At 45.9% G+C, this 72,089-nt stretch overlaps 1 protein-coding gene and 1 long non-coding RNA gene across 10 annotated transcripts; one reads left to right on the plus strand and one right to left on the minus strand.

The window, feature by feature from the left end:
- Window positions 1-33,521: 33,521 nt before the first annotated feature.
- On the minus strand, window positions 33,522-35,782 carry LOC123159643 (uncharacterized). Its single transcript, XM_044577457.1, has 2 exons — window positions 35,509-35,782; window positions 33,522-35,028 (listed from the first exon to the last, which is right to left on the minus strand). The coding sequence occupies exons 1-2, from the start codon at window positions 35,717-35,719 to the stop codon at window positions 33,785-33,787; spliced, it is 1,455 nt and encodes a 484-aa protein (XP_044433392.1). The 5' UTR covers window positions 35,720-35,782; the 3' UTR covers window positions 33,522-33,784.
- Window positions 35,783-37,401: 1,619 nt separating this feature from the next.
- LOC123159644 (uncharacterized) lies at window positions 37,402-41,921 on the plus strand. Of its 9 annotated transcripts, XR_006479831.1 has the most exons (6): window positions 37,402-37,942; window positions 38,125-38,264; window positions 38,470-38,565; window positions 39,131-40,652; window positions 40,954-41,038; window positions 41,324-41,921. It is a non-coding gene; the product is annotated as an uncharacterized lncRNA (long non-coding RNA). The 9 variants fall into 9 exon arrangements; XR_006479829.1 differs by having other exon boundaries at window positions 37,408-38,264; XR_006479828.1 differs by lacking the exon at window positions 38,470-38,565 and having other exon boundaries at window positions 37,410-38,264; window positions 39,131-39,219; window positions 39,768-40,652.
- Window positions 41,922-72,089: the final 30,168 nt, after the last annotated feature.

Raw genomic sequence — 72,089 nt, forward strand, 5'->3', positions numbered from 1 at the left:
CGTATGGGCCGTCAATAGGCCGAAAGCTAACACGGGCTGGAAACAGCCCATGTAAATCACGGGCCGTTAACGGGTACGAAGAAAATTATTGTTCATTATGGGCTAGAGTCACCGTGGGCCTGTAAAGGGCCGAAAGGTACGAAGGCCTCATATGGGCCGAAAGACGTCGTGGGCTATACATGGGCCGAAAGTGAAATGGGCTGGTGTTATATTCGACGGGCCACATGACGTTGTTGGGCCGATTTCCTTTAGTGCCTAATGGGTCGTAAAATGGGCTATTTGCAAAGAGACCATTAACAGGCCTTTCATGGGCCAGCCCGTTAACTTTTGACCAAGTCAAACGGGCCGGCTTTGTAAGCTAAATGGGCCAGTGGTGGGCCGTGGCACGTGTCGACATATCATAGGTGCCTATCTGACCCACTTATGAGCTGACACGTGTTTCGTCCGGCCAATAAGAATTTTACACGTGGAAATTTTCCATTGGTCGGGGCTGTTAACGGGTTATCGGATCCAAAACCTGACCCGATAGCTTAACGGCGTTCCGTTACGGTGAATGCCATGTGTCGGTCACCCTTGACGAAAGCACTTCTGTGACGCGCGATTTATCATCATGGAAGTGGACACTTCCGTGATGATAATTTTGGTAATGTCATGGAACACTTCTACGACAGCACATGTATGACTATCTTGATTCTGTCATAAATTTGTCATGGATGTACATGCATGACAAAAAACGCGACCTACTGTGACAAACACGTATTATCACGGAAGTGTATTTTTTTTTGTAGTGCTAAAAATATCATCTTCATCAAACGTAGCATCCCCAAGCTTGGGAAAACATTAATTTCAGAAAATATATTCTCAAATATGTCATCCTCATCAAACATAGCTTCCCCAAGCTTGGCCCCTTTCATATCATAAGCATAATCACTCTCATATTAATAGTATGGATAGCACCAATAGTATAGCAATTATCATCATCACAATGACTAGTAGGAGCAACATCATTTGGGAGGGATACCTTTTTACCTTTGTTGCTCCTTCTTTTATTTTTCTTCTTCACATTATGTGTGGGTTCAGCCTTCTTCTTTGAGATCCTTATTGATGAGATTGGTTGAATAGAAAGATCCTCCTCGTTACCTGATTCATCATAAGAAATAATAGGAGGATAATGGGAAGTCTCTTCCCTTTCATTAGTATTCTCTTCATCTTCTATTTGCTTTCTTTTCTTTATGTAATTGGCAATATAAGGATTTTCAATGCAATTCACCGCACAGTACATATAAATATCGTCTAGATCAAAATCAAGAAATCTATCAAGATTAAATTTTGGAATACCCTCAGTTATACGTTTCATTTCTTCATGCCCCAAAAGAAGACTAAGATCTTTATGATGCTCAAGGGTAATCAAGTTATCACAATTTTTGGACACGATTCGATCATGAAACATTTTGCATTGGAGATTTAAATGACCATGTTCATTGCAAAGTTCACAAGGAGCGCGAAAAATATTGAATTTTTCAGCACAAACATCAAGACTTTCTTGCAACAGTTTAGTTTCTAAATGCTTATGCCTCTTGCAATATCTATCTTCCCTATTTGGTGCGTACTTGCAAACCCGATTCACTCCACAAAAATCGACATGCTTATAGGATACATTTTCATCATAACTAGTGCAATCATCATTAGTGCTATTGATATTCAAAGAGTTCATACTAACAACAGTGCAATCATGCACATCATTCAAAGATTCAGTACCAAGCATTTTAATGCATTCTTCTTCGAGCAATTCAGCACGATTTTCCTTTCCATCATACTCACGAAAGATATTAAAAAGATGAAGCATATGAGACACACTCAAATCCATTTTTTTGTAGTTTTTCTTTTATAAACTAAACTAGTGATAAAACAAGAAACAAAAAGATTCGATTGCAAGATCTAAAGATATACCTTCAAGCACTCACCTTCCCGGCAACGGCGCCAGAAAAGAGATTGATGTCTACTACACAACCTTCTTCTTGTAGACGTTGTTGGGCCTCCAAGTGCAGAGGTTTGTAGGACAGTAGAAAATTTCCCTCAAGTGGATGACCTCAGGTTTTATCAATCCGTAGGAGGCGTAGGATGAAGATGGTCTCTCTCAAGCAACCTTGCAACCAAATAACAAAGAGTCTCTTGTGTCCCCAACACACCCAATACAATGGTAAATTGTATAGGTGCACTAGTTCGGCGAAGAGATGGTGATACAAGTGCAATATGGATGGTAGATATGGACATATGTAATCTGAAATTATAAAAACAGCAAGGTAACTAATGATAAAAGTGAGCGTAAACGGTATTGCAATGGTAGGAAATAATGCATAGGGTTCATACTTTCACTAGTGCAAGTTATCTCAACATTAATAACATACTTGGATCATATAACTATCCCTCAACATGAAACAAAGAGTCACTCCAAAGCCACTAATATCGGAGAACAAACGAAGAGATTATGGTAGGGTACGAAACCACCTCAAAGTTATCCTTTCTGTTCTATCTATTCAAGAGTCCGTAGTAAAATAACATGAAGCTATTCTTTCCGTTCGATCTATCATAGAGTTCGTACTAGAATAACACCTTAAGACACAAATCAACCAAAACCATAATGTCACCTAGATACTCCATTGTCACCTCAAGTATCCGTGGGCATGATTATACGATATGCATCACACAATCTCATATTCATCTATTCAACCAACACAAAGTACTTCAAAGAGTGCCCCAAAGTTTCTACCGGAGAGTCAAGATGAAAACGTGTGCCAACCCTTATGCATAGGTTCATGGGCGAAACCGCAAGTTGATCACCAAAACATACATCAAGTGGATCACGTGATATCCCATTGTCACCACAGATAAGCACGGCAAGACATACATCAAGTACTCTCAAATCCTTAAAGACTCAATCCAACAAGATAACTTCAAAGGGAAAACTCAATTCATCACAAGAGAGTAGAGGGGGAGAAACATCATAAGATCCAACTATAATAGCAAAGCTCGCGATACATCAAGATCGTGCCATAGAGAGAACACGAGAGAGAGAGAGAGAGATCAAACACATAGCTACTGGTACATACCCTTAGCCCCGAGGGTGAACTACTCCCTCCTCGTCATGGAGAGCGCCGGGATGATGAAGATGGCCACCGGTGAGGGATTCCCCCTTCGGTAGGGTGCCGGAACGGGTACCCGAGAGGTTTTTGGTGGCTACATAGGCTTGCGGCGACGGAACTCCCGATCTATCTTCGTATTCGATGGTTTTAGGGTATATGGGAATATATAGGCGAAAGAAGTCGGTCGGGGAGCCTCGAGGGGCCCACGAGGGTGGAGGGCGCGCCCAGGGGGTGGGTGCGCCCCCTATCTCGTGGCCTCCTCGACGCTTTCCTAGCTTGCACTCCAAGTTCCCGGGATTGCTTCTGTTCCAAAAATAACTTTTCCGATGGTTTCATTCCGTTTGGACTCCGTTTGATATTCCTTTTCTTCGAAACACTGAAATAGGCAATAAAACAGCAATATGGGTTGGGCCTCCGGTTAATAGGTTAGTCCAAAAAGTAATATAAAAGTGTATAATAAAGCCTGTAATCATTCAAAACAGATAATAAAATAGCATGAATGCTTCATAAATTATAGATACGTTGGAGACGTACCACATATCACTTAGAAACAACAGATCAACCTCATTCAAAGTTCTACTTGCACAAACTCATCTTTCAACATTTCTGGTCCTTACTTAATGGTCATCTAGATTTATCACTTTTTAGTTGGCATTTATCATGCGAAACTCGTCATGCATATATGGAAAATATTACCGATGCTCATATTACCATAGTCATGACAAACTCACTTAGTTCAACTACTCAAGCTATATCTCACTAGTTCAAGCATTCATTTCTGTTAGCTAAGCATCTTGATCATGACAAACAAAATAACACAAGCATTATTTATTTTAATACTATAGGCAACGAATATCATATATATTCAAGTGGAAAATCATGGATATTGCAAAGACACCATGAAAATATTGTTGTGGCTTGCCTTAGTGCAGAGGAGCTTCAAACTCCTCCTGGATGCCTTCAAGACAAGCTTCACCTTCTGAAAATAAATCAAATGGCAAAAAGAAAATATCAAGAACACTTCTGAAAATTACCAGAAATTCTACACAACGGAGAAAAATCTCATGTTGGGTGTGTTGCTAGTATTTTCCAGTAAAAACACAATGCAAAAAGAATCAACTCATTTGGACTTGTAGAATAAAAGTTACATCTAGTCAAAGTTCTGGTCAAATATGAATTAAAATTTGAATAAAAGAAAAAGCAGAGGAGGGCGACGTCGAAGGCGTAAACCAGCAGGGCACCACCACTCGTACCGCTTCGAGCACGGCCTGAGTGGCTGACAGCGGGCCCAAGCGGACAGGTCAGAGGGGGAGGGGGAGAGAAGCAGGGTCGTGTGGCGCGGCGGCGGCGCTTTCGCCGGCGAGGAGTGCCCAGCAACGAGATCTGAGAGGATAGGAACGGAGAGGAGATTGAGGCGCACCTTCCCATACCCATAGCGTGGCTAGGGTGGCTGAACAGGGTCAGAACGAAGCTCTCCAGCGGCGGCAGCGGGCGGAGCTCGTCGGAGATGGTGATTCCGGCGAGGCAGGGCCAGTCCAGCAGCTCCAACAGCACCAGCACGCACCAGTGGACCACCACGGACACGCCGGAGAAGTCAGTAGAGCTCAAGTGGCTCTGGAGAGGTAGGGGGCAGTGGACGGGGATCGCCAACAAGCTCGGGGCGGGGACGGCGGCCAGAGGCCTGCCCGGCCGAGTTGCGGCTTCCTACGGCGTTGTGGAGGTGTGTGGAGAGCGTGTGTGGAGAGAAACGAGCTTGGGGGGCTCTATTTATAGGCGAGGCCGAGGCGGGGATCGAGAGCTCAATGGAGCTCTTTTGAGTGGCGCCTGGTGATGAATGGCATCAGTGAGAGGGGAGAAGGCGTCGGGGATCACGCGGGGTCTGTAGGTGGGCAGCAACAAGCACAGGAGAGCAGTACGCGACGAGCACAGGGGCACGAGTGTCGGTGTCAAAACCGGTGGATCTCGGGTAGGGGGTCCCGAACTGTGCGTCTAAGGCTAATGGTAAGAGGAGGCGGGGACACAATGTTTACCCAGGTTCAGGCCCTCTCGATGGAGGTAATACCCTACTTCCTGCTTGATTGATGTTGATTATATGAGTATTACAAGAGTTGATCTACCACGAGATCATAGAGGCTAAACCCTAGAAGCTAGCCTATGATTATGATTGTTGTTGTCCTACGGACTAAACCCTCCGGTTTATATAGACACCGGAGGGGGCTAGGGTTACACAGAGTCAGTTACACAGAAGGAGATCTACATATCCGAATTGCCAAGGTTGCCTTCCACGCAAAGGAGAGTCCCACCCGGACACGGGACGAAGTCTTCAATCTTGTATCTTCATAGTCCAACAGTCCGGACAAAGTATATAGTCCGGTTGTCTGAGGACCCCCTAATCCTGGACTCCCTCAGTAGCCCCTAAACCAGGCTTCAATGACGATGAGTCCGACGCGCAGATTGTCTTCAGCATTGCAAGGCGGGCTCCTTCTCCGAATACTCCATAGAATATTTTGAACACAAGGATCGTGTCAGACTCTGTAAAACAATTTCCACATACCACCATAGAGAGCACAATGTTCCACAAATCTAATCTGCTGACGACTTTTCATAGCGTGACATCACGTCAGGGCCCGGTCATTATTGGAACCGTTTCTCAACCTGCTACCGCACATATCGCGAGGCGGTTTTATTGGCACGTCTTGTTGAAGCAGAGATCATGTCCCCTTATCACGGGATTCTCATCAATACGGGTGTGGGTAACCCTAAGTGTGCCATCAATGCGGCGCTTGGGGAATAAGCGAGTTTTCCGGGCAAGTGGGGAGGTGCAGGATCCCTGCTGCCTTTATAAGGGGATAAGGACTCCCCTTTTCACCCACGCCTTCTTCTTCCTCTGCTCACCTATTCCCCCTCGCTCGAGCTCTAGCGCCCAAGCGTTCGTCTTCTCCGCCCACAAAGGTCCTCCGAAAATGTCCGGATCTGGAGCAGGAGGCATGTGGATGGCCTCTACCATCCGAGAGAAGGATATTAAGAAGCTTCGGGAGGTCGGGTATCTGGCCAAGAAAATCAGCCATCGTCTTCCGACGGTGGGACAGATCGTCCCTACTCCGAAACCCCATGAGAGGGTTGTATTCCTCCCTCATTTTGTCCGTGAGCTATGGTTTCCCCTCCACCCATTCGTTCGCGGCATCATGTATTATTACGGGATCGATTTTCATGATCTATCCCCCAATTCCTTCCTCGACATCTCGACCTTCATCGTCGTGTGCGAGGCCTTTCTCCGCATCTCGCCACACTTCGGCTTATGGCTGAAGATCTTTAATGTGAAGCCCAAGGTAGTGAGCGGCAAGAACGCCGAGTGCAGAGGTGCCATGGTGAGCAAGATGCCCAACGTCACATGGCCAACAGGTACTTTCAATGATTCCGGCAAGGAGTGGTAGCAGCAGTGGTTCTACATCACTGAGCCACGCGGCACGGAATGGGCCGCCGCTCCGGAATTCAGATCTTGAGCACCCCTGCGGCTTACGTCTTGGCCCAATAATGGCCTGAACTGGTCATCGTCCGACGAACTGTCGGTGCTCCAGATGCGCATCAAGGATATGGAAGACAAGAGTATCAAACTTGTTAATGTAGTCTAGGTGATGTTAGTTCGCCCGATTCTTCCTTGTCAACACCGGGCTTGCAATTTATGGGAATTCGACCCGGCCAAGCACTAGACCCTACTGGAGCTCTTTGGCTCCTCGCACAAGGATATCTGGAAGGTGCTTTTTAAGTCTGGTAAATCGTGGCCGGACTCCGCCGAGGACCGCGGGTACCAACTGTCCCGCCCTGCAAGTTCGGTAAGTCATTGTATGTTGGCAATCCATATATTTTATTCGCATAACCCAAGGGAAATGCTTAATGTGATTTCCACAACTCTCCTAGGGTTGGACGAAGAAGGCGGGGCGGATCTACTGTCCGGCCCCACTGCCAGAAGAACCGCCGGCCCACTTCTGACGAAGATGCTGGTCCTGGCGCCTTACAAGGGCCGAAGAAGAAGGCCGAGAAGGAGGCCAAAAAGACCAGGGGCAGCCTCCGTCGCCGTGGCGCCTCAGACACAATATCCGAAGACTCCAATGCCCATTCTTCCTTCGAAGAGGACGAGGAGGAGGAGGGAGACGAATCCCTAGCGGAGGGAATCAAGAAAAGGACGGCCTCCACATCCTTGGAGGCCGAGTCGCCTAAGAGGGAAAAACTCCTCTTCTGGAGGAGTCCACTGCCGCCGCCGATAGGAGCCCGGAGTGGGATCCCAGGGCCCAGCCCCTGGTGAACTCGTGAGTATATAAAATCCAAACACATTACGCATCCGGACTCACTATGGCATGACGTTTTCAATAATGAGCCATACCTTTTGCAATCCGGCGAGGTCCCGCACCGAGCGATCCTCGTCGGAGGATTTACTAGGCTCAGATGCTATGGAGAGCGGGACATCCCCAAAGGCCCCTTCCCCCAAACATGTGAATGACACCGAGGTTTCGTCCCAAAAGGACCCAGGCTAAGGAGGGGGGAAAGACCGTAAAGACGGCGCCAGGAGGTCAAACTTCAAGGGCCGGACACATGGGAGAGGAGGCACCCATGGATGTCGACGGCGGGGGCTGTCCCGAATTCGGCTCCCAACTGGACACAATCCCGGAGACCAATACGGCTCTAGAACCAGGCAGGTGGCCTCCTTCGGCTAGAGGGGGTGTGCCTGTTCCACCGGCTACCTCTGTCCAACCAGAGGTGCTGGATACTTTGCCGGCGGCGCTGAAAAACACCTCCATCGTTGATGAACACCGTGCCCTTATGGGTGCGGTGATTGAGAAGATTCAGTCTGCTGAGAGTGGACTGAATGAAGCCTGCATCAGCCTTATAACGGGCTTTGAAGTATGTTTTGTGAGGTTTTGAAGAGTGTCATAATATAGATAGTAGCCCCTAATACACTGTTCGGTGAAGGAAAGAGCTGGACAGAGGATCAAATTTTATGTTCGCAGGAGACTCACTTTATGGCATCTCTCTTTTGTTAAAAAGCAGGCATCTGTAGCAACTGCCGCCTCTCAAACTGTGGAAGTCTCCAGACTGAGGCAGAGTCTGGAGCAGGCCGAAGGAGAACTCGGCTGAGTGAAGAAGCAGTTGGAGGATAACCAACGTATGCAGAGACCTTCTTCGTATTCAACGCAAATGAATAGGTTAGCATGATGAAACTATTTTTATGGTGTGCTCTTGGGGCGACGGCCGAAATTGAGGCTCTTAAGAAGGTTGTGGCTGAAGCCGAGAAGAAGGCAGCCGCAGAGCAGGCTCTTTGCAAAAACCACGAGGCCAGGGTTATGGAAGCTGAGTGAGAGCTTCAAGAGGCCATGAAGAAATGCGAGACCTTGGAGCAGAGTTTATTAGGGACGCCAAGCCGCAAGTGATGCCCGGGGGCAAGCCCAAGGTGTCCTGAAGGAAATCCAGGAGGCGAGGAAGATTGCGGCTGGTAAGGCCTTTTCTATACAAATCGGGTATTTAAAAGGAGAAAATCAAGTTGATAATTTGAATTCTGATTTCCCAAGGGTTATTTGTGGAGCTGCCATGCAGCATATCTGATGCCACCCAATTCTACCGAGCCGAAGAAGGGAAAACTGCGGATAAGCTCTTCTGGTCGCAGTATATGGCACCAAATTATCCAGTGCCTTTTGTCGATCAACTGAAACAACTGATCGAACTGCATAAGGCGGCTGAGCTAGCCATGAAGGACTTAATTATCCGGCTATGGCCCGCCGAGCCAATTCCAAGCACCTACTTTGGGCTCGTGAAGCGGCTTGTGAGTGTCTGCCCTCGACTTCACGTCATCAAGTGGTCGGTCTATATGGAGGGTGCGCGAATGGCCTTCGCCCGTGCAAAGGTGCACTGGGGGAAGATGGATGCTGAAAAGCTGATGACCGAGGGACCGCCGGAGGGGAAGGAGCACTGCAAGCCTGAGTTATATTATGATAGTGTCCTAAAAGGAGCCCGCCTTGCGGCGGAGCAATGCACCAAGGACATTATATTTCCATGAATACAGTCATGTTGTCCTTTGTAATGTTGAACAAGGTCATTTCTATTATTTATTGCCTGTTATTTGAAATTTTTCCTCCTACGCGACCGTTTTATATATTAATCCTGAGAGTTGGCCAGTCGTCGGCTTCTGCCCCCACGTAGGAAGTACGGGGGTGTTCGGGATAAACCTGAGCACTCTTTATCCCAGTTTTGGGTCCTTGAAGGAGGTGTTCATCACAAAGAACTAGGAAATCAGACTATAGGGCTTTATCACTCTCACTTAGCCATAGGAGCTGGAAAAAAAGGAAGGTATGCGCAGCCCCCGGTGTTCGGAAGACCGCACGAGGGGCTCCATAAGCACCTGATCGGAAGAAAAGCCGATCCATCGCACGCTGCATTAGTTATGGCATTATGAGGAAGAAATCCTTAAAGATTTTACAACCTCTCGAACAGCTGACCAGCTCTCGCCATATCATGACAGTTAGTTTTCGGCTTTCTCTACTGAGGTGCTCGTCCGGAAGAACCGGGACACAATCGCAGTAGTTCTCCCTGTGCCGCCTTAGCCGATATAGCGGAACGTAAGGCAGCAAAACATGGGAACCGAGCAAACCCAACTATTGACCCAAGACATGATTTGGAGCTGATGCATACAATGCTATAAGTTCGGGGTGCCAAACGACCGTGAAGGTGTTCGGACTTTATTGCCGTATTGTGGGTACAATGAAGCCCCTGGCATATTAAGGCATATTGCGGTTTACAGATGCCTTTTGACGAAAGAGTTTCAATAAGAAATAACAACAGATAAGCGTCATATAAATCCACATGTTGTAGTTTGAGTAGTACGTCGATGCGTATGGGTACAGGTAATGTGATAAAAAGAAATATGACTGCGGAACCTACTGAGACTAGGCGGGAAGAAGCTGTGTGTGGATCTGAAGTGTAGTCGGATAGTCATCGAGGGGAATATCTAAGGATTCTCTTGCGCGTTCGAGCTGTTTCCATGTCGCCAGTCCTGGCCTACGCAAAGGTGAACCTGCCAAGAAAATGCAAGAAATGTTTGTGTGCCACAGAGCGGTTGAGCCGCAGTGTGTGGCCTGTCCTAGCTTTTGCCAGGGTGTTTTAATTGAGCACGGGACGAGCCAGGCTATCCTGCCGCAAAGTAGTTCGGACTCCCTTAGCGGTGTCCGGGAGCTTGGTCATCGACTCGAGGTTCGATTGATAGATGCCATTCATTGCTTCTGCTGTTAAAGCGGTGGTATACTCTTCGGCACCGAGGGGGAGTTCGGCCTTGCCATTAACCGTTATGACACCACGCGGACCAGGCATCTTGAGCTTACGGTAGGCATAGTGTGGCACCGTGTTGAATCGAGCAAATGTGGTTCATCCCAGCAGTGCATGATAATTACTGCAGAAAGGGACGATGTCGAAGACTAATTCTTCGGTACGGTAATTGTTCGGTGATCCGAAGACTACCTCCAGAGTGATGGAACCTGTGCAATGGGCCTCCACGCCTGGTATAACACCTTTAAAGGTGGTGTTAGTGGGCTTGATCATCGAATGATCAATACCCATCTTGCGAACCATGTCCTGATACAGCAGGTTTAGACTACTGCCTCCGTCCATAAGGACTCGTGTGAGGTGGAATCCATCAATTATTGGGTCAAGGACGAGTGCGACTGAATTGCCCTGATTGGTATTGGTCGGGCAATCCGTACGATCGAAAGTGATCGGCCATAGTTTGTATTGTGGGGCGACTAGCTCCATTAAGTCGTCATCCCGAAAGGTGCACATCCGTTCCGGTTTGGGAATGCAGATGGCGTTTATCATATTCACCATTTTGATTTGCGGGGGAAATTTCTTTTGCCCTCCTTTGTTTGGTGATCGGGCCTCCTTGTCGTCGTCATCACTTTGAGACCCTTTCTCATTGTTTTCGGCACTTGGTCAGACGGCTTGTTTGAAGATCCAGCATTCTCTGTTGGTATGATTGGTTGGTGTTCCTGGGGTGCCCTGAATTTGGCATGGACGATCGAGTATGCGGTCCAGACTGGACGGACCTGAATTGTTATTTTTGAATGGTTTCTTCCGCTAACCGGACTTGGAGCCATTGAATCCGGCATTGACTGTCGTGTCTTTGGCGTTCACCATTTTTGTGACGCTTGTGTTTGTTGCGTCGGGGCTTGCCGTTGCTATCTCTGGCCTCGGATGTGCCAGGATTGCTTGCTGTGTTATTGCTACGGGCCAACCAGCTATCTTCGCCGCACAAAAGCGGGTCATGAGTGTCGTGAGGGCTGCCATGGACTTTGCTTTTCTTGGCCGAGATGTCGGGCAAGCCACTCGTCACGGATGTTATGCTTAAAGGCCGCTAGGGCTTCGGCATCTGGACAATCAACAATTTGGTTCTTTTTAGTTAGGAACCGAGTCCAAAATTTCCTGGCTGACTCTCCGGGCTATTGGGTTATGTGACTTAAATCATCAGCATCCGGTGGTCGCACATAAGTGCCCTGGAAGTTATCCAGGAATGCGTCTGCCAAGTTCTCCCAATTTCCGCGGGGATGATCTACTTGAGTTTTAGTGGGAGGTACTTTATGGCGTGTAGATCATCCCCGCGGGCATGTGAATATGGAGGAAGAAATCTTCTATCCATACTGCAGGGTCTGTAGTACCATCACATAATTCGATGTTCACGGGTTTAAACCCTTCTGGGAATTCATGATTCATTACTTCATCAGTGAAGCATAGGGGGTGTGCGGCGCCTCTATGCCAGGCTACATCATGACGCAGTTCAAATAAGTCTGGTCTGTTGTATTCGGCCTGGACATAATTTCTTTTAGTATATCCGGCGTGACAGTCATCGTCACGCATTGGGGCGCGCCCCCGTGATCCGTAGATCGATCTTGACTGTCCTGCTTTGTTTTTCAATTTGTCTCGCATGTCATGCATGGAGCCCCGGGCTTTCGTGTTTTTGCTTGCTTGGCGCTGGGGTGCAGGGTGGACTTCGGGCTGATACGCCGCTTTGTCTCGACCACGAGGTGGCCAGTCAGTCGCATCGTGCGCTGGTAGTGTAGGCTTTAATGCCTCTTCCTCGATTTGAGGTAGCAAACTGCGCTTTGGGTAAGTTTTGGTTGGGCGTTCGAGTCCGTATTCCTCGGCTGCCAGGACCTCAGTCCATCTATCAGTTAGCATATCTTGATTAGCTTGAAGCTGCTACTGTTTTTTCTTCAGGCTTTTTGCAGTGACAATAAGCCGGCGCTTGAAGCGCTCCTGCTCGACGTGATCTCAGGCACGATGAATTCTTTGTCGCCAAGGCTCACTTCGTCTTCGGAGAGGGGCATGTAATTGTCATCCTCTGATTTCCATCCATTGTCTGTTCCTTAGGGCTAGCTTGCCCATCCTCCCGCTCGGTTTGCTTGAAGCCTGGCTGGGCAGGATTGTTTTCGTCTTCGGCACCATCCGGATTGTTATCATCTCTTGTGCTGGTATCGCTATTTTTGCTATGGCGGGGCTTAGAGCTGCGCCTATGACACCGGTTCTTAGATTGCTTCTCAAGGGGATTATCCTCCGTTGCCTCATCGCCATCACCTTCTTTGGGCGTGTCCACCATATATATATCATATGATGAGGTGGCTGTCCAGCACCCTGTGGGCGATGGTTCCTGTTCTTCTCCTGCATCGTCGTCCATACCGTCGATGTCTTTGGAGTCGAAGTCAAGCATGTTGGTTAAGTCATTGACAGTGGCTATTAAGTGGCTGGTGGGTGGGGAACGAATTTCTTCGTCGTCCGCTTCCCACTCAAGCCGGACATAGTTCGGCCAAGAGTCCCCTGACAGAGAGAGAGACCTCAATGAATTTAGCACATCGCCCAAGGGCGAGTGCTGAAAGATATCCGCGGAGGTAAACTCCATGATCGGTGCCCAATCACATTCGATAGGCACGGACGCACGTGGTTCGGAACCTATGGCCGGAGACGAGTCTGAGGGTCCGATGACACAGATCTCTTTGGAGGTGAAGACTGTGTTCGGCTCTAGCACCGATGAGTGTGCAGCCTCCGTGGTGGGGTCCATCCACCCGTCCTCGGATTGCACGATCTGCTCTAGATTGAGAGCCAGGGCAGCCACAGGTGTGATCTCCCGAACACCGTCCGACGGCAGATCTAAATCATGCTCGTCGTGACTGTTCGGCGCACCTGACATGGGCTCGAATCCATCGAAGATCAAGTCTCCGCGGACGTCGGCAATATAGTTCAAGGTTCCAAACCTGACCTGATGGCCAGGGGTGTAGCTATCGATCTGCTCCAGATGGCCAAGTGAGTTGGCCCGCAGTACGAAGCCGCCGAATACGAAGATCTGTCCGGGGAGAAAAACCTCACCCTGGATCGCATCATTGCAGATGATCAAAGGAGCCATCAAGCCTTATTGTGACGGTACAGTGGAACTCTCAATGAAAGAACCAATGTCGGTGTCAAAACCGGCGGATCTTGGGTAGGGGGTCCCGAACTGTGCGTCTAAGGCTAATGGTAACAGGAGGCGGGGGACACAATGTTTACCCAGGTTTGGGCCCTCTCGATGGAGGTAATACCCTACTTCCTGCTTGATTGATCTTGATGATATGAGTATTACAAGAGTTGATCTACCACGAGATCGTAGAGGCTAAACCCTAGAAGCTAGCCTATGATTATGATTGTTGTTGTCCTACGGACTAAACCCTCCGGTTTATATAGACACCGGAGGGGGCTAGGGTTACACAGAGTCGGTTACATAGAAGGATATCTACATATCTGAATTGCCAAGCTTGCCTTCCACGCAAAGGATAGTCCCACCCGGACACGGGACAAAGTCTTCAATCTTGTATCTTCATAGTCCAACAGTCTGGCCAAAGTATATAGTCCGGCTGTCCGAGGACCCCCTAATCCTAGACTCCCTCAACGAGCACACTGTCGGCTTGGCCGCGCCATGCCTATGCTCGCTGCGGCGAGATCCGGCATCGGCAAGCACCAGGGCGGAGTTAAGGAGGTGTAGACGAGGATGGGGGCACAGTTTGGCAAGGTGCGGCAGCCGGGGCAGCGAGCACACGCGAAACAGAGACGCTGGCGCACCACACAGCGCGTCGGTCACATGCCAACCCCCTTGGATGAACGTGGTCACCATGTGAACTTTGGCATCAGGCTGATCTAAGCGCAAACACCATGTCTGACATGTAGTCCTTAGTCGTTTTGTTTGTTTTGCACGGTTGGCTGGGTCACACATGAAATGTGTGAGTGGGTTTCTTCCGGGCAAGTTTCTGGACAGAAACTTGTGAGCTTCAGTGAGAAAAATCTAGTGACAACTAAAGGCTGCCCTTTGGGGTTTAGCAATCTCTTAGGAGGGTAATGAAGCTCAGAAAAGATCATCCCCAAAAGATCAAGGAAAAATATACTTGTTGTGCAATGTGGCCATTCTGTCCAGAACGGAAATGATTTTCTATAGCAAAAATATTCCAAAAAGTTATGCAATATTTTTGCTTAGGGAGGTGCCCTAGGGTTCAAAGAATATTTGTGAATTTATTCAGGATTCTAGGAGCAAGAAAACTAGGGGTTGCTTTGGAGCATACTTCTCTGAAGTGATTTTCAGGGAAGAAAATGAATATTTTTCTTTTATGAAAAATATTCCTTGGGCTTTTGTTGGAGTTTTCAGAGAAGGAGAGATGAGCTAGGGGTGGATGGGTCACTTGGGTGAAAATCAAGGGTAGGCCCAAGTGATCAAGTCCATTTGAATTGATTCAGAACTCCAAATCCAAAGCAAATGCAAAAGAAAGTCCGGAAAAAGAGAGAAGGCAAGCCTAGGCTGTCACAAACCTCCCCCACTTAAGATGAATCTCATCCTCGAGATTCAGTTGCTTGGGAAAACAATTCTGGGTAGGTTGTCCTTAAAAATTCCTCTCTTTCCCAGGTTGCTTCTTCTTCAGTGTGATGCTCCCACTGGACCTTGTAAAACTTGATCATTTTGCTGCGTGTGACCCTTTCTGCCTCATCCAAGATTCTAAACGGTCTCTCCTCATAAGTTAAATCCTTGGCAAGCTCAATCTCTGACATATCAGTCCTCTTCTCGGGTGGTGAAACACACATTCTCAGCTGTGATACGTGGAACACGTTGTGTACTTCCGACAATTCTGGTGGCAATTCCAATTGATAAGCGACTGTGCCAACTCAGGTCATGACTGGGAACGGACCAATATATCTTGGTGCCAATTTGCCTTGGGTCTGAAATCTCTTGATTCCCTTCATGGGTGTGACTCGGAGATACACGTGTTCACCAGGCTCAAAACTTACTTGACGATGTTTGGCATCATAATAACTCTTCTGTCATGACTTAGCCAGTTGCAGTCTATCTCAAATTTCCTTGACTCGTTTCTCTGCCTCCAATATCAAATCAGTACCGAAGATACGGTTGTCTCCGGTTTGAGACCAATTTAAGGGAGTGCGGCACTTACGGTCGTACAAAGCTTCAAATGGTGACATCTTCAAACTGGTTTGGAAACTGTTGTTGTATGAGAATTCCGCATATGGCAGACAATCTTCCCATTTGGGCCCATGGGCAAAGGCACATGCTTGAAGCATGTCTTCAAGGATTTGATTTACCCACTCAGTCTAACCGTTTGTCTGGGGGTGATAGGCGGTGTTGTATTTGAGGGCGGTCCCCAAAGCTTGATGGAGTCAGGACCAGAATTGGGAGGTAAACAGTGAACCTCGGTGCAAAGTGATTGTTTTTGGCACTCGATGCAAACTGACAATCCGGGATACATATAATTGTGCAAGTTGATCAGCCCGAAATGTGGTGCGGATGGGAATAAAGTGAGCCACTTTAGTCAGCGTGTACACTATGACCCATACAACATCTTGCCTCGGTGATTCCTGGGCAGACCGGTGATAAAGTCCATGCAGACATCATCCCATTTCCATTGCGACACAGGTAGAGGTTGAGTCCGGCGGGTTTCTGGTGTTCTGTCTCTACTTTGTTGCAGATATCACAACAAGCGAGAAAATATGCGATGTCCCTTTTCATGCCATCCCACCAGGATATCTGTCGAAGGTCTTCGTACATTTTAGTGCCACCTGGGTGTATCGAATATGAGGACTCGTGTGCTTATGCCAAAATTTTCTTTCTCAAGTCTGCTTGTGCAGGTACGCATATCCGTCCCCGAAACCTGAGTGTACCTAGTGTGTCCTCAGAGAAATTCTGAGTCTTGCCTTCTCGCAAACGTTTGCGATGTCCTTGTAGAATCTCGTCGTCAGCCTGTGCCATGCGAATCTCCCCCTCGAGAGTAGGAGTTACTTCCAAAATATTTGCAAGACCGGCATTTACAATTTCCATGTTGAGCTGAGCGATCTCTTGTTGGAGTTCCGGAGGCAAGGACTCCATCATGGCATTTAAACTGGCAGGCGTGCGACTGAGGGCATCAGCAACCACGTTGGCTTTTCCCAGATGGTAATTTATTCCCAGATCATAGTCCTTGACCAACTCGAGCCATGTTCGTTGTCGAAGGTTTAAATCTGGCTGGGTGAATATATATTTGAGACTCTTGTGGTCGGTAAATATTTGACATCTTTTTCCAATGAGGTAATTTCTCCAAATCTTTAGAGAGTGAACAACAACAGCCAGTTCCAAATCATGTGTAGGATAATTTCCTTCGTGAGGTTGTAGCTGGTGAGATGCGTAAGCTGCCACCTTGTCGTCTTGCATGATTACACACCCAATACCCTTTTTGGATGTGTCACAATACACATCAAAGTTGCGGTAAATGTCTGGGAGAGTCAGTACTGGTGCTGATGTCAATCAGGTTTTTAACTCGTTAAAGCTCTTCTCGCAATCCTCAGTCCATTCAAACTTCTTTTCTTTCTTGAGGAGTTCCGTCATTGACTTGGCAATTTTGGAAAATCCTTCGATGAACCGACGGTAGTATCCGGCTAATCCAAGAAAACTCCGGATTTCAGATACCGTTGTGGGTGCTGCCTAATCGAGCACATCCTTTACTTTGCTGGGATCCACTGTGATGCCTTCTGCTGATAGAACATGTCCCAGAAATCTGACTTGTTTGAGCCAAAACTCACACTTGGTGAATTTTGCGTAAAGCTGATGGTCACGGAGTCTTTGTAAGACTGCTTGGAGGTGTTCCTTGTGTTCTTCGTCACTTTTAGAGTATTTGAGAATATCATCGATGAAAACCACCACAAACTTATCCAAGAATTCCATGAACACCTTATTCATCATATGCATGAAAAAGGCTGGAGCATTTGTGAGACCGAAAGACATCACCGTATATTCATAGAGACCATAATGGGTAGTGAACGCGGTCTTAGGAATATCTTCCTTCTTGATCTTGAGCTGATGATATCCGGTCCTTAAATCAATCTTGGAAAATATTTTTGCCCCGCTGAGTTGATCGAACAAATCATCAATCCTTGGTAGCGGGTATTTGTTCTTGATGGTGACATCGTTCAATCGACGGTAGTAAACGCACATTCTGAGACTGTCGTCTCTCTTATCTACAAATATTGCGGGTGATCCCCATGGTGACGAGCTTGGGCGGATATATCCTTTCTGCAGCATCTCATCCAACTGTTTCTTCAATTCCACGAGTTCAAATGAAGGCATTCGATAATACTTTTTGTACAATGGTGCAGTTCCAGGTACAAGATCAATTGCAAACTCAAGCTCTCTGTCTGGAGGCATCCCGAGTAATTCCTCGGAGAATACATTGGGAAATTCACTGACCACAAGAATCAGATCCAATTCTTCGGCTACTGCTGTGAAGACCAATTCTCCTTTGGGTATGTTTTTGCGGGCACAGAATTTTATGGATCGCCCTTCTTGATTTGTCAAGGTGACTTCTCGGGTCGCACAATTTATGCATACTTGATATTGGGTCAACCAGTTCATTCCCAAAATAACATCCAACTTGGCAGACTCGATGACTATCGAAGCAGTTGGAAAGCGGACTCCGTTGATATCAATTTCCAAATTTCGGCAGACCAGATTGCTTTTGAGCACAGATCCTGGGGACTAAACCATCATACTTTTTCCCAAAAGCGAGCAAGGAAATTTGTTTCGGGCAACAAAATTTCGAGAAACAAAAGAGTGGGAAGCCCCAGAGTCAATATAATTATTGTGGGTATGTTATTAACATAAACATACCAATGATGACTTCGGGGTTTTCCTGGGCCTTGTCTGTGGAGAGGTGATGAACTTGCCCTTCTGGGTATGATATGGCCCCATGTGATTGACTTGCGGCCGGAATGGGGCATTTGACTTCTTGGGACACTGCCTGGCATAATGTCCAGTCTGTCCACAATTAAAGCAGGCGTTGTTGCGCTGACGCTCCTCATGCATTGGACTGGTCACGACATTCTTGACTTGAGTAGTGGTCTTGTTCACATTTTGCTGCCAATTTGGTTTGTACTCAACTTGAGTCTGTTGCTAGGTACGGGCCTTTTGTACGGGTTGTTCGTCCTTCCTCGGCTCAAATTTATGCTTGTGGTCATTGTTTGCAGGTCGGTTTTCTTGCACATGCTTGTACTCTCTCTCTCTGGGATGAGGGCTACCAGAGACTGGAAATCCGGAAAGTCGAGCATGCATGGAGCACTCCGGAGGTGTTGATTTAATCCTCCAAGGAACCTGTCGATCTTCCTTTCTTCCGTGGCCACATCATAGAGGGAATAACGGGCCAGATAGTTGAACTTGTGCAAATATTCGCTTACTGACAGACTTCCTTGAGTGATACCAAGGAATTCGCGTTGCTTGATCTTCATTACACCAGCTGGAATATGGTACTTGAGGAATTGGTCCTTGAAATTAGTCCACGTGATTTCTTCTCCCGCAGGCCACAGAGCTTTAGCATTATCCCACCATATAGCAGCGGCTCCTTCAAGATAGTGGGTAGCAAACGGAACCTTTTCAGCTTAGTCGGTGCGAGCAATTTCAAGTTTCTTCTCAATAGTTCGTAACCAATCATCAGCTTCCAAAGGGTCAACCACTTGACTGAAACTGGGAGGTTTAGTCCTTTGAAAATCTGACAGCTTGGAGTGATGGTCATTCTGATTCCCATTCTGCCCAACCATAGCTTGCACACTTTTTAACAGCTCAATCAGATCATTGTTCCTTCTTTCTTAAAACATGCGCATAATTTGTTCAGTGGAGGGGGGATTTGGCGGTGGAGGCGGTGGTTGCGGATACGGATCGGGGAGTGTCCTGCCTGTCTTGTTGAGCGACAAACAGGGACATCCTCACAAGCCTACGTGCTGCTGCCTCCCCGTGTCATCCTACTGTTTATTTTTCCCAATAAGAGCAACCGCGATGAGCAACTTCCAAACAAGGGAAGAAAAGCCAGTGACAAACCCGAAAGAGCCAAACGAACGAACCGAGAAACACGGCAATCGAATAAAAAAAGCTCCAACATAATTATACATAGACTCATACATGAAAGATAGACATCATGACTGGTGCGACTACTCGCATACATGCAATTATACATCATGGCTCATACAACTACATTCGTACATCACATGACCACTGCGGATACTCAGACACTCAAGGACTCTGCCGGTGCTGCCGGATCCTCTCTTGAGTCAGACCCAAATCTTGAACTGACGATGCCAACCGAGACCTCCGGGTTAAAGGTAACACGACGACGCTACCTCGAGGGCTCTCCCTCAGGGGTAGGCGCGGGATGAGAAGGGATCATGGGAGCTGTGGAGGTAGCAAGAAGAGACTCCCACTCAGCAAGAGCACTGTGTGGGTTCACAGTCGAGGTGCCCGAGCTACTCAGGGGAGTAACTGGGGAAATAGGCAAGCTAGAAATGGGCACAACATAAGGAGTAAATCCCATAGAAGGTGGAGTAGGGTAGGACCTAGCGGCGGCTAAAGCAAAACGAGCATGATTCGGCTCTCGAGCCAACTCGTGAATCAGAAGATAACTAGCAGTGATATATCGAGAAAGATGGCTAGTGTCACTCCGGATCAATGGAATGAAAGCGAACACGACTATCATCGTGCAAAGCTGGGTAGAAGCGAAAACCTGGGTGGTTTTGCATCCAAGACTCTATATAGCGTAACTTAACAAGAATCTTGAATGCAGCATACTGGGCGGCCTGAGCGGCGGTGGATGCATAACCGCTCCGAGAGGTACGAGTGTAAGAGCCTATGGACGAACCGGTGCACAGAGTAACCACGGCGTGATACTCATACACGGAGTCGGCTAGACGCTCCCAGTACACCCGATATGATGGGTCATCACCGTGAGGGTACAGTCGATGCCACACGTTACAAAGAAGATGCGGTGAAGTGTATGGCATCAGCTCCAACTGACACGGATACGGCACCGGAGCCATCTACACTCACAACCATTAACTAGTTAGTAATAACAATAATTCTAATGCATGTAATGCAGCATCCAGATGCAAACACTAATGGCACTCAAGTAGCAAACTAACTAGCATTTACTTCACGTGTCGGGGCTTAGAGTGTCCTACAGTTAGTGTGGCTCTGATACCAGGCGTTGTGGCACCCCGGCTCAGAGCAACCGGTTTACCTTGCATTGCCAACCCAGAGATCATGTCTTCTGGCAATACACAACATCTTGGTATAGAAAATCACCGCTTTATTGAAACTAGCAGAAGCATAGTGCGATATTACATCAAGTAGCGAGGCCCAGCGGCACACTCGGTGCGACTGAACAATATGTACATTATTTAGTGAACATAGAGGGGCCTCGAGCATGACATCTACATGGCAGCGGAACAACGACGTAGTGGGACTCCATGGCACAGGGACACCGATGTGGACACGATCTAGACACGGCAGCACTCCGATCCAGTTAGATTTTCCTGAAATCTGGCATAACATGCCAGGTCAGTACATTGAATGTACTTGCAAGCTCACAGCAAGCATAACCATAATGACAAACAATATCATGACATTTAATCAAGTTAAATGCAAACAGAAACATGCTACTCATGCAGTGAAACCAAACTTGTGTACTGAGTCACTCGGACTCTCTCTTTTAATCAAGTTAAATGCAAACAGCAACATGCTACTCATGCTGTGAAACCAAACTTGTGTACTGAGTCACTCGGACTCTCTCTTTTAATCAAGTTAAATGCAAACAACAACATGCTACTCATGCAGTGAAACCAAACTTGTGTAATGAGTCACTCGGACTCTCTCTTACCAACAGGTTGCCTCGCAACCGAACGGTGATCATGACGAATCACAAACGGAACCATACTCGGTTCAACGGGTTACCTTGTAATCAAATGGTGATCACTCACGGATCACAAATGATACCACAACAGTCGGCTTCACTGACATCATCGTGATTCAACCAGTGCAATGCAAATAACTTAGTGTGCAAGATTTCTTTATAAAAGTTCATCCATGGTGTGACTTACTTATGAACTAGGCCCTTATCCGCGGCCGCGGCTATCGATAGATTAATACACTCTGCAGATGTAGCACACATTACCCACACCACGGAACCCATGGCCTCGCACTCCCATTCAGGTGGACCAACGCCATTCCGACAAAACTCTCCCATTGCCATGACACTCTTTCGGCCACTCCGACCAACTCCCCACTAGGCTTAGTCCTGGGTGGCCCCAGCCTACCAAAGGAAAAACAGCCACCGTCGTGGCAAATAAACGGTCCCAAATGGGGACAAGGTACCATAAGAACAACAGGCTCACAAGGTTATGTCTGCTTACCGGGCCAGGGTAACGCACGCCCATAACCTTACCTCGTTGGAGGCACCGACAAAAGGCATGACAACAGGACGACTAACGGCCTCCCCATACTAAGGCAAATGTGGTTGCACTTGTCAGCCCGATTCAGTGGCACCATGACCCGACCAACTTTATGTTCAAGTTGAATTATCATCGGGTTTAACTTGAAATAAAATGCTCGAGTCACTATATGTCATGCTTATGCAACCATATATCATGCATCACATATCACTTCGAAACAACAGATCAACCTCATTCAAAGTTCTACTTGCACAAACTCATCTTTCAACATTTCTGGTCCTTACTTACTTGTCATCTAGATTCATCACTTTTTAGTTGACATTTATCATACGAAACTCAGCATGCATATAAGGAAAATAATACTGATGCTCATATTACCATAGTCATGACAAACTCACTTAGTTCAACTAATCAAGCTATATCTCACTAGTTCAAGCATTCATTTCTGTTAGCTAAGCATCTTGATCATGACAAACTAAATAACACAAGCATTATTTATTTTAATACTATATGGAATGAATATCATATATATTCAAGTGGAAAAAATCATGGATATTGCAAAGACACCATGAAAATATTGTAGAGGAGCTTCAAACTCCTCCTGGAGGCCTTCAAGACAAGCTTCACCTTCTAAAAATAAATCAAATGGCAAAAACAAAATATCAAGAACACTTCTGAAAATTACCAAAAATTCTAGACAACAGAGAAATATCTCATCTTGGGTGTGCTGCTAGGATTTTCAAGTAAGAACACAATGCAAAAAGAATCAACTCATTTGGACTTGTAGAATAAAAGTTACAACTAGTCAAAGTTCTGGTCAAATATGAATTAAAATTTTAATAAAAGAAAAAACAAAGGGGGTGACGTCGAAGGCGTATACCAGCAGGGCGCCACCACTCATACCGCTTCTGGCGCGGCCTAAGCGGCTGACAGCGAGCCCCAGCAATCAAGTCGGAGGGGGAGGGGAGAGAAGCAGAGTTGGGCGGCGCGGTGGCGGCGCTTTCTCTGGAGAGGAGTGCACGACAACGAGCTCGTCGGAGATGGTGATTCCAGTGAGGTAGGTCCAGTCCAATAGCTCCAACAGCGCCAGCAAGCACCAGTGGACCACCACGGACACGTCGGACAAGTCAGTAGAGCTCAAGCGGCTCTAGAGAGGGAGGGGGCAGTGGACGGGGATCGCGTGCGAGCTCGGGGCGAGAACGGCGGCCAGAGGCCTACCCGGCCGGGCTACGGCTTCCTACGGTGTTGTGGAGGTGTGTGGAGAGCGTGTGTGGAGAGAAACGAGCTCGGGAGGCTCTATTTATAGGCGAGGCCGAGGCGGGGATCGAGAGCTCACAGGAGCTCTCTAGAGTGGCCCCCGGTGACGAATGGCGTCAGTGAGAGGGGAGAAGGCACTGGGGATCTCGCGGGCATTGTAGGTGGGTAGCGACGAGCACAAGAGCGCGGTACGCGACGAGCACGGGAGCACTGGCGCACTGTTGGCTTGGTCGCGCCATGCCCGTGCTCGCTGCGGCAAGCTCCAGTGTCGACAAGCGCCAGGGCGGAGTTAAGGAGGTGCAGACGAGGATGGGGGCGCGGTTTGGCAAGATGCAGCGGCCGGGCAGCGAGCATGCGCGAAACAGAGATGCTGGCGCACCGCAGAGCGCGTCGGCCGCATGCCAACCCCCTTTGATGAACATGGTCACCGCGTGAACTTTGGCATCAGGCTGATCTAAGTGCAAACACCATGTCTGGCATGTAGTCCTTAGTGTTTTTGTTTGTTTTGCACGGTTGGCTGGGTCACAAGTGAACTGTGTGAGTTCGTTTCTTCCTGGCAAGTTTCTTGACAGAAACTTGTAAGCTTCACTGAGAAAAATCTAGTGAGAACTAAAGGCTGTGCTTTGGGGTTTAGCAATCTCTTAGGAGGGTAATGAAGCTCAGAAAAGATCATCCCCAAAAGATCAAGGAAAAATATACTTGTTGTGCAATGTGGCCATTTTGTCCAAAACAGAAATGATTTTCTGTAGCAAAAATATTCCAAAAATTTGTGCAATATTTTTGCTCAGGGAGGTGCCCTAGGGTTCAAATAATATTTGTGAATTTATTCAGGATTTTAGGAGCAAGAAAACTAGGGGTTGCTTTGGAGCATACTTCTCTAAAGTGATTTTTAGGGAAGAAAATGAATACTTTTCTTTTATGAAAAATATTCCTTGGGATTTTGTCGGAGTTTTTCAGAGAAGGAAAGATGAGCTAGGGGTGGATGGGTCACTTGGGTGAAAATCAAGGGTAGGCCCAAGTGATCAAGTCCATTTGAATTGATTCAAAACTCCAAATCCAAAGCAAATGCAAAAGAAAGTCCGGAAAAAGAGAGAAGGCAAGCCTAGGTTGTCACATGTTTCACGGTGTGGGTATGTCTCACTGGACTAAGATTTAAGAGAGAAAAAATAAAATCTGAAAAGAAAGTTTTGCATGGATCTTGATGTAAGATCCGACAGACCTATATAGCATCGAATGCGACTTATAGCAAGATTGATGAATATAAGGATGATGACAGTGCATAATAATTGTCTTGCATATTTAGGAACATAATTAAAAAATCCACATGCGGCAACGCCCGAAATGCACAAGGGCAAAAGAAGAAGGAAGACAATGATCTAGCTCACTGATCTCTACTTTCTTAATGCATTGTTGCAGGCCGTGGGAACTAGTCTTTGTGGCGAGCGGCGATGAGCTCTTTCTTGTCCTCAAGATGCTGCTTGAGAGCATCCATGGATTCCTCCACCAACCTTTTGTGCTTGATGCGCAGCATCGCATTCTCGTCCATAAGTGTCTCGACGATGACGCCGGTCCTCTTCAACAAGGCAGTGGTCTCCTGCTGCTGCTCCGCACTTCCGACGATCTTCGCCCTCAGCAGGGCGCGCTCGGCCCGGAGCTTCCCATTGCTCTCATTTAGTTGTCGGATGACATCAGTAGCCTATTAAAATGAGGCTTTCATGTCATCCTACACCCTCGCCCAGCCAGAGATATGATCCATCTAGCTATGGACGATCGCATGCATGCGCCTGTAAGAGTCCTCGCCTGCCCGCGAGACATTTTCCCAGGCCGCCGCGGCGCGGGAGGACATCTCTGTTGCATTCGCGGCGCAGCAGGACATCTCTTCTGCTTCCGCGGCGCGGCCGGACCAGTCTGCTGCATCGACGGCACGCGGGACCTCTGTGCTGCTACGGCCGTGCAGCGGGACATGTCGGCTGCTTTCGTGGCGAGGCGGGACATCTCTCGTGCTTCCGCTTCAGTGCTCGCCTTTCCCTGGTGGCAATCTCTCGACCTAGAACTCACTCTGGCCATGCCAGATGCAAGGGAACGATGATGAATGACTTGCTTGTTTTTGTGGATGAGGAGTTGAGGAGGAATGTGCAGTCATCTTGGGGTAGTAGTGTTTATAACCGAGTACTAATACGCTCCTAAGTGGGAAACCGTTTAGGTTTTGATCAGTGTGAACAGGTTTGCAATTAAATATAGCATGGTAGTAATTTGGAATGTGGCGGGTTGCAGGCTCAAAATTTATTGACGGTTCTAAGTGCAGCACTATTCCCGGAAGGCGTAACGTGGGCACGCTTTCTCGTCCGTGTACATGGCGTTTGCACCATAGGATGCATCGCAATAGGCAATGTCAGCACACGTCTTGTTCCAACAACGGTGCACGCTCGCTATTACCATCCGAAAATACAAGTGCTCCCTGGGTGATTTTGGTAATTAATGTCAACATATCTCTTGCTGGACTAATATTTTTATCTAGTATATTTTAGAAAGTTCAACAAAGGCATGGCATGGACAAGAGGATGTGGAACCCCTTCAACAAGCTAAGGACAAAGATTGGCAAAAGCTGAAGACCCTTCATTTCTATTTTAGTGATCCAAGATCACATTGAGTCCATAGGAAAGCCAATACTATTAAAAGGGGATGAGGTGTTGCTTAATGGTCTACTTGCTCAAAGTGCTTAGTGATATGCTCCACATCCCTCAACCACTTTCTCATTTCCACATATGTCCTAAACCCAAAGTCAAATTCGGCCCCACCAATTTGATCTATCTGGCGCCACCGAGTTCACTTGACATAGCCACTGCCAGAAGCCCTAATCAGTTCGGTCTCATCGATGGGGTCTCGGTCTCACCGAGATGGGCTTGCAAACTCTCTTTTGCATGTAGCAATTATTTAAGTCCTACCGATATATGCAGTCGGTCCCACCGAGTTTGCCTGACCAAGTCTCTTTTTGCTTATTACTGAAATCGGTCTCACTGAGTTCATGTGATCGGTCTCACCGAGATGAAGTTTTGCCCTAACCCTAGCACATCGGTCCCACCGAGTTGATCATGTCGGTCCCACCGGAAAACCTAACGTTCACATTTTGAACCAGGTCGGTCTCACCGAGTTTCACTATTCGGTCCCACTAAGTTTGGTAAATTGTGTGTAACGGTTAGATTTTGTGTGGAGGCTATAAATACCTCTCCACCCCCTTCTCCATTCAGGAGAGAGCCATCAGAAGGTGCCTACACTTCCACTACTCATTTTCTGAGAGAGAACCACCTACTCATGTGTTGAGACCAAGACATTCCAATCCAACCACAAGAATCTTGATCTCTAACCTTCCCAAGTTGCTTTCCACTCAAATCATATTTCCACCATATCCAAATCTGTGAGAGAGAGTTGAGTGTTGGGGAGACTATCATTCTAAGCACAAGAGCAAGGAGTTCATCATCAACACACTATCTATTACCTTTTGGATAGTGGTGTCTCCTAGATTGGTTAGGTGTCACTTGGGAGCCTCTGTCAAGATTGTGGAGTTGAACCAAGGAGTTTGTAAGGGCAAGGAGATCGCCTACTTCATGAAGATCTACCCTAGCGAGGCAAGTCCTTCGTGGCTGATGGCCATGGTGGGATAGACAAGGTTGCTTCTTCGTGGACCCTTCATGGGTGGATCCCTCTGTGGACTCGCGCAACCGTTACCCTTCGTGGGTTGAAGTCTCCACCAACATGGATGTACGATAGCACCACCTATCGGAATCACGCCAAATCTCCATGTCTCCAATTGCGTTTGCACACTCCAATCCCATCCCTTTACTTTCTTGCAACTTGCATGCTTTACTTTCCGCTAGTCATATACTCTTGCCATGCTTGCTTGAAATATATTGTGAATGTTTAAACTTGTGCTAAAACTCCACCATAACTTAAAGAATTTAAAAACTTCTACTTTTCTTTGTTGAAAGTCTAATCACCCCCCTCTATACACCTCTTCTCAATCCTTTCAATTGGTATTAGATCATTGGTCTCCATTGCTTTGGTTTAATCACCATTGGAGGAAGATGCATGAGTCTACGTTGGGGAGTCTTAGATGTAGAGTGCCTATACTTGATGGAGAGTTCTTTCATGCTTGGAAAAATGAGATGCTTGAGATCTTCAATGTATATCATTTGAACAAGTACATTACTAGTGCTTGTGCGCCCCTTGTTGAGCCCTTGCATCCTACCCCTGATGAGTCTCTTGACATGATCCACAATCTTAGAACTATCAATCTTATCATTAGAGGATTGCCTAGAAATTTGATTGTTTGCTTGCCTACTCTTGATTGTGCTTACACCATATGGAGGTTTCTTGAGGAACGATTTCCAAACTATTCCTTGCAAAATCTAGATGTTATTGTTCAAAAGTTCATTGCTTTAAATAATATGAATTCTAAAGATCCTAAGTTTGGTGATTGTTTATTTGAGCTTCGTGACCTTATGCGTGCCAAAGGAGATGTTGGAATCATTAGTAACATCATCTTGGAAGTCATTATAATTCATAAAGGATGAACATTGTCATGATCATAAATCTAATGAATCACTCTCTCTAGGTGATGATCAATCACAAGACGATGTTGAACATGGATACTATGATGAGGATGATGATAGTGACTTCGATCTCGATGAGTCTATGAGACACTTTGGTCTTATGGCCAACCTTCGTGGCTACATGGCTGGAGGAAAGGAATGGGTTCTTGATAGTGGATGTACCGATCACATGACCGGAGACAAGGATATGTTTCGTGAGCATGCTGAAAATGACAGCCCTCGAAAGTATGTCACTTTTGGTGATAACTCAAAGGGTAAGGTGGTTGGCCTTGGTAAGGTGGCCATCTCACATGACAGCTCCATCCAAAATGTTATGCTCGTTGAATCTCTTGGCTATAATTTACTTTCTGTATCTAGACTAGCTGACTTTGGATTCAATGTCCTATTTACTGAAGTAGATTGCCAAGTGTTTCGAAGAGATAATCATAATATGGTCTTTACCGGTATACGTAGAGGTGATCTATACATTGTTGATTTCACTAAAAAGGCTCAACCTAGAACTTGCTTAATTGCTAAATCTTTTAAAGATTGGTTGTGGCATACAAGGTTAGGTCATGTGGGCATGCGAAATCTTGATAAGCTTATTAAAGGTAATCATATCCTTGGAGTGAAAGATGTTATATTTGACAAGGATAGATTGTGCAGTGCGTGTCAAGCAGGAAAACAGGTTGGAGGAAGCCACCCCGTGAAGAACATCATGACCACGAGAAGACCGCTCGTGCTGCTTCATATGGATCTTTTTGGTCCAAATGCCTACAAAAGTCTTGGTGGAAATTCATTTGGTTTAGTCATAGTCAATGATTTTTCAAGATTTACGTGGGTGTTCTTTCTTGATGATAAATTGCAGGTCCAAAAGATCTTCAAGAACTTCACCAGGAAGGCCCAAAATCAATTTGAAGTGAAGATCAAGAAGGTTCACAGTGACAACAGAACAGAGTTCAAGAACGCAAATGTGGACACCTTTCTTGACGAAGAAGGGATTTCACATGAGTTCTCGGCTATGTACACGCCTCAACAAAATGGAGTTGTTGAGAGGAAGAATCGGACTTTTATTGAGATGGTGATAACGATGCTTGATGAGTACAAGACGCCAAAACACTTTTGGGCGGAAGCGTTTGAGACAGCTTGTCATGCAACAAATCGTCTATATCTTCACAAGCTACTCAGCAAGACAGCATACGAGCAATTTGGTGGAGATGAGATGATAACTATTGATTTGGTGGAGATGACTTTGACGATCCGACTACAAACATGCACGACGTTGCGCTTAACAATCGCTAAACCAACTCCGAGAGGTTATTGACCACGCCGGAGCACGTTCAACCTGACCACGAAGGTCTATTCCTGCACGCAATCAAAGAACAGGCAAGAATATGATAATGCAATCTGAATATTGCAAATATAGATGAAGTATTGATAAAGTTGGGGACCCGGAAGCGGTCTTGGTCTGGTCGTTGGACACAAACGAAGTACATGAAGTTGCAATGGCTAACTTTTAACTAAACAAATCCCAAGGAAAAAGGTACTAGATGGATCTATTTATATAGGAGCAAGGGGTGGCGGCCAAGGAGGTGGTAGGACGTCCCAAGGCAGCCTAAAACTAACCCTAGGTCGTACAAGGCTCATGGGCCCAAGTGGAGGTGATGCAACACCTATGGACTTGTTGTTTGACTCGGATTCTGCTGCAACGTCAGATTGTTTCGTTGATATCTCAATGCTCCGAATGAATTTGAAGGTGAATCCAAATGGGTTGGAAAGAGCACGAAATCTACTTTCTAATGAAAAAGAATCACCCAATTCGGAGTCCGTATGAAAAAGTTGTTGGCATTTTGAGTCAGGTATGTCTGTGCAGTCCGAATCTGAATCCAGAACGTGAGAGACTTGAACTCTATCTTCTATTGGCCCAAAAATGACGTCAGAGGATTTTTTGAACAGAACCTAAACTTCTCATTTTCCTTATCTTCATATGTGGATTGTACAAATGTCCCATACACGTGCAATTAGACAAAATACAAAAGTGTGTGAAGTATTTTTGTTCTGGATAACATAAATAGATTATTGAATAGTTTGCACTAGAAATCACACAAATATGCATGTATACAATATTTTTGGTCGTATCCAAGGTAGTCATGTCCTCATTATCCTTCCAATACAAAAATCGTTTCGGGTAAATGGGTTTTTCGCCATAAATTTAATTCTGATGGGAGTCTTGCATGTTATAAGGCTCGATGGGTATGTCGTGGTTACTCTCAGCAACACGGCATCGATTATGATGAGACTTTCTCTCCAGTTGTCAAGCCCAGCACTATCCGCACTGTCCTTAGCATCGCCATCTCTTCTTCCTGGCCAATTCATCAACTAGATGTCAAAAATGCTTTTTTTCATGGCTCTCTTCAAGAAACAGTCTATTGTCAACAACCTCTTGGCTTCGAACATTCCTCCTATCCTAATCATGTTTGTCTTCTTCAAAAATCTCTTTATGGTCTGAAACAAGCACCACATGTCTGGTTCCAACGTTTTTCTACCTATGCTCGAACCATTGGTTTTACCCCTTGCCGTTCTGACATTTCACTCTTCACCTTTCATCACAACAACAACACTGCTTATCTTCTTTTATATGTTGATGATATTATCCTCACAGCTTCCTCACAACAATTTTTAGATCATATTATCTCTCTTCTTCGCCACGAATTCTCTATGACAGATTTAGGTCTTCTTCACCACTTCTTAGGTATTGTTGTTATCCGTAACTCCTCTGGTCTTTTCTTGTCTCAACGTCAGTACACTCTGGATCTTCTTTCTCGTGCTGGTATGCTTGACTGTCAAACTTCTCGTACCCCTGTTGATACAGGTTCCAAACTCTTTGCCGATGGTGATCCTTTCTCCGATCCTTCTCTTTATCGTAGTCTTACCGGTGCACTTCAGTATCTTACTCTCACTCGTCCTGAAATTTCTTTTGCTGTCCAACAAGCTTGTTTATACATGCATGATCCTCGTACTCCATACTACAATCATGTCAAACATATTCTTCGATATCTCAAAGGCACACTAGACTTAGGTCTTCATATCAACAAATCCTCTCCCACCTCCTTAATAGCTTACTCTGATGCAGACTGGACTAGTTGTCCAGATACTCGTAGGTCCACATTCAGATTTTGTGTTTTTCTTGGTAACAATTTGGTTTCTTGGTCTTCAAAAAGGCAGGTTACGGTCTCCCGCTCGTCCGCTGAAGCTGAGTACCGTGTTGTGGCTCATGCGGTTGCTGAAACGGTTTGGTTGCGCCAGTTGCTGTCGGAGCTGCACCGTCCTATTGAGCAAGCTACCATTGTTTACTGTGATAATATTTCAACTGTCTACATGTCAAGGAATCCGGTTCAACACCGTCGCACCAAGCATACTGAGATCGACATTCATTTTGTTCGAGAGAAGGTGGCTCTCGGTCAAGTTCGCGTTCTCCACGTGCCTACTTCTGCTCACTTCGCTGATATCTTTACTAAAGGCCTGGCGACTACTCCGTTTCAAGACATTCGTTTCAGTCTCAACGTCGTCAAGCCTACCATTGACACTGCGGGGGGATGTTAGAATACAACTTGTAATAGGATTAGGACTCCTACTCGGTTTGTAATAGGGCTAGGTCAGGTGCGGCTTGGATTTTATATATACCTCTTGTACTGGCACAATATTGCATCAACAATTATTCAATACAATTCTACAGTACTATTTCGTGGAGTAATTGTTGCACAGGTCCTAGTTTAAAACACATGTATCAGGCGACCTGAATAGAGACCCGGCTCAGTGTCGCTGCTGCTGTATTTCACAGAACCTCTGAAGCGCAACGCTTTAATTTAATTTTTGTGTGTGATGTTTCTGTGGATTTTTTTGGCCCTTTTGGCGAAAAAACCCAATATTAAATAAGTTTTGTGCCATTTTAAACTTAGATGATTGGTTGAACCCCGAAGAAACCAATATCAAATAAGTTTTGAGCATACAAAGTTGTTTCCTTGAATCATGAATCAGAATTAAATTGAAAAGGGTTGAACACATGAAAGTAACACATAGGCCATGGCACACATAGCTTGCATATAAGATGCTCTAATCTCATTGAGCAGATTTTGCATATTATAGAGTAAAAGAATTTACAGAGCATAGAAAATAATTTAAAACTACTAAAACGTCTAACCCAACTCCTAATATTGTTGCTTGATTTGCAACTTCTTCTCAACCTGGGATCATTAGCATCACTTTTGATATGCGAGCTTCTCTTGGATTTGTGCATCCAAATGTCATTTTGGCATCACCGACAAAGGTTTAAAAATACAGAGCTTGTTTACTAACCAATCCAGTTAGAACGGGGAGTAATGCCTAGCTGATAAAATTAGCACTTCTTTACGGAGATAAGTTTAGCCTTAAGATAAAGCAAAAGTGGAGAAGTTTGTACAACTCCCGGTTGTTTTAGACTATATTCTTATTCCAGTAAACTTTCAGAAAATCACTACCCATTTTCAAATTTATATCATAACTAACCCGAATTAGTGCTCTCAAAGAATATTGTAATTCAAAAACATTTTCTTCCAAAGGTTGGCGCGCATTTATGTAGTCATGGAAATAACAATGCACACTTTGGCTGGGAATCATTTGGTATTCTAGGCAAAGCATTGTTGCCTGTTTTGTTCATAAAGCTTGAGTTAGCACCACGCCACCAACAAAATTCCCAAGAAAGTGTCGCATCAAAAAAAAAATCCAAGAGAGTGCTGAAACATATTATATGACTTTGCCTAAGTACATTTGGACGAGAGCTTAATATGCTCACTAATATGATGAGAGCTTGAATTCACACATATGATGAATCAACTCATGATGTGAGGTTTATAGGACATGGCTATGCTCGAGACCTTGGAAAAAGCATGTAAAAGTTTGGATTTTATCTTCTATACACTAGAGATCATATAGTATATAGCACAATTTTTAAAATATTGAACTTCTAAAACTTTATACAATGCTCAAAGAAATGATGCTACAGAAAACTGATTTGTTCCCTCAAGACAGTGTGCGCACACCAATTTAAATTAAAGGAAAAAATGACCACTAATTTTGAAATTTACCTTCAACTTAATTTGGGAAAAAGAAGAGAGTGCCAACAGCTGAGACCAGCTGCAAATATAACATAAAATCCATCACTTATGTTGGTATCTTTGTAGAAAGTAAGTGCTTGATGCTCGAAAATGGCATGATTGCAGCACATATATTTTCTATTCCTTTGAGAGCATAGTGCATGGTTTTAATTCAAATTTGAACTAAAACCACAACACTTATTTTGGAATGGAGGGATCAATTCAGGACTGGAATGGTAAGCACATACACCTAGACTTTATTAGGTTGGTCGTTCCAAGGTGTTAAATGAGACTTTGCTAATTCCAATCTTGATGAGAATTAGCAAATCAATTGTTTCTTTCACTTCGAAGCTGTGATGAAATAGCGAAATAACTTTACATCCTGGGGCGTAGATAATAAACAAAGCATGTTCACAAGATGAAGTTGAACAGGAAAAAAAATCCATTATTTCTTTCTTGGGTAGAATAAGAGGGCTAAGCATTGCACAGAATGAAACCAACAGAGAAAATGCATCTTTATGAAAAAACAAATCTTCAGCATTGAACTTTTCTCTTAAGATCAGACTCTTGTTCATAGGCAGTGATATTTAGCTTGGTGCACATCAAAACCTAACCAAATATTCAGTATTGAACCTTGTGCTGAGACAGGACATCATACAAACTTGTGATCGCCAGCATGCCAGCTACTACTATATACACACAACTCATTATTCATTAATCTATATACACATGAATCACACTTTCCACATTATGCAACGCGTTCTTGGAACAAGCAACTGCAAACAGAATTTAGAAGGAAACAATCAAAGCAAAGCACCAGTTATGCGTGCAGCATGAAACATCTTCCGACATGGTTGCTAAGTGATCACAGGCTCGGCGTGAACCAGACCTCCGATGGACAGATTGTTCCATAATGACCACCACCCGACAGAAAAGCATCCTCCAGCTTCCGACTTCTCAAATCATAGACCTTCACACCGCTCCATTGGTTATGGCGATGCTCGAAAGCGTCCCCCCTGAGACGGGGAGTCGTGAAGTAGATACAATCTGGCCTTACCTCGGGGAATTTATCCACGGACAATATACCCCGGCTATTCTGACCAAGGAACGCCGCGTGTCCCCTTAGAGCCTTCGCAGGGCTTACTCCCACCATTTGGCTGCTCTTGAGATCCAATCTGTCTACATCAACCCTGACGTAGTGCTCCTGATACTTGTCGAGGACGACACGAATCTGCAGAAGATGTCCCCAGGGAGTTGAAACTAGGTATCTCGTGATAAGTTCAAAAAAGTAATCATCTCCCTCGGCAATGATCGTTTTCTTTCGCGGTCTGTCCTCCGGTCCACTGAGGCCCCAAGACTTCAATTTACCTTCCATTGTCACCACGTAGAACCTGCCGCGGTGGTAGACGCAATCGGCATAGCTATCCAGGCTTCTCCTTATCACTGAAACTTGTCGCCAAGAACTATCTCCGACCCTCGCAAAAGAGAGTCGCTTACCGTCCATGTGCATGGACAAAGCAATTGCGGGACCAGCAGATGGAGAACCGGACAACACAACCTTGTCATAGAAGAACCCACCAAGAGACCGCACATCATAGACACTGTCACTCTCGTAACAACTGTAACGATAGCCCACGACGTTCCCTTCATCTCCGTAAACCCCCTCGATGCACGATGCAAAACCGGTGATTGGCGGGAGCGAGAGTGACGCCGTGGTGAAGGGGTTATAGAGGACGAGATCCGAGAGCTCGTTTGCCATGATTAACCAGCCATGGGAGGCGCCGCAGCAGGCCACGGCCTGGCCCCAGGGAAAGCTGACCTGGAAAGTTTTCTCAGCATCCACGAGGTTGCGGAGCTCAGAAGTGGCAGTAGGATCCCATAATCCACGACGCACAGGCCGCTGTTGATCCCCTGCCGGAAGAGGCTCCTCCGCCAAGGACACAAGCCACGGTGTGCGGCGAGGTGGGACACCACCTGCAGCCACAGATGCAGAACGCCATGATGGGCAGACAGCATGGAAGGCGAGGGCCTCGGGGAGCTCAAGGAGATGCAGTATCCGGATGAGGAGATCTATGGGGAGGTCCGACCAGCCTGCACTTGCATAAGGTCCTGTCATTGTGAAAAATTCACCGAAAAAGAACATGTAAGTAGATGTATATATATATAACGAAGCAAATAAGCCCGTGTACTTTGCCCACTCGGACAAGGCCCCTTCCCTTTCCCCCCTACAGTATATGTACCGAAGGAACAAGAATACAATTCAAATTGGCAAACCGATTTCTACTATCGTTGGGATTGACCAAGCCATTGAAAGAGCAAAACAAAACTTACATCACAGCGCGAGTTTAACTGATGGCCGTGGAGGATTCCATCAACATTTTTGGCTCCAACACCCCGGTTCCGTTGAACAGAACGAAACCAATAGATTCATCGAATTTATAAGAGAATAATATATAATCCGTACGATTGATTGGCAGCAAAATCGCATCTTTGCGGAAAAAAAAACTGCCCCCCTCAACAAAATTCCACACACAGCTCATAAAAATTGGATCTTTCTAATCGTTGTGCGACAGATCACGGTATGCTTACCCATGGCGGTGGCCTTCGGAAATTCATCATCGAGGGAGATAGGAGGGGCAGCTGAGGAAGTATCTCCAATGGTCTTCTCTTCATCTGAAACGGAAGAAAGGGGATCGGAATAAGGGGATGCGTGAAATCCGGCCGGTGAGGAGGAGCGGCAGGGGGATGCTGCCACTATCGTGCCGGCGGCGTAGGTTGAGGGCTGCCATGGCGGGGGCATATGGGGTGGGGGGTTGCTGGACTGCGGCGGCGCAGGGTGGGGGCAACGAGCGGAACCACTGTTTTTGGGGCAGAAATCACTGTTTTGACCCGAGTGCCAAATCAATTCACAAACTAAACTGTCTCGGAAAAAAATTCACTCAGCTGACCTTTTTGTGTAGCGCCCGACATCTAGGCGCCACACTACACTGTGCAGCGCCCAGATCTTAGGCGCCACACTTTTGGCCACTGTGGCATCCCTGGACCCGCACCGAGCAGTGCAACGCCTTTGATCTAGGCGTCACACACATAATGTGCAGCGCCTAGCTTTTAGACGCTGCACATGCACTTATTAACTATCGCGAACATTTGTTTCTGATGCCTAAAAATTGCCAAGTCAGTGTGCAGCGCCTGAGACTTAGGCGCTACACTATACAGTGTAGCGCCTGACTTCTAGGCGCTGCACTATGCATAACAAGCAAGAGTCCGGACGATGGCGATTGGTAGGTAGACGGAGTCACACGAGCTCGTACGTACGCCCGTCTCCCTTTGGCCACTCGGTCGGTTGATCGATCGATGGGCACTGACAGCTACGGATCATTGTGCACGAAAGCCTAGACCCAAAAGAAATGAAATGAAATTTGTCTTCCGTCTCTAGCTAGCCTAGCTTTAAGCCCATATAGCTGCGCGTGCATGTGATGCGAGTGTGTGTACATATATGTACCTAAGTCCTAAATCTGCCAAGAGTTATGTCATCCCTGGGACACGCAAGATCGACCTATGTATGGCGAGCTAGCTAGCTAGCAGTAGCACCAGGCTGACCATGACCAGCATGCATGCAACTGCAGGATAGTTGAGGAAGCTAGCTAGCCAGGTCCAGGCGTGCCCGACTGCACAAGCAGCTAGCGGCAAACTGTCATTGGCACTGTGGCACTACGTCTTGTACTTGGTGGTGGCGTGGTGGATGGGAGAGAGCGAGAGGTTTTAAGCTGGCCCTTGCTTCTTGGTCCGACCTTACATGTACATGCATGGTCCCTCTCCGCTCCGACCTCACAAGCTAGCATCGCGCGCCCATCGCCTTGTTGATTAATTGTGCAGCGCCTAGACGTCAGGCGCTACACTGTATAGTGTAGCGCCTATCCCTCAGGCGCTGCACACTGACTTAGTAATTTTCAGGTACTAGAAATAGATGTCCGCGGCAGTTAGTAAGTGCATGTGCAGCGTCTGGCTGTTAGGCGCTGCACATTACGTGTGTGGCGCCTAGCTCAAAGGCGCTGCACTGCTTGGTGCGGGGTCCAGCGGTGCCACGCTGGCCAGAAGCATGGCGTCTAAGATCTAGGCGCTGCACGGTGTAGTGTGGCGCCTAAATGTCGGGCGCCACACAAAAGGGTTAGCTGGGTGAATTTTTTTCCGGAACAGTTCAATTTGTGAATTGATTTCGTCCTCGGGTCAGAACAGTGATTTCTGCCTGTTTTTGGTTCCTTGGCTTCGATTGAGAGTGGGGATTGGGGGAGACGCGTAAGGCTAGGCGAAAATCCTAGACGCACGGGTCAACAACACTAATTAATTTCTCCCCTACCTTGGGGAAAGAGGCAGGGCCAATTAAATTAATTAAACTCATTAACAGTCGTGCAATATGCGCCCTCTTCTTGTCTCCACGTAGGCAAAAGAACAGTAGAGGGAGAGAAAACATGTTGTGTGGGGGGATAAAAAAGAGAGAACAGAACGCTGTCGTCCTACACAACTTTCTCCCTCGCGTCTCGTTCTTTTCTTCCCCCGACTGGTGGCTAGGGTTCCCATCGGCAGTACCGCAGCCGCCGCCACTGGAGAAGGCGGCAAGGCGCCCTTCTGAGATGCTCTTCTCCTCCAAACTTTTTGTCTTCGCAGCAAGGTGTCATTCCATCCCATCACCATGGTGGTTGCAGAGGAGGGGAGGAAGGGGATGGCATCGAGGTGCCGACGGAGCACATAGGTCGAGGCGGCAAGATGCAGAGGTGCGGGTGGTGCGAACGGAGAGGCAACTCCATACCCGCGCGCAGTCGCCTGCCCTCTCCTTCCTCCTCTGCCTTCCCTCTCCTCCAGTCAGCGCCGCCACCACTGCCACACCTCGCCGCTACACTATTCCTGCAGCGGTGACCCCGTGGAGGAGCAGATCGACCACAACGGTTTAAAGTTCTCTGCTAGGTTTGGAGCTACTACTCCATCTTCGATCCCAGCCATCTCGCACCCCCCTGAAAATTTCTGGGTAGGTACAAGGTGCCCTCCCCATCTCCTGTGTGTATGTTGGATTCGATTCGAATTGAGAACAATATATCAGCTCATCTCAGTGAATTTCTTATTAGAATGTAATAAATGCATCGATTTTTAGATTACAAGAAGCCTGTTGTTGCAGTACATAAAGGGAGAATTAATCCTACTTAAATTCAGAGATAGCAAGACATGAACTACTGACCGTCTCGGGCTGACAGCTGAGGGAGAGGGGGAGGGCAGCTGCCGCTGCTTCTCTCGAGCCCTTGTTGCTGGTGTGGTGGATCTGCTCCGAGCCCCTCAAGCCACCCATCTTCAAGGTGATCACTGCATCCACATTTGATCTTCCTGACTTGGGAATTCATGTCCTTTTTCTTATATAAATATGTGAGACACTTCATTGGCTATCTAAATGGAGTTTGAAGTCTATCTATTTCCATAGTACAATAAGCAAACCCCGCAATGTTCGATTTGGTGCTAGATTTCATATTTATTCACAGATACTTCTGTTTACTATCTGCCCAGAAAATTACAATATGATGAATCTGAAAGGAGAAGAGAAATGGCAAAGAACTCCCTTAATATACACATTATTATGAACAATGGACAGCCAATCAGTCAGTAAGTTATGCATTGTGAAAAAGCAGCATGTACAGATTATTGCTAGGATTCAAAGTGACATTTTGTACTTTTTGAAGTGGACAATTATTCTGTTAGCTTAGCTGAGTTCGCCATTTTTTTCTTTTGGTTTGGCATCCTTGCGTCATTTTTGGTCGACGAATAAAGATAATGCACTTCTGTTGTGCGCAAAGGATAATTCTTTTGAAATTTTAGGTGTTAGTTTTGAACTGCCTGAGATGATAGAGTTCTTAGTTGATTGGCTAGCTTGAGATGATCAATGTAACCTTTAAAAAATGAGGATATATACTGAACTTGTAAAATGCAAATTATGGAGGATGTGATGATAGCGGTAGCGAAGAACACGACAAATAAGAAGAATTCTCTCTTACATTGGCAACTTTGAGTACTTGCCTCCTTTGATGCTGACATGCTTACTTCCAGCAAGACCCACCATATTTTACAGTCACCGCTAAATGGATGGATGGGCATAGTGTTTCTCAATTCTTTTAGTGCCTGCCACCGGTTCGACGGTTTGCTCACCTCGTTTCCGTTTTGCTTACTGTAGATTGTCGCAAGGTTGAGACTAGAGTCCAACTCTGAGCTCTGAGCTCCAGGGGAGTGACCAACTCATGGCGTGGTGTCTGCTTGCTGTAGGTATACTCATCCTCAATACCCAGCTCTCTTCTCGTGCACTTCTTCTTGATCATCATGTCTCTGAATCCCGCATGTATGTTCTCTCTTCCTTCACCATCCTTCTAGGAGTATTCGACAAGTAATCTCTTTTTCTCAAATATCCATAGTTCACAGGACTGGTGATTGCTTAGCAAAGCATTTGAACAATTTAACTGATGCTCATGATTGTAAACTGCATGATACAGAGCACCCTAACGAGTTTATATATGTCATCATTGAAGAAAATGTGATCAGCGAAGGAGTTTCCTTTTATTAAAATAAATTGGAATATAACTTTGATTTAGTAATACGCTCTTCATGATTTATTTTCGTATGGCTTCAGTCTGAGGGCAATGAGCACTGGAGGTTTCATAGCCACTCTTGAGTTAATGATGACCTTGCCTAAAAAAATGCCCACATCCCATATAGGCCAGTATTATTCAATATCCACATGCCTCAACATGTACAGTGCACAGTTACTTACATAAGTAAACCCTCAGCTCACTCTAACCTTTTGTTGTCAAATGTAGGAACTCCAAGCTAACTCATATATCAATCCTATTTTCCTGTAACTATTTTAGGTGCATCTACTTGATTTCTCCTTTTGGTTTAGGGAAAGTTTCAAGGGTCACTACTTTTGGATTCTTAATTGATGTTTTTTGTGTGGCAATCAAACGAGAGAGCATCCAATATCTGTTACCTACTCCCTCCGTTCCAAAATAGATGACTCAACTTTATACTATTTTGGAACGGAGGGAGTACATTGGAGGCCGATGCATTAGATTTCACCATCTTCATCTATTTTGTTTCAAGATCATTGTTATTTTGATTCAAGATATTTTCTCATTGTGATGGAAGATAGAAAAGGATGGTTGTAGAAAGACAATTATTTTACTTGGAGTTTTTTTTCTGTGTTTGCATTGAAATAATAATGTTCAACAGCAGATATAGCTTGCAGTCAAGATACCACACAAATAGAATTCAGTTTTACTTAAAGGAGCTTGCCAACCTAATTTTGGTTCTGGCTGCAGCACAATGCAGATTTTGATTTGGTTTGCTTGCAAGAGATTTGTTATTTTGATTATTTTATTCACTATTCTATATGATTGTCCTTTACTTTGGAACTAAACAAGCTCCATTTTCTGTCTTTTACATTGCATTCTTTCTTGGTTAACTGAACTTTTCTGTTCTCATTTCTTCCATTTAATGACGTGAATATTTTTGATGAGACGATAGATGTTCTTTCGGTCTTCTTGGTTAAATGAACTTCTCTTTTCTTCATGTTTGGCCACAATGAATACTTGCTCATACCGAACTATAATTGCAAATGGTTTGCGCATGAACGAGCATAGGCTGCATTGCATTCTTTTGTGGGAGAACAACAAGGAACTGGAGACGAAATTGGAAGACAACAGGTCTATCCTCTGAACTTTTTTTATTTGTACCAGATCTTAATAGTTTGAGATGTGTAAATCTTATGTCTTCGTTTACATGACAGTTGCATGTTGATATATAGCATCGTTGTTTATTTTATACGTTCGATATCTCTTGTCATTTCAAATTTTCAATACTGAGTCCACCATCTTCCCCGAGTCAGTGGAAACCTACAGAGCTGCAATTTTTTAACAGACTGTCATATTAAGCTATTGTCCAATGTTTATATTGGTAAGTGGCAACATCATCTATCTTATAGTTAGTGGCATTTTTGCTTCGCAGGGAGTGAGTTGAAGGTACCTGAACAAGTCACCTGTACGTATTGTCCCATGTGCTGTCTGCTTACATAGCTCTGTTGCCACAGAAGGTACGCACCGAAATATACATTTTACTGATATCACATGCTATTTGTAGTAGTTTAAGCACCCTGCCAGTTTGTTGTTTGCTGGAAATGACCATCTTTCACAAAAGAACATAAAAGTACTACTAGCATGAGTGTCATATGGAGTTCATCAAGTAGCTCACACTTTTCATATTCTCGTTAATATTCACTTGGTAGCTCAATAACTGCACAGAGTACAAAAGTAAGCAAGTTTGTCTTGCTTTCGGCAAATGAAAGCTAGCCTTACAGTGAAAATTTTCACCTGTGCAGGATGCAAACATGAGTTCTGCATGAGATGTGTGCCACGTACATTTGCTTGACCAGCTACACATTGGTGAACCCAACAGGCGCTATTATCGTGCCCACTCTGTCGGCACCCGATCATCTCGTCGTCATTCTGCACGACGAGCCTAGCGGTTTCCTCGGACTTCACCGCCCCCGGGGACCGGGCCACCGAGCTTCGTTGTGGTGCTGGTGCCCACATGTTGTCGATGGGCTTGATGAGAACGGGATGATGCTACCGTTGGTGCGGAGCCATTGCGCCATCATCAACCACGCACGACGGGAGTAGCTCTTTGAGGAGATTGAGACTGAGGATGACAAGGAGTTGAACCAGCACGATGCCGATGCCAAAAAGTCACATGTCGACAGCTCTCGCGGGTTGGCGCTGCCGCCAACGACGACGAGGCAAGCGGCTTCGGCTCGGGGCGCGTCGAAGTAGTCTTTTTTCTTTGGCTTTTAGTCTTTATTATGCTCGGTGTCAATCTTTTACGTTGTAAAAAGCCTTGCATACACTTGTGCCAAGAATGGACCAAACAAGAAAATGAAAGGGGCGCTATCCCACCTGGCACCGCCAAGGTTCCACCTAGCCCCAACCACTAGTATCTTTTACAACTCGTTTGGCTCCTGTCTTTTGACTCGGATTTCACGGATTTCATTTCCGAATTCCGGCCCTGACTTGTTTGGGTGTCACGAAACTATACCCATAATTTCATTTCCTAATTCTATCGAATCCATCTATATATGGCCTAATGCGTTGTTCAAGGCTAATTTTGACCAAATGTTAGAGCAATAATATATATCGTGCAAGTTACACGAAGTATACCGTCGAATTCGTGCGTGAAACGAGCTTCTAACAATATAATTTTCACATTATACATCTCATGTAGTACTATTAATGTTATCAATAGTCAACGGAAAAACTAACGCCCACACGTGTGGGCGTTTGCACATCGCCTACACGCCTCCATCACCACTCATTTTGCCACGTATGAATAGATGGCATTAGCAGATTTTTTTTGGTTTTTTGGCTTAAAAATGTTTTATCTCTTATTAAAAAAGCGAATTAAAAATCCGCTTTCACCATTAAATCCGTCTCGATGAGATCTTCAAAACTAGACCTCGTATTGATATATTTCAATGATTTTTTTTTTGCCCAGAAGTTGCCATGATGTTTACACTATAGTTGCCATAGTGCTTAAACTGAAGTTGTTATGTGGCAATTTTAGTTTGTAGATCATGACAATTTTAATTTTTTGATGATGGCAATTCCAGTACTTTAACTATGAAAATAATTTTTTGTATGAACCATGACAATTTTAAGTGCATGTATCATGACAATTTTAGTTTATGGTGCATGGCAAGTCTAGTTTCTTAATTCCCTGTTTTATAATATGTTAAAATTTAATTTTAAATGTAAAAGAAAATAGCTGAAACATATCATAACAACTTTAGTGTAAATATCATGGCAATTCATGTGCAATAGACATGGCAACTTTAAAAAAAATCACCAAAATATATCGATAAGAGATCTAGTTTCAAAGATCTCGTCACAAGGAATTTAATGGTGAAAATGGATCTTCAATTAGATTTTTCATTTAAGAGATAAAACATTTTAAAAACTAAAAATCCAAAAAAAATTACATGCATGCATGCGGTGACATGGCGTAGTCTGTGTGTTATATCGCCTACACGCATCCATCATCACTCATTTTGCCACGTATGAATAGATGCCATTAGCAGATTTTTTTTTTGTTTTTGGCTTAAAAATGTTTTATCTCCTAATTAAAAAAGCGAATTAAAAATCCGCTTTCACATTAAATCCGTCTCGACGAGATCTTCAAAACTAGACCTCATGTTGATATGTTTCAACGAAAAAAAATTGCCCAGAAGTTGCCATGATGTTTACACTATAGTTGACATAGTGCTTAATGTTGGAAATATGCCCTAGAGGAAATAATAAAATGGTTATTATTGTATTCCCTTATTCATGATAATTGTCTATTACTCATGCTATAATTGTATTGACCGGAAACCGCAATATATATGTGAATACATAGACCACAACATGTCCCTAGTGAGCTTTTAGTTGACTAGCTCGTTGATCAACAGATGGTCATGGTTTCCTGACCATGGACATAGGATGTCATTGATAAGGGATCACATCATTAGGAGAATGATGTGATGGACAAGACCCAATCCTAAGCATAGCACAAGATCGTATAGTTCGTTTGCTAAGAGCTTTTCTAATGTCAAGTATCATTTTCTTAGACCATGAGATTGTGCAACTCCCGGATACCGTAGGAATGCTTTGGGTGTACCAAACGTCACAACATAACTGGGTGGCTATAAAGGTGCACTACAGGTATCTCCGACAGTGTCTGTTGGGTTGGCACGAATCGAGACTGGGATTTGTCACTCCGTATGACGGAGAGGTATCTCTGGGCCCACTCGGTAATGCATCATCATAATGAGCTCAATGTGACTAAGTAGTTAGTCACGGGATCATGCATTACAGAACGAGTAAAGTGAGTTGTCGGTAACGAGATTGAACGAGGTATTGGGATACCGACGATCGAATCTCGGACAAGTAAGATACCGATTGACAAAGGGACTGCATACGAGATTGCTTGAATCCTTGACATCGTGGTTCATCCGATGAGATCATCGTGGAACATGTGGGAGCCAACATGGGTATCTAGATCCCGTTGTTGGTTATTGGCCGGAGAACGTCTCGGTCATGTCTGCATGATTCCCGAACCCCTAGGGTCTACACATTTAAGGTTCGGTGACGCTAGAGTTGTTATGGGAAATAGTATGTGGTTACCGAAGGTTGTTCGGAGTCCCGAATGAGATCACGGACGTGGAGAGGAGCTCACGAATGGTCCGGAGATGAAGATCGGTATATTGGACGAAGGGTATTGGAGTCCGAAATTGTTCCGGGGGTACCAGGTGATGACCAGCGTGTCCGAAAGGGGTTTCGGAGGCCCCGGCAAGCGTTGGGGGGCCTTATGGGCCAAGGGGAGGGGGCACATCAGCCTACTAAGGGGATGAGCGCCCCTCCCACCCCATCTCAAGTAACCAGGAGAGGTGGGGGCGCCACCCCTAGGGCAGCCGCCCCTCCCGGCTTGGGGGGCAAGTTTCCTAGGGGGTGGGGGCGCCCAAACCCATCTAGGGTTTCCCCTGTGGCTGCCGCCCCTCCCCTAGGGAACCCTAGGGCACCTCCCCATCCTCCCTTCCCCCTATATATAGTGAGGGAGAGAGAGGGCAGCCGCACCCTTCCCCTGGCGCAGCCCTCTCCCTCCTCCAACACCTCCTCCTCCTCCGTAGTGCTTGGCGAAGCCCTGCCGGAGAACCACGAGCTCCATCACCACCATGCCGTCGTGCTGTCGGAGTTCTCCCTCAATTTCTCCTCTCCCCTTGCTGGATCAAGAAGGAGGAGACGTCCCCGGGCTATACGTGTGTTGAACACGGAGGCACCATCGTTCGATGCTTAGATCGGAATCGACCGTGATCTGAATCGCTGCGTGTACAACTCCACCAACCGCGTTCTTGTAACGCTTTCGCATCGCGATCTTCAAGGGTATGAAGATGCACTCTCCTCTCTCTCGTTGCTAGTCTCTCCATAGATTGATCTTGGTGATGCATAGAAAATTTTGAATTTCTGCTACGTTCCCCAACAGTGGTATTAGAGCTAGGTCTATTGCGTAGATTCTATGCACGAGTAGAACACAAGTTGTTGTGGGCGTTGATTTTGTTCAATATGCTTACCGTTACTAGTCCTATCTTGTTTCGACGGTATTGTGGGATGAAGCGGCCCAGATCGACCTTACACGTACACTTACGTGAGACAGGTTCCACCGACTGACATGCACTTGTTGCATAAGGTGGCTAGATGGTGTCAGTCTCTCCCACTTTAGTCGGATCAGATTCGATGAAAAGGGTCCTTATGAAGGGTAAATAGCAATTGGCATATCACGTTGTGGTTTTGGCGTAGGTAAGAAACGTTCTTGCTAGAAACCTATAACAGCCACATAAAAACTTGCAACAAACAAATTAGAGGACGTCTAACTTGTTTTTGCAGCATATGCCGCGTGATGTGATATGGCCAAAAAGGATGTGATGAATGAAATATATGTGATGTATGAGATTGATCATATTCTTGTATTAGGAATCACGACTTGCATGTCAATGAGTATGACAACCGGCAGGAGCCATAGGAGTTGTCTTTATTTATTGTATGACCTGCGTATCACTGAATAACGCCATGTAATTACTTTACTTCATTGCTAAACCGTTAGCCATAGTAGTAGAAGTAATAGTTGGCAAGACAACTTCATGGAGACACGATGATGGAGATCATGATGATGGAGATCATGGTGTCATGCCGGTGACGATGATGATCATGGAGCCCCGAAGATGGAGATCAAAAGGAGCAAAATGATATTGGCCATATCATGTCACTATTTGATTGCATGTGATGTTTATCATGTTTATGCATCTTATTTGCTTAGAACGGCGGTAGTAAATAAGATGATCCCTCACTAAAATTTCAATAAAGTGTTCCCCCTAACTGTGCACCGTTGTGAAGGTTCGTTGTTTCGAAGCACCACATGATGATCGGGTGTGATAGATTCTAACGTTCGCATACAACGGGTGTAAGCCAAATTTACACACGCAAAACACTTAGGTTGACTTGACGAGCCTAGCATGTACAAACATGGCCTCGAAACACAAGAGACCGAAAGGTCGAACATGAGTCGTATAGTAGATACGATCAACATGATGTTCACCGATGATGACTAGTCCGTCTCACGTGATGATCGGACATGGCCTAGTTGACTCGGATCATGTATCACTTAGATGACTAGAGGGATGTCTATCTTAGTGGGAGTTCATTAGATGAACTTAATCATCCTGAACATAGTCAAAAGGTCTTTGCAAATTATGTCATAGCTCGCGTTTCAGTTCTACTGTTTTAGATATGTTCCTAGAGAAAATTTAGTTGAAAGTTGATAGTAGCAATTATGCGGACTCGGTCCGTATACTGAGGATTGTCCTCATTGCTGCACAGAAGGCTTATGTCCTTAATGCACCGCTCGGTGTGCTGAACCTCGAGTGTCGTTTGTGGATGTTGCGAGCATCTGACATACACGTTTTGATGACTACGTGATAGTTCAGTGGGTAATGTTAAATGGTTTAGAATTGAGGCACCGAAGACATTTTTGAAATGTCGCAGAACATATGAGATGTTCCAAGAGCTGAAATTGGGATTTCAGGCTCGCACCCACGTCAAGAGGTATGAAACCTCCGACAAGTTTCTTAACCTGCAAACTAAGGGAGAAAAGCTCAATCATTGAGCATGTGCTCAGATTGTCTGAGTACTACAATCACTTGAATCGAGTGGGAGTTAATCTTCCAGATGAGTTAGTGATGGTTCTCCATAGTCACTGCCACCAAGCTATTAGAGCTTCGTGATGAACTATAACATATCAGGGATAGATATGATGATCCTTGAGCTATTCGCGTTGTTTGACACCGCGAAAGTAGAAGTCAAGTGGGAGCATCAATTGTTGATGGTTAGTAAAACCATTAGTTTCAAGAAGGGCAAGGGCAAGAAGGGATACTTCATGAAACGGCAAATCAGTTGTTGCTCTAGTGAAGAAACCCCAAGGTTGAACCCAAACCCGAGACTAAGTGCTTCTGTAATGAGAGGAACGGACACTGAAGCAGAACCACCCTAGATACTTGGTAGATAAGAAGGCAGGCAAGGTCGACAGAAGTATATTGGATATACATTATATTAATGTGTACTCTACTAGTACTCCTAATAGCACCATGGTAATAGATACCGGTTCGGTTGCTAAGTGTTAGTAACTCGAAATAAAAGGCTATGGAATAAACGGAGACTAGCTAAAGGCGAGGTGACGATATGTGTTGGAAGTATTTCCAAGGTTGATGTGATCAAACATCGCACGCTCCCTCTACCATCGGGATCGGTGTTAAACCTAAATAATTGTTATTTGGTGTTTGCGTTGAGCATAGACATGATTGGATTATGTCTATCGCAATACGGTTATTCATTTAAGGAGAATAATGGTTACTCTGTTTATTTGAATAATACCTTCAATGGTCTTGCACCTGAAATGATTGGTTTATTGAATCTCGATCTAGTGATACACATGTTCATGCCAAAAGATATAAGATAATAATGATAGTACCACCTGCTTGTGGCACTGCCATTTGAGTCATATTGGTATAAAATGCATGAAGAAGCTCCATGTTGATGGATCTTTGGACTCACTCGTTTTTGAAAAGTTTGAGACATGCGGACCATGTCTATTGGTATGTGTGCATGAAGAAACTCCATGCAGATGGATCGTTTGGACTCACTTGAGACATGCAAATCATACCACATGGGCAAGATGACCGAAAATCCTTGTTTTCAGTAAGATGGAACAAGAAAGCAACTTGTTGGAAGTAATACATTTTGATGTGTGCAGTTGTCAGGACCCCGATCCTAAGTCACACCGATCTAGCATGTAACACATCATATCACTTTGCGGCCCCACGCACGGTATTCCCACGGGTGCCACCTTACCTGGCCCGGGACCGTTTGCGCCTTTTGGCTCACGTATATGATAGTGCCGCTAGCATCCATATGACAAAGAACCCGGGCTGACATGGCTAGTCGTAAACCCAAAGTGGCACAAACTTACAGGGACAGGCATCCATGACCCAACATCGAACGTGTCGGTCATCAGCGAGTGAATCCAGGCTGTAGCACTGGGCTAGCAGGACTCCGATGAACCAGGCTGTAGCGGGCTAATAGGACTCCGGAATTCATCGCGTGACATTTCCTCGAGGGGACAGACATAGGAACGAAGAAGGACACATGCCGACCAGCCTAGGTGTTCCGGAGCAGTAGCAAGCTACCATGGCTCAGTGGAAACACTAGGAGACATTTCCCGGTAAGAGAGGCTACTAAGGATAAACAACTAGATAGTCAGATCCCACACATATCAAGCATTTCAATAACATACACACAATATGCTCGATATGTGCAAGTACAACATGGCATCACAACATGACTCTACAACTCAAGTATTTTATTCATTAGGCTCTGAGGAGCGAGATATTACAATCATGGATCTCAAGACCCAACAATCAGAGCATACAAATCAAAGCACATGCGGAAGCTTAACATGTGTGAGTACAGACATCTACAAATGAAAAAGGCTGAGAAGCCTGACTATCTACCAGATCCTGCCGAGGGCACAAGATTGTAGCTGAGGTAACAAGCTAAACGTCGAAGTCCACGCGGTACTACTAGCGAGACTGAAGTCTCTCTGCAAAAACATAAATTAAGCAACGTGAGTACAAATGTACCCAGCAAGACTTACATCAGATCTAACTACATATGCATCATTATCAACAAAGGGGATGGTGGGGTTTAACTACAGCAAGCCAGCTTTGACTCGGTGGCTATCCTAAACTATGATTGCAAGTAAATCTTTTGAGGTGGCGCACACGAGTCCACATATTCACCATATCAATACACCAGTATGGATCCGCTCCCGTCTCCCTACGAGAACGCCATCCATAGCACTCATGCTTATCTTGCGTATTTTAGAGTATCCACTTTCACTTGTCTATGAACTGTATAGGCAACCCAGAAGTCCTTTACCGCGGACACGGCTATTCGAATAGATCATATTAACCCTGCAGGGGTGTACTTCTTCACACACGCTCTCACCGCCGTTTACACGACATGTACTCAGCAACCTTCAAGCGGAAGCCCAGCGAGGGTGTCGGCCACGACCTGACTAACCACACAAGTCTCTCGTCCAGGTTTATCGCCTATTCGGATTCCATCCGCAAGGAGATCCGGCCGGGGTGTCGCTCACGGCCCCAAACGATGTGTGCAGGGTTCCCAAGCCCACCTCGACGGGTGGATCTACGCTTGGTACACCGTGCCACTGTGCCTAGTCTGTCCCAAGCCCACCTGTACCGGGTGCCACTTGGTAGACTACTAACACTACCTATAAACACCAGAAACTAGTTGCAACTCCTGGACAGAGATCAAGTTGATTAATAAGTCGAGAGAGCTTGGAGTGCCCGGAGCCCAATGTGTGGTAGTAACTGTTCATGGATCACAAACACAGAACTCAGTTCCTGAGGACGGCTGCAATGAGACAACCCACCATGTACTCCTACATGGCCTCTCACCGCTACCTTTACCAAATCGTGTTCACACACTTAGTTCACACACGGTAGGACATGTTTACACACCTCCAATTCATCCCCGATGAATCAGACCTGACACGACTCTAAGCAATAGCAGGCATGACAAACAAGCATGAATGAGTAGGCACATCAGGGCTCAAACAACTCCTACTCATGCTAGTGGGTTTCATCTATTTACTGTGGTAATGACAGGTCATGCAGAGGATAAAGGGGTTCAGCTACCGCAGCAAGTAACAGATGAATCGTTGTTGTCCTAATGCAGTAAAAGAGAGCAGGAGTGAGAGAGTGGGATTGTATCGGAATGAACAAGGGGGTTTTGCTTGCCTGGCACTTCTGAAGATAATATAGTTCTTCATCGGTGTCATCGAACTCATCGTCGATACGTCGTCTATTGAGAGGGAACAATTACCGGCAAGAGAGAGGAAACACAATCAATGCAATGCGACAATATGATGCATGAATGTGACATGGCAATATGCTGTGGTTTGAGCTAATGCAGCTAGCAACAGGTTAAATGAAGTTGATTTGAATCCAAGATTCAAATCTAAACTCCATATGTGAAGGTTTAAATGCCATTATATGATTTGTGCTAAATAGCAGCTATAAGTTGTTCTAACATGCATGAAAATGGTATAGATGGATAGATTGGATTTTTCTGATCATTTTTCATATATAATTTATTTCATTTGGAGTTACGGTTGAATTTATATGATTTTTAGAAGTTTAGGGCATTTTCTGGAATTTCCTGAGGTAAAATAAATCCAGAAAATACATATTGCGTCAGCATGACATCACCCTGGTGTCAGCAGGTCAACTGGGCGCCTCCAGGTCAAACCTGACCAGTGGGACCCACTGGTCAGTGTCTCTGGCTGGTTTGGGTGGATGACAAGTGGGACCAGTCAACGTTGACTTGACCAAGTCAAAGCTGACACGTGGGGTCCGCAGGATTAGCACTAACCTAAATAGGAATTAAACTAACCTAAACAGGCACGGGGGCCCACATGGCAGTGGCTCTGGGGGGGTTAGCGGGGTCATTAGTGCTAACTAAACTGGAATTAGGCCGACGGCTCGTCGCCGGCGAGGTCAGTGGCGGCGGAGCGCGTCGGGTTTCGCCCACAGGCGACCATTTGGACGGCGGTTTGGTGCTACGCGTAGCTGGGGGTCGCGCGCATCTGGTAGTGCAAGTGGGAGAAGCTGGGGTGGTCGGAATCTTTGCCGGCGACGACCCTGGCGGTCACCGGAGTTCGGCCGAGGTCGAACACGGTGCTAGTGGGCACGGCGAGACGCGTGGGGTGGAGTTTTGGACTCCTGCGAGTGCGGTGAGGGCGGTGGTGTGCTCGGAAGCGAGCTTGCGCGGCTGTGGCCACGGCTACGCCATGGCCGGCGGCGAGGAGCAATCGGCTCCGGTGACTAGGGCGGCTAGAGGGTGCGTACGGGCACGGGGAACAAGGGAGAAGAAGGCGGAGCTCACGGCGGGGTCGGAGATGGTCTCAGCGAGCTCGGGGAGGCGGAGACGGCGGCATATCGACGGCGGCGATTCTTCGTGGCTAAGGAGGGGAACGGCGGAGCTGGCGGCACCCAGGGCTTCCGGCGCCTTCTGTCTTGGTGAGGAGGAAGAGGGGGACGAGGCGGGGCGTCTGGGCTGCTCGAGGGGGCGAGGGAGAGGCGATGGCCGCGATGGTGCTCGTCGGTGGCGGCGGGCGCATTGGGTGAGATGGGGAAACAACGAGGGAGAGAGTAGGGGGGAGGAATGAGAGGCCGGATCGATCGGGACGGCACCGAGGAGGAAGACCCACGGCGTTGCGCTGTCCCGGGGACGCAGGCAGGCAGGCAGGTAGCGTGGCGAGCTCGGCGGCGTCGCGGTGTCCCTCCTCTGCCTACTGGCAGAGGTAGGCGATGACTGACACCAGGCCAGTGGGCTGGGCTGGCCAGGTAAGTTGGCCCAGGTAACTCCCTCTCTCTCCGTTTTCTAATTTGTTTTTTTGTTTTCTACTATTCTGTAGTCTTAGGGCTTTATTTAAAATACCAGAACAAACCCAAAAATCAAGGAACTGCTCATGGATACTGTTTAGACTATTACCAACAGCAAACATTTTAGTTCATGATTATTTGGACATTTAAAATATTTTGTAGCATTTAAATGCCCAAATGCAAATAGAGTATGATTTAATCCAGAGCCCAAATATGTCATGGAAAAATGTGCATCACCTCTGGTTATGGCTTCTAGCATTTTCCAGAAATGATGAACATTTTTGAAAGCCATTTGGATTCACTGAAATTATTTTAGTTGAACCTAGTGAATTCCTTTGATGCTAGGGTTTAGGCAATCCCCATTTCAAATTTCAAAAGAATTTAAACATGATGCAACAGACAAGTTAGTCCAAGTGCATAGCAAGGCTAGGGACGTGACAACAGTCCAATGAGTGCTGAGGCACGCAGTGGATATCGTTATGTTCTTACTTCACAGATGACTTGAGTAGATGCTAAGTATATTTACTTGATGAAACACGAGTCTGAATTATTGAAAGGTTCAAGTAATTTCAGAGTGAAGGTGAAGATCGTCGTGACAAGAAGATAAAATGTCTATGATATGATCATGGAGATGAATATCTGAGTTGCGAGTTTGGTACACAATTAAGACATTGTGGAAATTGTTTCACAACTAAACCGCCTGGAACACCATAGTGTGATGGTGTGTCCAAACATCATAGATGCACCCTATTGGATATGGGGCATACCATAATGTCTCTTATCGAATTACCACTATCGTTTATGGGTTAGGCATTAGAGACAACCACATTCACTTTAAATAGGGCACCATGTAATTCCATTGAGATGACACCGTGTGAACTATGGTTTAGAGAAACCTAAGCTGTCATTTCGTAAAAGTTTGGGGCTGCGATGCTTATGTGAAAAAGTTTCATGCTGATAAGCTCGATCCCCAAGTGGATAAATGCATCTTCATAGGACACCCAAAACAGTTGGGTATACCTCCTGTCTCAGTTTCGGAAGCAAAAGGGATTGTTTCTAGAATCAGGTCCTTTCTCGAGGAAAAGTTTCTCTCGAAAGAATTGAGTGGGAGGATGACGGAGACTTGATGAGGTTATTGAACCGTCACTTCAACTAGTGTGTAGCAGGGCACAGGAAGTTGTTCCTATGGCACCTACACCAATTGAAGTAGAAGCTTATGATAGTGATCATGAAGCTTCGGATCAAGTCACTACCGAACCTCGTAGGGTGACAAGGATGCGTACTACTTCAGAGTGGTACAGTAATCATGTCTTGAAGGTCATGTTGCTAGACAACAATGAACCTATGAGCTATGGAGAAGCGATGGTGGGCCCGGATTCCGACAAATGGCTAGAGGCCATTAAGCCCGAGAGAGAATCCATGTCTAGAAACCAAAGTGTAGACTTTGGAAGAACTACTTGATGGTCGTAAGGCTATTGGTACAGATGGATTTTAAAAGGAAGACGGACAATGATAGTAAGTATCACCATTAAGAAATCTCGACTTGTCGTTAAGATATTTTCCGACAAGTTCAAGGAGTTGACTACGATGAGACTTTCTCACTTGTAGCGATGCTAAGAGTCTGCTGGAATTATATTAGCAATTACTGCATTATTTATGAAATCTTGTAGATAGGATGTGAAACATTGTTTCCTCGACAATTTTCTTGAGGAAAGGTTGTATGCGATACAACCAAAAGTTTTTGACAATCCTTAAAGATGCTAACAAGTATGCAAAGCTCCAGTAATCCTTCTAAGGACTGGAGTAAGCATCTCAGAGTTGGAATATACGCTTTGATGAGATGATCAAAGATTTTGGGTTTATACAAAATTTATGAGAAACTTGTATTTCCAAAGAAGTGAGTGGGAGCACTATAGAATTTCTGATGAGTATATGTTATTGACATATTGTTGATCAAAAATGATGTAGAATTTCTGGAAAGTATATAGGGTTATTTGAAAAGTGTTTTTCAATGGAAAACCTGGATTAAGCTACTTGAACATTGAGCATCAAGATCTATAAGGATAGATCAAAAAATGCTTAATAGTACCTTCAAATAAATACATACCGTGACAAGATTTTGAAGGAGTTCAAAATAGATCGGCAAAGAAGGAGTTCTTGGCTGTGTTATAAGGTGTGAATATTGAGTAAGACTCAAGACCTGACCATGGCAAAATAGAGAGAAAGGACGAAGGTCGTCCCCTATGCTTCAGTCGTAGGCTCTATAGTATGCTATGCTGTGTACCACACCTGAAGTGTGCCTTTCCATGAGTCAGTCAAGGGGTACAAGAGTGATCCAAGAATGGATCACAGGACAGCGGTCAAACTTATCCTTAGTAACTAGTGGACTAAAGAATTTTCTCGATTATGGAGGTGGTAAAAGAGTTCGTCGTAAAGGGTTACGCTGATGCAAACTTTGACACTAATCCGGATTATTCTGAGTAGTAAACCGGATTCGTATAGTAGAACAGTTATTTGGAATAGCTCCAAATAGAGCGTGGTAGCTGCATCTAGGAGATGACATAGAGATTTGCAAAGCACACACGGATCTTAAAGGTTCAGATCCTTTGACTAATAACCTCTCTCACAAGCGAGATATGATCAAACCCCATGGGCGTTGATTCATTACAATCACATAGTGATGTGAACTAGATTATTGACTCTAGTGCAAGTGGGAGACTGTTGGAAATATGACCTAGAGGCAATAATAAAATGGTTATTATTGTATTTCCTTGTTCATGATAATTGTCTATTATCCATGCTATAATTGTATTGACCGGAAACCGCAATACATGTGTGAATACATAGACCACAACATGTCCCTAGTGAGCCTCTAGTTGACTAGCTCGTTGATCAACAGATGGTCATGGTTTCCTGACCATGGACATAGGATGTCACTGATAACGGGATCACATCATTAGGAGAATGATGTGATGGACAAGACCCAATCCTAAGCATAGCACAAGATCGTATAGTTCGTTTGCTAAGAGCTTTTCTAATGTCAAGTATCATTTCCTTAGACCATGAGATTGTGCAACTCCCGGATACCGTAGGAATGCTTTGGGTGTACCAAAAATCACAACGTAACTGGGTGGCTATAAAGGTGCACTACAGTTATCTCCGAAAGTGTCTGTTGGGTTGGCACGAATCGAGACTGGGATTTGTCACTTCGTATGACGGAGAGGTGTCTCTGGGCCCACTCGGTAATGCATCATCATAATGAGCTCAATGTGACTAAGTAGTTAGTCACGGGATCATGCATTACAGAATGAGTAAAGTGACTTGCCGGTAACGAGATTGAACGAGGTATTGGGATACCGACGATCGAATCTCGGGCAAGTAACATACCGATTGACAAAGGGGACTACATATGGGATTGCTTGAATCCTTGACATCGTGGTTCATTCGATGAAATCATCGTGGAACATGTGGGAGCCAACATGGGTATCCAGATCCCGCTGTTGGTTATTGGCCGGAGAACGTCTCGGTCATGTCTGCATGATTCCCGAACCCGTAGGGTCTACACACTTAAAGGTTCGGTGACGCTAGAGTTGTTATGGGAAATAGTATGTGGTTACCGAAGGTTGTTCTGAGTCCCGGATGAGATCACGGACGTGGTGAGGAGCTCCGGAATGGTCCGGAGGTGAAGATCGGTATATTGGACGAAGGGTATTGGAGTCCGAAATTGTTTCGGGGGTACCAGGTGATGACCAGCGTGTCCGAAAGGGGTTTCGGAGGCCCCGGCAAGCGTTGGGGGGCCTTATGGGCCAAGGGGAGGGGGCACATCAGCCCACTAAGGGGCTGAGCGCCCCTCCCACCCCATCTCATGTAACCAGGAGAGGTGGGGGCGCCACCCCTAGGGCAGCCGCCCCTCCCGGCTTGGGGGGCAAGTTTCCTAGGGGGTGGGGGTGCCCAAACCCATCTAGGGTTTCCCCTGTGGCCGCCGTCCCTCCCCTAGGGAACCCTAGGGCGCCTCCCCCTCCTCCCTTCCCCCTATATATAGTGAGGGAAAGAGAGGGCAGTCGCAGCCTTCCCCTGGCGCAACCCTCTCCCTCCTCCAACACCTCCTCCTCCTCCGTAGTGCTTGGCGAAGCCCTGCCGAAGAACCACGAGCTCCATCACCACCATGCCGTCGTGCTGCCGGAGTTCTCCCTCAACTTCTCCACTCCCTTGCTGGATCAAGAAGGAGGAGACGTCCCCGGGCTGTACGTGTGTTGAACACGGAGGCACCATCGTTCGGTGTTTAGATCGGAATCGACCGCGATCTGAATCATTGCGTGTACGACTCCACCAACCGCGTTCTTGTAACTCTTCCGCATCGCGATCTTCAAGGGTATGAAGATGCACTCTCCTCTCTCGCGTTGCTAGTCTCTCCATAGATTGATCTTGGTGATGCATAGAAAATTTTGAATTTTTGCTACGTTCCCCAACACTTAAACTAAAGTTGTCATGTGGCAATTTTAATTTGTAGATCATGACAATTTTAGTTTTTTGATGATGGCAATTCCAGTACTTTAACTATGAAAATAATTTTTCGTATGAACCATGGCAATTTTAAGTGCATGTATCATGACAATTTTAGTGTATGGTGCATGGCAAGTCTAGTTTCTTAATTCCCTGTTTTATAATATGTTAATATTTACTTTTAAATGTAAAAGAAAATAGCTGAAACATATCATGGCAACTTTAGTGTAAATATCATGGCAATTCCTGTGCAATAGACATGGCAACTTTTAACAAAAAAAATTGCTGAAATATATCGATAAGAGATCTAGTTTCAAAGATCTCGTCGCAAGGAATTTAATGGTGAAAATGGATCTTCAATCGGATTTTCATTTAAGAGATAAAACATTTTAAAAACTAAAAATCCAAAAAAAAATATTACATGCAAGCATGCGGTGACATGGCGTAGTCTGTGTGTTATATGGCATGTGGGCGGGTTTGACTCCCACCACACATGTGGACGTTAGCGTTGTCCATAGTCAAAGGCGATCTTAAAAAATGCATTAGGCCTTATATAGACTAGTAAGCATGCACGTGCAAAGCACTTCTTGGTTGATACCCATATGTTAGAACCGATCTAATTGGATATACAACAGAAGTATCCAACCAAATGTATGTGCATACACACCATCAACACTATTCACGCATAACTCTTGTTATTTCGTTGTATCTGTGATTATTGTGCAAAGAATAGTTGTCATGGACAGGATACATTTTCCTCCCGACTTATCCTTCACTAGTAGAAAAGGGGGCAATGGTCCAGGCCGGGTCAGCCCATTAGTCCCGGTTCAATCCAGAACCGGGACCAATGGGGTCATTGGACCCGGTTCGTGAGCCCCGGGGGCCGGCTGGGCCACGTGGGCCATTGGTCCCAGTTCGGCTGGACCTATTGGTTCCGGTTGGTGGGACGAACCGGGACCAATGCGCCTCGCTCCTGGCCCACCACCATTGGTCCCGGTTGGTGGTGTGAATCGGGACCAAAGGCTGCCCTTTAGTCCCGGTTCGTGGCATGAACCGGGACCAATTAGTTGCCTATATCTACCCCTCGCCCGCGAGCAGAGCACTCCCAATGCTTTGTTTTTCGTGGAGGGGAGAGCTTTGTGGTGCTCTAGCTCACCTCCTATGCACACGAGGTGTTCGATGGAATGCCCGAGCCACACTACTTAAGCTTTCTCCTCTCCAAGCTCGACCTCCAAGCTCCATTTTCCTCAATATTTGTCTAGGTTTAGCGGTCCATCACGTCCCGTCCCCGTCTTCACCGCCGTCGATCGCCCGCGCCGATCTCGTCGCCGGCACCACCGTGGTGAGCCTCTTGTTCGTATCTTCTTTCTGAAAGGAAAAAAAATTCTTACTTGTATATTTATATAGATACTTGTATAATTTTCTTACTTTTATTATTGCATCTTATATAGTGCGATGGTTTTGGTATCCACCCCCGTCAGCCCTCGTCCTGTCTATGATTCGGATATGGTATATATTATCTTTTCATAACTATTGGTTCATTTATTTTTTATGACAATCATGCTGACCAACGTGACATAGATTTTATTTATCTAGGAGGCTGTTGAACCGGAAATTCCAACTGACCCTATTGTCGAGAGGTTAAATTTAGTTGAAGAAGAAACAATTTGTTGAAGGAAAAAATTAGAAAAATTGAGGAGGAGAAGATGATATTGGAGTTGCATGTTGCGGATGTCGTCGATGATCACAAGATCAAGATGGATGCAATGCACTTGAAGATTAGAAAGATTAGAAAATATGCCATTCATACCGAGGCTTGGTATCATTATGCCGTTGGATCAGTTGTTACATTGGTTGCGATTATGATCGCATTTGTTTTCGCATTGAAATGTTTTACATAGTTTCAGTGTATGGTTTAATTAATTTAGATGCTCTGCAGAGCTTTATGTTGTTAGATGAGAACTATGTATGTACTTTGGTTTTAATGTGATGATGAACTTCTATTAATTTGGTCACTTAATTATCTATTCATGATGTTCTGTAATGATTTTTGACACACTTAATTATATATAATGCACGCAGATGAACCGGCAATGGATGTACGGTTCAAGACACACCTCCGAGTACATTAAGGGCGTGCATGATTTTCTCGAAGTGGCTGAGGCAAACAAGCAGAATGGTTTCATGTGTTGTCCATGCCCTATATGTGGGAATACGAAGTCTTACTCTGACCGGAAAATACTCCACACCCACATGCTTTACAAGGGTTTCATGCCACACTATAATGTTTGGACGAGGCACGGAGAAATAGGGGTTATGATGGAAGATGGCGAAGAAGAAGAGTACGATGACAACTATGTGCCCCCTGAATACGGTGATGCTACTGAACATCAAGAGGAACCAGACGATGTGCACGATGATGCTGCAACGGGCGAAGCTGCTGAAGATCAAGAGGAACCAGACGATGTGCCCGATGATGATGATCTCCGCCGGGTCATTGTCGATGCAAGGACGCAATGCGAAAGTCAAAAGGAGAAGCTGAAGTTCGATCGCATGTTAGAGGACCACAAAAAAGGGTTGTACCCCAATTTCGAAGATGGCAACACAAAGCTCGGTACCGTACTGGAATTGCTGCAGTGGAAGGCAGAGAATGCTGTGCCTGACAAAGGATTTGAGAAGCTACTGAAAATATTGAAGAAGAAGCTTCCAAAGGATAACGAATTGCCCGACAGTACATACGCAACAAAGAAGGTCGTATGCCCTCTAGGATTGGAGGTGCAGAAGATACATGCATGCCCTAATGACTGCACCCTCTTCCGCGGTGCGTACAAGGATCTGAACGCATGCCCGGTATGCGGTGCATTACGGTATAAGATCAGACGAGATGACCCTGGTGATGTTGACGGCGAGCCCCCCAGGAAGAGGGTTCCTGCAAAGGTGATGTGGTATGCTCCTATAATACCACGGTTGAAACGTATGTTCAGAAACAGAGAGCATGCCAAGTTGATGCGATGGCACAGTGAGGACCGTAAGAAAGACGGGAAGTTGAGAGCACCCGCTGACGGGTCGCAGTGGAGAAAAATCGAGAGAAAGTACTGGGATGAGTTTGCAAGTGAGCCAAGGAACGTATGGTTTGCTTTAAGCGCGGATGGCATTAATCCTTTCGGGGAGCAGAGCAGCAATCACAGCACCTGGCCCGTGACTCTATGTATGTATAACCTTCCTCCTTGGATGTGCATGAAGCGGAAGTTCATTATGATGCCAGTTCTCATCCAAGGCCCTAAGCAACTCGGCAACGACATTGATGTGTACCTAAGGCCATTAGTTGAAGAACCTTTACAGCTGTGGAATGGAAACGGTGTACGTACGTGGGATGAGCACAAACAGGAGGAATTTAACCTAAAGGCGTTGCTGTTCGTGACCATCAACGATTGGCCCGCTCTCAGTAACCTTTCAGGACAGACAAACAAGGGATACCATGCATGCACGCACTGTTTACTTGACACCGATAGTATATACCTGGCAAGCTGCAGGAAGAATGTGTACCCGGGCCATCGTCGATTTCTTCCGACCAACCATCAATGTCGAAAGAAAGGCAAGCATTTCAAAGGCAAGGCAGATCACCGGAAGAAGCCCGCCATGCATACCGGTGATCACGTACTTGCTATGGTCAATGATTTACACGTAATCTTTGGAAAGGGTCCCGGCGCACTAGCTATTCCGAGTGACACTGGGGGACACGCACCCATGTGGAAGAAGAAATCCATATTTTGGGACCTACCCTACTGGAAAGACCTAGAGGTCCGCTCTTCGATCGACGTGATGCACGTGACGAAGAACCTTTGCGTGAACCTGCTAGGCTTCTTGGGCGTGTATGGGAAGACAAAAGATACAACTGAGGCACGGGAGGACCTACAACGTTTGCACGAAAAAGACGGCATGCCTCCAAAGCAGTATGAAGGTCCTGCCAGCTATGCTCTTACCAAAGAAGAGAAGGAAATCTTCTTTGAATGCCTGCTTAGTATGAAGGTCCCGACTGGCTTCTCGTCTAATATAAAAGGAATAATAAATATGGCAGAGAAAAAGTTTCAGAACCTAAAGTCTCATGACTGCCACGTGATTATGACGCAACTGCTTCCGGTTGCATTGAGGGGGCTTCTATCGGAAAACGTCCGGTTAGCCATTGTGAAGCTATGTGCATTCCTCAATGCAACCTCTCAGAAGGTGATCGATCCAAAAATCATACCAAGGCTAAGGAGTGATGTGGTGCAATGTCTTGTCAGTTTCGAGCTGGTGTTCCCACCATCCTTCTTCAATATCATGACGCACGTGCTAGTTCATCTAGTTGACGAGATTGTCATTCTGAGCCCCGTATTTCTACACAATATGTACCCCTTTGAGAGGTTCATGGGAGTCCTAAAGAAATATGTCTGTAACCACGCTAGGCCAGAAGGAAGCATCTCCATGGGCCATCAAACAGAGGATGTCATCGGGTTTTGTGTTGACTTCATTCCTGGCCTTAAGAAGATAGGTCTCCCTAAATCGCGGTATGAGGGGAGACTGACTGGAAAAGGCACGCTTGGAAGGGACTCAATAATATGCAGGGACGGATATTCTTGGTCTCAAGCACACTACACAGTTCTACAGAACTGTACCTTGGTGACTGTCGTGGAATTGTCACGGCAGATGTCCTTGTGAAAGGACTTAGTCGTGGAGCCATCGCAACGGGTTAGCTTGAAGGGGTTAAACCGGACAAGGGACACGAGAGTTATACTAGTTCGGCCCCTTCGATGAAGGTAAAAGCCTACGTCTAGTTGTGATGGGATTGATTGGGTTTCGATGATCAGGGAGCAAAATACGCTTGCCTGAGTCTCGAGTTGTTGTCTGTTCCCCTTGAACCACCGCTGGGTCGTCCCTTTATATACACAGGTTGACGCCCGGCCGGTTCATAGAGCCCCGATCCCGACTCATACAAAGTGTCCGGCTCGGTCTCTCCTTTCCTAACTTATATTCCAAGTTTACATAGTCATGGCGGTTTACTACTATGGGCCCTAATCCGCCTTTGGGCTTCAGGCTTCTATGCTCCCTTTAGTAAAGCGCCATCTTCCGTATCTTCATGGGCTTCAACATAGTCAAGGGTGAACCGGACCCTCCTGGCCAGTTTATACCCAGTAGCTATATCCTCCACATTAGGCCCCGGATTGATTTGAATTTGTTCATGTCAATCTTTAATACTCCAAATATCCCCTTGCGGGCATCTTCTTGTCTTTTCGTAAACCGCCATATTGTCTTCTCCTGAAACTTTGTAAACCGCCACGACGTCATCCTCTGAACGCAGCAGCGGTCCATCATGACATCATCTCTGTAAACAATAATTAAAAGATTCCCTTCACTTAATGGTTATCCCGAAAATGGAGGCGACAGGCGCACTTATTCTGACGTTTCAGGCTCCTTGATTCCCGCGCCTGTCGTTTTACTCTCTCCTCTATAAATAAGGCCCGAGGGCCCTTCTCTTTTTTTCCCCTTTCTGCCTTCTTCTTCCTCACAACGCCCAAACTCTGGAGTTCCGCCGCCGTCCGCGACCTTCGAGATCTGCATCAACAAAGGCCGCTGCATCAACCTGAAACGGACCAGACTTTCGTCATCCTTCTTCCGCAGGAGATCTATAGTTGGTAAACTTCCTTTCTCTTCCGTCTTTAGATCTGTTTCTAGGGTTCCTGAGTTCTTCCGTACAGTTCTTCAACCTTCTGTGATCTTCCATCTGCCGGGATAATTTTTGACCCCGTAATAGTGTAGATCTGATACAGTAGGTACTCTGCGTCCATTTTTAATGCCAGCAGATCATACTTTTACCTCTGTAGAGTGCATGGCCTTCCCTGCTCTATTTAGCACTTTCAGAGCTCACAGATAAAAATTGCCTTACGGAATTGTGTTAGATCCAAATAAATTTGTCCATTGTGTGAAACCTGTTTCTGTCAATACTTAGCAGAAATTTCGAATTCTGGCCATTCTGCCTACAGGCGGTTTAACCCCTTAATAGTCAATCCGCCATATAGCATTAGCCCTCTCTTAAACCGCCAACTGAACTCGCACAGTATTCTTCTCCGGTTTAACACCAAATTAGACATCTTAAACCGGCACTTTTATTTTCAGTTCCTCTTTCTGGAATGTCGAAGCAATTTTCTGCTTGCAATTGGGTTCCATCCCGGATCACAGAGACACAGATCAACGTTTATGTCACCACTGGTGCCTTAGCCTCAAAGAGGGTTCTCCACTGGCGAGTTCCGGAATCGGAATGTCCACCTGAACCTCGGGAATCGGAATGTCCACCTGAACCTCGAGAAGAGAGGTGATTATTTTTATGCAACATTTAGACCGGGGATTCAGTCCGCCCGGATCAAAAAATTTCCGGGATGTCCTCGCAAGCTTCCAACTCCATCCGCAAGATATCGGTCCGAACTCTGTGTCAAATATATGCAACTTTCAAGTTTTCTACGAAGTCTATCTTCAAGAAGAGCCAACCGTGGAGTTGTTCCGGGACTTCTTTCATCTGAACCACCGCACAGAATTCTCAGATGGTCCCAATACAGAGCTTGGTGGCGTGTCAATTCATAAAAGGAAAGAAGTTGTTTTCCCTCGTGCCAAACATCATAGCCATCCTAAAGATTGGAACCAGACCTGGTTTTACTGCCGGTACACTGCTCCTGATGGAGAAAATCCCTTACCGGGCTACCTCCCCCATCGGCTTAGCAATGGCCACCCATTGCCTCCACGTTTTACCGCCGCAGAACGGAAGAATTTTGCTCCTCAAGTTGCCAAGCTCCTGGCTCTGATGGCTAATGGTTTAACTGGCATTGATCTTGTCCGCTGCTGGGTTTCGTGGGGCATTCTACCTTTGAGCCGCCGCCCCGGATTGATGCATGAGTATATCGGCAATGTAAAAGATGCTGGAAATATGCCCTAGAGGCAATAATAAAAGGATTATTATTATATTTCCTTGTTCATGATAATTGTCTTTTATTCATGCTATAACTGTATTATCCGGAAATCGTAATACACGTGTGAATAGATAGACCACAATACGTCCCTAGTAAGCCTCTAGTTGACTAGCTCGTTGGTCAACAGATAGTCATGGTTTCCTGACTATGGACATTAGATGTCATTGACAACGGGATCACGTCATTAGGAGAATGACGTGATGGACAAGACCCAATCCTAGGCATAGCACAAGATCGTGTAGTTCGTTTTGCTAGAGCTTTTCCAATGTCAAGTATCTCTTCCTTAGACCATGAGATCGTGTAACTCCCGGATACCGTAAGAGTGCGTTGGGTGTACCAAACATCACAACGTAACTGGGTGACTATAAAGGTGCACTACAGGTATCTCCAAAAGTGTCTGTTGGGTTGACACGGATCGAGACTGGGATTTGCCACTCCGTATGACGGAGAGGTATCTCTAGGCCCACTCGGTAATGCATCATCATAATGAGCTCAAAGTGACCAAGTGTTTGGTCACGGGATCATGCATTACGGTACGAGTAAAGTGACTTGCCGGTAACGTGACTGAACGAGGTATTGGGATACCGACGATCGAGTCTCGGGCTTGTAACGTACCGATTGACAAAGGGAATTGTATACGGGGTTGATTGAATCCTCGACATCATGGTTCATCCGATGACATCATCGAGGAGCATGTGGGAGCCAATATGGGTATCCAGATCCCGCTGTAGGTTATTGACCAGAGAGCCGTCTCGGTCATGTCTGCGTGTCTCCCGAACCCGTAGGGTCTACACACTTAAGGTTCAGCGACGCTAGGGTTATTAGGAAAACTTGTATGTGATTACCGAAAGTTGTTCGGAGTCCCGGATGAGATCCCGGATGTCACGAGGAGTTCCGGAATGGTCCGGAGGTAAAGATTTATATATGGGAAGTTGTCATACGGACACCGGAAGGTTTCGGGGGCATATCGGTATTGTAGCGGGGCCACCAGAAAGGTTCCGGGGGTCCACCGGGAGGGGCCACCCCTCCCGGGGGGGGGCACATGGGCCGCGTGGGGCAGGAGCCAGCCCCTGGAGGGCTGGGCGCCCCCCGTTGGGCCCATGCGCCTAGGGTTGGGGGGGAACCCTAGAGGGGGCGCCCCCTTTGCTTGGGGGGCAAGTCCCCCCTCCCTGGCCGCTGCCCCCCTCTAGATCCCATCTAGAGGGGCCGGCTCCCTTGCCCCTTCCCATATAAATAGAGGGGTGAGGGGAGGGCTGCACACCCAAGCCAAGGCGCAGCCCCTCCCCTCCCCAACACCTCTCCTCCTCCGTTGTGTGCTTGGCGAAGCCCTGTCGGAGTACTGCCTCTCCACCATCATCACGCCGTCGTGCTGCTGCTGGAGCCTTCTTCCTCAACCTCTCCTTCCCCCTTTCTGGATCAAGAAGGAGGAGACGTCACCCGTACCGTACGTGTGTTGAATGCGGAGGTGCTGTCTGTTCAGCACTTGGTCATCGGTGATCTGAATCACGGCGAGTACGACTCCATCATCACCATTCCCTCAAACGCTTCTGTACGCAATCTAGAAGTGGTATGTAGATGCAAACTCACTCCCTTGACTCGTTGCTTAGATGAACTCATAGATGGATCTTGGTGAAACCATAGGAAAAATTTTAATTTTCTGCAACGTTCCCCAACAGTGGCATCATGAGCTAGGTCTATGCGTAGTTCTCTATTGCAAGAGTAGAACACAATTTTGTTGTGGGCGTAGATCTTGTCAACTTGCTTGCCGCTACTAGTATTATCTTGCTTCAGCGGTATTGTGGGATGAAGCAGCCCGGACCAACCGTACACGTACGCTTACGTGAGACCGGTTCCACCGACTGACATGCACTAGTTGCATAAGGTGGCTGGCGGGTGTCTGTCTCTCCCACTTTAGTTGAAGCAGATTCGATGAAAAGGGTCCTTATGAAGGGTAAATAGAAGTTGACAAAAATCACGTTGTGGTTATTTGTAGGTAAGAAAACGTTCTTGCTAGAACCCAATTGCAGCCACATAAAAGATGCAACAACAATTAGAGGACGTCTAACTTGTTTTTGCAGCAATTGTCATGTGATGTGATATGGCCAGAAGTTGTGATGAATGATGAATGATATATTGTGATGTATGAGATCATGTTCTTATAATAGGAATCACGACTTGCATGTCGATGAGTATGACAACCGGCAGGAGCCATAGGAGTTGTCTTTATTTTTGTATGACCTGCGTGTCATTGAAGAACGCCATGTAAATTGCTTTACTTTATTAGTCATTGGCGTGAAGTAGCCATAGAAGTAGAAGTAGTCATTGGCATGACAACTTCATGAAGACACGATGATGGAGATCATGATGATGGAGATCATGGTGTCATGCCGGTGACGAAGATGATCATGGAGCCCCGAAGATGGAGATCGAAGGAGCTATATGATATTGGCCATATCATGTCACTACTATATAATTGCATGTGATGTTTATTATGTTTATGCATCTTGTTTACTTAGAACGACGGTAGTAAATAAGATGATCCCTTATAATAATTTAAAGAAAGTGTTCCCCCTAACTGTGCACCATTGCTAAAGTTCGTCGTTTCGAAGCACCACGTGATGATCGGGTGTGATAGATCCTTACGTTCACATACAACGGGTGTAAGACAGATTTACACATGCAGAACACTTAGGGTTAACTTGACGAGCCTAGCATCTACAGACATGGCCTCGGAACACAGAGACCGAAAGGTCTAACACGAGTCGTATGGAAGATACGATCAACATGGAGATGTTCACCGATGATGACTAGTCCGTCTCACGTGATGATCGGACACGGCCTAGTCGACTCGGATCGTGTAACACTTAGATGACTAGAGGGATGTCTAATCTGAGTGGGAGTTCATTAAATAATTTGATTAGATGAACTTAATTATCATGAACTTAGTCTAAAACTTTTGCAAAACATGTCTTGTAGATCAAATGGCCAACGCTCATGTCAACATGAACTTCAACGCGTTCCTAGAGAAAACTAAGCTGAAAGATGATGGCAGCAACTATACGGACTGGGTCCGGAACCTGAGGATCATCCTCATAGCTGCCAGGAAACAATATGTCCTAGAAGGACCGCTAGGTGACGCTCCCGTCCCAGAGAACCAAGACATTATGAATGCTTGGCAGTCTTGTGCTGATGATTACTCCCGCGTTCAGTGCGGCATGCTTTACAGCTTAGAACCGGGGCTCCAAAAGCGTTTTGAGCAACACGGAGCATATGAGATGTTTGAGGAGCTGAAACTAGTTTTCCAAGCTCATGCCCGAGTCGAGAGATATGAAGTCTTCGACAAGTTCTATAGTTGTAAGATGGAGGAAAATAGTTCCGTTAGTGAGCATATACTCAAAATGTCTGGGTTGCACAACCGCCTGTCCCAGCTGGACATTAACCTCCCGGACGAGGCGGTCATTGATAGAATCCTTCAGTTGCTCCCACCAAGCTACAAGAGCTTTGTGATGAACTACAATATGCAGGGGATGGTGAAGACCATTCCTGAAGTATTTTCAATGCTGAAGTCAGCAGAGGTTGAAATCAAGAAAGAACATCAAGTGTTGATGGTCAATAAGACCACTAAGTTCAAAAAGGGCAAGGGTAAGAAGAACTTCAAGAAGGACGGTAAAGATGTTGCCGCGCCCGGTAAGCAGGTTGCCGGGAAGAAGTCAAAGAATGGACCCAAGCCTGAAACTGAGTGCTTTTATTGCAGGGGGAAGGGTCACTGGAAGCGGAACTGCCCCAAATACTTAGCAGACAAGAAGGCCGGCAACAATAAAGGTATATTTGATATACATGTAATTGATGTGCACCTTACCAGTACTCGTAGTAACTCCTGGGTATTTGATACCGGTGTCGTTGCTCATATTTGTAACTCACAGCAGGAGCTACAGAATAAGCGGAGACTGGCGAAGGACGAGGTGACGATGCGCGTCGGGAATGGTTCCAAGGTCGATGTGATCGCCGTCGGCACGCTACCTCTACATTTACCTACGGGATTAGTTTTAAACCTCAATAATTGTTATTTAGTGCCAAGTTTGAGCATGAACATTGTATCTGGATCTCGTTTAATACGAGATGGCTACTCATTTAAATCCGAGAATAATGGTTGTTCTATTTATATGAGAGATATGTTTTATGGTCATGCCCCGATGGTCAATGGTTTATTCTTGATGAATCTCGAACGTAATGTTACACATATTCATAGCGTGAATACCAAAAGATGTAAAGTTGATAACGATAGTCCCACATACTTGTGGCACTGCCGCCTTGGTCACATTGGTGTCAAGCGCATGAAGAAGCTCCATGCTGATGGACTTTTAGAGTCTCTCGATTATGAATCATTTGACACATGCGAACCATGCCTCATGGGCAAAATGACCAAGACCCCGTTCTCCGGAACAATGGAGCGAGCAACCAACTTGTTGGAAATCAAACATACCGATGTGTGCGGTCCAATGAGCGTTGAGGCTCGCGGAGGATATCATTATGTTCTCACTCTCACTGATGACTTGAGTAGATATGGGTATGTCTACTTGATGAAACACAAGTCTGAGACCTTTGAAAAGTTCAAGGAATTTCAGAATGAAGTAGAGAATCAACGTGACCGAAAGATAAAATTCTTACGATCGGATCGTGGAGGAGAATATTTAAGTCACGAATTTGGTACACACTTAAGAAAATGTGGAATCGTTTCACAACTCACGCCGCCTGGAACACCTCAGCGTAACGGTGTGTCCGAACGTCGTAATCGCACTCTATTGGATATGGTGTGATCTATGATGTCTCTTACCGATTTACCACTATCATTTTGGGGATACGCTCTAGAGACAGCTACATTCACTTTAAATAGGGCACCGTCTAAATCCGTTGAGACGACACCGTATGAATTATGGTTTGGGAAGAAACCTAAGCTGTCGTTTCTAAAAGTTTGGGGATGCGATGCTTATGTCAAGAAACTTCAACCTGAAAAGCTCGAACCCAAGTCGGAAAAATGCGTCTTCATAGGATACCCTAAGGAAACCATTGGGTATACCTTCTACTTAAGATCCGAGGGCAAGATCTTTGTTGCCAAGAACGGATCCTTTCTGGAAAAAGAGTTTCTCTCGAAAGAACTAAGTGGGAGGAAAGTAGAACTCGATGAAGTACTACCTCTTGAACAGGATAGTAGTGCAGCTCAAGAAAATGTTCCTGTGATGCCTACACCAACTGAAGAGGAAAATAATGATGATGATCAAGGTACTTCGGATCAAGTTGCTACTGAACTTCGTAGGTCCACAAGGACACGTTCCGCACCAGAGTGGTACGGCAACCCTGTCCTGGAAATCATGTTGTTGGACAACGGTGAACCTTCGAACTATGAAGAAGCAATGGCGGGCCCAGATTCCAACAAATGGCCAGAAGCCATGAAATCCAAGATAGAATCCATGTATGAAAACAAAGTATGGACTTTGACTGACTTGCCCGATGATCGGCGAGCGATAGAAAACAAATGGATCTTTAAGAAGAAGACGGACGCGGATGGTAATGTCACCATCTATAAAGCTCGACTTGTCGCTAAGGGTTATCGGCAAGTTCAAGGGATTGACTATGATGAGACTTTCTCTCCCGTAGCGAAGCTTAAGTCCGTCTGAATCATGTTAGCAATTGCCGCATACTATGATTATGAGATATGGCAGATGGACGTCAAAATGGCATTCGTTAACGGACATCTTAAGGAAGAACTGTATATGATGCAGCCGGAGGGTTTTGTCGATCCTAAGAATGCTAAAAAAGTATGCAAGCTCCAGCGATCCATTTATGGGCTGGTGCAAGCATCTCGGAGTTGGAACATTCGCTTTGATGAGATGATCAAAGCGTTTGGGTTTATGCAGACTTATGGAGAAGCCTGCGTTTACAAGAAAGTGAGTGGGAGCTCTGTAGCATTTCTCATATTATATGTAGATGACATACTTTTGATGGGAAATGATATAGAATTCTTGGACAGCATTAAGGCCTACTTGAATAAGTGTTTTTCAATGAAGGTCCTTGGAGAAGCTGCATATATATTAGGCATCCAGATCTATAGGGATAGATCGAGACGCCTCATAGGTCTTTCACAAAGCACATACATTGATAAGATTTTGAAGAAGTTCAAAATGGATCAGTCCAAGAAAGGGTTCTTGCCTGTACTGCAAGGTGTGAGATTGAGCTCAGCTCAATGCCCGACCACGGCAAAAGATAAAGAAGAGATGAGCGTCATCCCCTATGCCTCAGCCATAGGATCTATTATGTATGCCATGCTGTGTACCAGACCTGATGTAAACCTTGCCGTAAGTTTGGTAGGAAGGTACCAAAGTAATCCCGGCAAGGAACACTGGACAGCGGTCAAGAATATCCTGAAGTACCTGAAAAGGACAAAGGACATGTTTCTCGTTTATGGAGGTGACGAAGAGCTCGTCGTAAAGGGTTACGTCGATGCTAGCTTCGACACAGATCTGGATGACTCTAAGTCACAAACCGAATACGTGTATATGTTGAATGGTGGAGCAGTAAGCTAGTGCAGCTGCAAGCAGAGCATCGTGGCAGGATCTACATGTGAAGCAGAGTACATGGCAGCCTCGGAGGCAGCGCATGAAGCTATTTGGGTGAAGGAGTTCATCACCGACCTAGGAGTCATACCCAATGCGTCGGGGCCGATCAAACTCTTCTGTGACAACACTGGAGCTATTGCCCTTGCCAAGGAGCCCAGGTTTCACAAGAAGACCAGGCACATCAAGCGTCGTTTCAACTCCATCCGTCAAAATGTTCAAGATGGAGACATAGATATTTGCAAAGTACATACGGATCTGAATGTCGCAGACCCGTTGACTAAACCTCTCTCGCGAGCAAAACATGATCAACACCAGAACTCTATGGGTGTTCGATTCATCACAATGTAACTAGATTATTGACTCTAGTGCAAGTGGGAGACTGTTGGAAATATGCCCTAGAGGCAATAATAAAAGGATTATTATTATATTTCCTTGTTCATGATAATTGTCTTTTATTCATGCTATAACTGTATTATCCGGAAATTGTAATACACGTGTGAATACATAGACCACAATACGTCCCTAGTAAGCCTCTAGTTGACTAGCTCGTTGGTCAACAAATAGTCATGGTTTCCTGACTATGGACATTAGATGTCATTGACAACGGGATCACGTCATTAGGAGAATGACGTGATGGACAAGACCCAATCCTAAGCATAGCACAAGATTGTGTAGTTCATTTTGCTAGAGCTTTTCCAATGTCAAGTATCTCTTCCTTAGACCATGAGATCGTGTAACTCCCGGATACCGTAAGAGTGCTTTGGGTGTACCAAACGTCACAACGTAACTGGGTGACTATAAAGGTGCACTACAGGTATCTCCGAAAGTGTCTGTTGGGTTGACACGGATCGAGACTGGGATTTGTCACTCCGTATGACAGAGAGGTATCTCTGGGCCCACTCGGTAATGCATCATCATAATGAGATCAAAGTGACCAAGTGTTTGGTCACAGGATCATGCATTACGGTACGAGTAAAGTGACTTGCCGGTAACGAGACTGAACGAGGTATTGGGATACCGACGATCGAGTCTCGGGCTTGTAACGTACCGATTGACAAAGGGAATTGTATACAGGGTTGATTGAATCCTCGACATCGTGGTTCATCCGATGACATCATCAAGGAGCATGTGGGAGCCAACATGGGTATCCAGATCCCGCTGTTGGTTATTGACCAGAGAGCCGTCTCAGTCATGTCTGCGTGTCTCCCGAACCCGTAGGGTCTACACACTTAAGGTTCGGCGACGCTAGGGTTATTAGGAAGACTTGTATGTGATTACCGAAAGTTGTTCGGAGTCCCGGATGAGATCCCGGACGTCACGAGGAGTTCCGGAATGGTCCGGAGGTAAAGATTTATATATGGGAAGTTGTCATACGGACACCGGAAGGTTTCGGGGGCATATCGGTATTGTACCGGGGCCACCGGAAAGGTTCCGGGGGTCCACCGGGAGGGGCCACCCCTCCCGGGGGACCACATGGGCCGCGTGGGGCAGGAGCCAGCCCCAAGAGGGCTGGGCACCCCCCCTTGGGCCACTGCGCCTAGGGTTGGGGGGGAACCCTAGAGGGGGCGCCCCCTTTGCTTGGGGGGCAAGTCCTCCCTCCCTGGCCGCCGCCCCCCCCCTCTGGATCCCATCTAGAGGGGCCGGCCCCCTTGCCCCTTCCCCTATAAATAGAGGGGTGAGGCGAGGGCTGCACACCCAAGCCAAGGCGCAGCCCCTCCCCTCCCCAACACCTCTCCTCCTCCGTTGTGTGCTTGGCGAAGCCCTGTCAGAGTACTGCCTCTCCACCATCATTACGTCGTCGTGCTGCTGCTGGAGCCTTCTTCCTCAACCTCTCCTTCCCCCTTGCTGGATCAAGAAGGAGGAGATGTCGCCCGTACCGTACGTGTGTTGAACGCGGAGGTGCTGTCCGTTCAGCACTTGGTCATCGGTGATCTGAATCACGGGAGTACGACTCCATCATCACCGTTCCCTCAAACGCTTCCGTACGCGATCTACAAGTGGTATGTAGATGCAAACTCACTCCCTTGGTGAAACCGTAGGAAAAATTTTAATTTTCTGCAACGTTCCCAAACAGACCCTCAACGATATCATGAAGTAGTAATGACCGAGCTTGAAATCACCGAATGTGTAAAGAAGATCCTTGATGAACCGGTCTTTGCATGCAGCCAAACTGGTTTGGCTCCGTTTTACGTCTCCAATAAACCGCCGTCGGTAAAGTCATATACATACTTTACTGATTTCCGCATTGACTGTTTAATAACCTTTCTTTGCCTTAATCTCAGGCCAACAACTCTTTCTGGAAACGGACTAAACCGGCCTGTGCTCCTCGTGTAAAAACCAAGGCCACCAAGAAACCTGGAAAGAAGAAAGCCGCCGAGTCTTCTGATCCGCCGGAGGAGGAAGAATCAGATGCTGAGGTAGAAC

Source organism: Triticum aestivum, chromosome 7B (genome assembly GCF_018294505.1).
Source record: "Triticum aestivum cultivar Chinese Spring chromosome 7B, IWGSC CS RefSeq v2.1, whole genome shotgun sequence".
Classification (NCBI taxonomy): domain Eukaryota; kingdom Viridiplantae; phylum Streptophyta; class Magnoliopsida; order Poales; family Poaceae; genus Triticum; species Triticum aestivum.

Coding starts and splice junctions, on each gene's coding strand:
- LOC123159643 (XM_044577457.1), bottom strand. CDS start 35,719: ATGCCCCCGCCATGGCAGCCCTCAACCTACGCCGCCGGCACGATAGTG. Junction 35,029..35,508: donor TCCGAAGGCCACCGCCATGG/GTAAGCATACCG, acceptor TCACAATGACAG/GACCTTATGCAAGTGCAGGC.